Below are 72,089 nucleotides of genomic sequence, written 5' to 3'. Positions count from 1 at the left end.
AAATACTGTTTCCTGAGGCTCCTGGAAGAAGTTGTATATTCCAAGTCTGATGCAGGAACTATACAAGATAAGCCTGGAACATTGTGTGGTATCAGAAAGCAAGGGAACTAAAATAGACTACTGGACGTTTAAAAAGACTCAGAAGCTAACTTGAAGGGATGCCCACTGGCCACAGATGGAATCATTTGAACATCAAAAAGAATAATAAGTACAACTTGAAAAAAATCAAACATGTTAACAACCCAAGTTGAAAACAAAACAAACTAACTGGTAATCTTTCAAAGTTGCTAGGCACTAACACATTATTCTAAAAAGCAAATAAGGAAAGAATAAAGCATTTTTCCTGACTTCTTAGACAAACTAGAGTTACCAAATACTTTTGATGAAAAAGTTGTCTCTATAGCAGAATACAAACTAGTGAGTTCTGAGAGAATGACAGAATTAGAAAATCACCAGTTTGCATTCCATACTGAAATAACTGGCTATAGGTCATCAATGATCATCACTGGCTACTAGAATTATTGGGTAAAAAGTTGATGGAGAATCTTAAAATGGTTAGATCACGTTTACAACATTTGAATGCACTCAATCTTAACATCAGAAAAAGAATAGCAATTAGACATCAGTTCCTTCCTGATGTGATCCAGTAGGAAGTTATTGAATCTTAGAAGTTACCTAGAAAGTATCATTCCCAAAAAACTGAACCTGAATCTAATCAAACCCTTACCTCTAGCTACCTGGGAACATGAGACAGAAAAACATGTTAAATGACACCATAAGAATGCAATCAGCCAATCCAGGATGGAAACCAAACAACTTTATCTCTTCAACAATAAAAGGTAAAAAAGACTGTAGGTGAGAGGGAATTGTTTTTAGTTAATAGAGACTTTCAAGACCAGTCAATCAAATGTAATATGTGGACTACAAATCATATTTAGCATAATGTCTTCAAGGTTTATCCATTTGTAGCATGTATCAGAAATTCCTTCCCTTGTAAGGCTGAATAAACTGCAATTTGTTTATCCATTTCTCAATCTATGGATACTTGTATTGTTTTCACCTTTGCAGCATTGTTTCTATGCCGCTATGAATGAGTGTACAAATAACTGAGTTTCTGCTTTCAGGTCTTTTGGGTATATACCCAAAACTGAAATTACTGAATCATATGGTAATTTTATTTTGAATTTGGAGGAATCACTGTACTGTTTTCTGCAAGGCCTGTACCATTTTACATTCTCAACAGGAATGCACAGGAGTTCCAACTTCTTCACATCCTCACCAGCACTTCTTATTTCCGAGTTTTTGATAATGGCCATCCTAGTATCTCCTTGTTGTTTTGATTTGCATTTCCCAATGATTAGTGATGGTGAGCTTCTTTATGCTTATTGGTTATCTGTGAATCTTCTTTGGAGAAATTTCTTTTTTAACTCCTTTGTCCAATTTTTAATTGGGTTGTTTTGTTGTTGAGTTAAAGAAGTTCTTGATATATTCTGGATATTAACTCCTTATCAGATATATGATTTGCAGATGTTTTCTCCCATTCTGTGAGGTGCCGTTTCACTCTTTTCACACTGTCTTTTGATATATAAAAGTTTTCAATTTTGATAAAGTGCAATTGGTATATTTTTCTTTTGTTGTCATATCCAAGAAATTATTGCCAAATTCAATGTCAGAAAGCCTTTCCTTTATGTTTTCTTCTAAGACTTTCATAGTTTCAGCTCTTAAGTTTAGGTCTTTGATCTATTTTGAGTTAATTTTTGTACATGGCATGAAGTCAGGTTCCAACCTCATTCTTTTGAATGTGGCTATCCAACTTTTTCAGTGCCACTTGCTAAAATGACTATTCTTTCCCCATCAGATGGTCTTTGTATCACTACTGAAAAATCACTGGACCAATATGCAAGAGTTTATTTCTAGGCTCTCTATTCTATTCCAGCAATTGGGAATATTTGAATAATGACTAGATAGTTGATGGTATGAAGAAATTAACAGTAATTTTATTAGGTTTGAAAATGGTTTTATGGATATGTTTTAAAAGAAAAATTCCTCTCTTAGGTATATACCAAAGCATTTACATAAAACATAGATTAAAATATAGATAAAATGCTATAATATCTGGAAATTACTGTAAAGTACACCAACTGGATGGAGTGAGGTGGTAGGCAGGGAAACTATGTGTTGGGGAGAGGTGAAACATGATTTGCTGAATATTAATAGTTTTTGAAGCTTGATGGTGGTGGGTGTATGGGAACCTACTATATTATTCTCTGTGTATATTTGGAATTTTTCAAAATAAAAACGTTAGAAATTATACAGGAAAGCATTCTTAAATATCATCTTACCAGAGATGCCTAATAGGCATCTCAAACTTACCTGTCTCTGCCCTTGCCCTCCAAACCTACTCTTAGTCAATAGACCTTCATAATATGGTTGTTGAGGCCAAAACCATGGTGGAATCCATGATTTTCTTCCTACTTCCCAGTAAGTCAACTTATCAAATTCCTCTTGGCTCTGCATTCAAAGCCCTTAACATTTTTGCCGGTGCCTACCTGGTCCAAACCACTATCATCTCTTACTTGGACAACATTAGTAGTTCTTGCATTTCTCTTTTCTCCATCTTCCCATACCCTAGGTTCTGCAAGTCATTCTCTACATAGTTCCTAGGGCAATCTTTTAAGGAATTAAACTGAACCAGATAAGTAAAATGCTTAAAATTTTTTAAAAAATTTTTTCAATTTATTTATTTTCAGAAAAACAGTATTCATTATTTTTTCACCACACCCAGTGCTCCATGCAATCCGTGCCCTCTATAATACCCACCACCTGGTACCCCAACCTCCCACCCCCCCGCCACTTCAAACCCCTTAGATTGTTTTTCAGAGTCCATAGTCTCTCGTGATTCACCTCCCCTTCCAATTTACCCCAACTCCCTTCTCCTCTCTAATACCCCTTGTCCTCCATGGTATTTGTCATGCTCCACAAATAAGTGAAACCATATGATAATTGACTCTCTCTGTTTGACTTATTTCACTCAGCATAATCTCTTCCAGTCCTGTCCATGTTGCTACAAAAGTTGGGTATTCATCCTTTCTGATGGAGGCATAATACTCCATAGTGTATATGGACGACATCTTCCTTACCCATTCGTCCGTTGAAGGGCATCTTGGTTCTTTCCATAGTTTGGCGACCGTGGCCATTGCTGCTATAAACATTGGGGTACAGATGGCCCTTCTTTTCACGACATCTGTATCCTTGAGGTAAATACCCAGGAGTACAATTGCAGGGTCATAGGGAAGCTCTATTTTTAAAATTTTTTAATGGATTTCCCCACATAAATGAGATCCAGACTTCCACAAGGCTCTTTGTGAGCTGGGCCCTGCTTACTCCTCTCTCACTTTGTAGCTCTTCTTCCTGAAATATTTTGCCCTGAGAGGCAAGTCGTCAGCTCAGTCAGGTCTCAGACAAGGGTAGTTTTTTCGGAAAAGTCTGTCTTCACTACTCTCTGGAAAGTTATCAGTTCCACTCCTAATGCACTGTCCTCCTAATTTATTGTTCTTTCATGGCCCTTCTTATTATCACTTGTTTATTATCTCTTGCCACTAGAATGTCAGCTCTATGAGAGTAGGAACATTGTCTTAATTACTTCTGGTTCACATTGGCCTAGAATAGTGCCTGGTAGGTGGGCAAGTGCTCAAAAAATTTGTGTTCAATGAATGTGCTTCCAGGAGATTCTGGCATTCTGTGAAATGCTTGTCTTTGGAGAGGGAACTAACCAGAAATTGGAAGACTACTACTAATTACAGCAGTTTAGGTAGGAGGTTAGTTGTCTAGGTAGGAGGGTAGGCTGAAAAAGTCCCAAATGGAGAGAAGATGGAAATACACAAAGGAAAATCAACAGAGCTGAGCAGCTAATTGTATGAAGAAAGAGATGAAGAGTGGAAAAGAAATTCTGATCCCAAAATGACATGGCTGGGGAATGATAGTAGTATCATTAATAGGAAAGGAAAGATGAGGGAAATTATGGATTCTGTATTTTTATATATTAGGATGGGATGCTATGTTAGCAGGGAATTCAATATGAGGAATGTGACCCAGGAGAGAGGTCACTTCTAGAGATACCACTTTGGGAATCATCTACTTGAAAGTGCTAATTAAGCCCATGGGGCTGATTGGAAGCTGCCACAGGAGAGGGCCCAGAGAGAAAAAAGGGTGAGACAAACCCCAAGCTGGCAGAGGACAGCTCGGGGAGGAGGGATGGTCCTGTGTCGAAGTGTTGCCCTAAGGCTGCTGAGGATGAAGCTGATAGGTGCCAGTAAATGCTGGTTTTGAGTCCTATCATTCTCTTTTGTAAACCTCATTCTTTCCTACTATAAAAGTTGCTTATATTTTCTTTCTAGTCTATCATCCTGCAGAAACTTTCCCAAAACCCCAGTATAACAAAAATTCAGCTTTTCTCTATCTTAAGCCCCTTCCCCTCACCCCCAAAAACTTGATACCCTAAAGCTCCTGGAATTTATTTTTTATTAACGTAATGTATTATTTGTTTCAGGGGTATAGGTCTGTGAGTCATCAGTCTTACACAGTTCACATCACTCACCATAGCACATACCCTCCCCAATGTCCATCACCCAGCCACCCTATCCCTGCCCTCCCCACTCCTGGAATTTAGATGCAATCCTGGGGGAGATAGGGCAGTCCATGTTACATTCTAATCATTGCCTCTCATTGGGTTTTCACCTTTTCTCAGATGGAATATTACATTGCCTCACTCTCTGTCACTGATCTGTCCATAAGCAGCACAGCAGTAATAAAATAAGCATATGCCATTCTTATGGGAAAACCCATATTTTCTTTCTTTTGTTTATTTTTAATTATACAGTGATAAATCCATCATAGTAAAAATTTAAACGTTCAGAACTATAAAGAATAAAAAATTATATTGTCCTCAAAATCAACCAACTCCCCTCTCCAAAGTTTACTATTGTTTATCATTTGGTGCGTATGCTTCCAGATGTGTGTGTATGCATATGTTTTAGAGAAAGAGAAAAATTATAAATTTCACAACACACACTCAAGTGTGTAGGAAATATAAGTTGATTTTTTCTATAATTGAATTTCATTTGTATTTTAAGTCCCTTTATGATAGGTGGTGGGGAAAGAAATCTCAAGTGAATTCAGAGTTGTTCTAGTCACACATATGCCCTTCCCCTACTGCCCTATCTCCCCCAGGATTGTATCTAAATTCCAGGAGTGGGGAGGGCAGGGATAGGGTGGCTGGGTGATGGACATTGGGGAGGGTATGTGCTATGGTGAGTGATGTGAACTGTGTAAGACTGATGACTCACAGACCTGTACCCCTGAAACAAATAATACATTATGTTAATAAAAATAAATTCCAGGAGCTTTAGGGTATCAAGTTTTTGGGGGTGAGGGAAAGGGGCTTAAGTGGTCATGGATCATCCCTTATCTACACAGGTGGTCCTTGACTATCCATTTAGGTTGATAAGTCATCCCTCCCCATCTAGTCTATACAGGTTGCTGTTGTGTCTTCCTTATGTTCAATTTTAAGGCTTCTTGGATCTGATTCTTCAAGCTCCTCTTGTGCATGCAGAAAACATATAATATTCCTCCTGCATCATGCAGAAAACAGCCAACTGTTTCAGGTGGTCTCAGGTTCTCTTACCCTAGCCTTAACCACAAACCTGTTTCTGTTACTATTCTGCACCAAGTTGCCTTGCATTACCAAGGTGTTTTTTTTTTTTTTTATCACTTCTTTAGGTTTTATTTCACAATGAAAGCACAAGTCCCCTTTGCTTTTGGATTTCCCAAAACAGTTTTAGGTTGCTATTATTCTTCCTTTGCAGAGACTAGTTCTCCAAGACCCACATCAGCATCAAACTCTTGCCTCTCTTCTGATTCTACCTCTATTTCAAGTCTGTGAATCATTTACATCATTTGAGAGTCAGTTGTCCAATGGTAATGGTTTTCCTGAAATGAAGAGGGCCCCAGAGATGTAGGAGTTTCATTGTTAAAACTGGGAAAGTTTGGGCCAAACAGGCACCTTATCTGGGAGTAGGAGTGGAGATGAGTGGTGAAGGAAAAAACTGGCTTTGATTGATCAAGAATTCTTCAAAATTTTTTCTTTTTGACATAAACTTTATACTCTAAATCTCTCAGGGACTGGATATTTTTTGAAATGCACGCAAAGAATAAACTATTTTCATAGTTTCTGTTTTTTTTTTTTTTTCTTCTATGCTTGCCCTTGCTCCTTTGGACTGACATCTTTAGACACATTGTCCTATTTCATATTTTAATTTCCTTTTTGGATAGTGCCCTTTGTGTCACTTACTTGGTCCTTATCCTCTGTAATTTATAGACAAATCCCTTCTTCCTTGGAGCACGGAAGTTTCCCAGGACTCACGCTGCAGCCTGAGCTGAGGACCATCAGTCTCTGCTTCTCTGAGAGAGCTGCCGTAGTGGCACCCAAGACCATCAGGGTGGGCCGGGGGTATGGGAAGACTGGAAGAATGTATTTGAACTTGTGCTAATACTTACATTTTGTTGTAATAAAAATTACTATTAATATCATTTTAAGAACTGATAGCAACACTCACACTTGATGTGATGTCAGATGGCCACAGAACATATATAATATGTGATGTGTCATGAGGGAATGATGACTGCTCCACAATGTAGAAGGGGATGATGGTGGCACTCTCATTCTTTGTTTATTTTCAGCTAATTACAGAGTACTGCAACTTATGTATGCCTGGATAAGTGGATTATGCTGATTATATTATCTACATTCAGTCAAAGGAAACGTTCCAAAATATTCAAATGACTTGAAATATCAAAGGTTAACATTCTTTTTTTTTTTTATTTTTCAATTTATTTTCAGAAAAACAGTATTCATTATTTTTTCACCACACCCAGTGCTCCATGCAAGCTGTGCCCTCTATAATACCCACCACCTGGTACCCCAACCTCCCACCCCCCCGCCACTGCAAACCCCTCAGATTGTTTTTCAGAGTCCATAGTCTCTCATGGTTCATCTCCCCTTCCAATTTACCCAAAAGCACATACCCTCCCCAATGTCCATAACCCTACCCCCCTTCTCCCAACCCCCCTCCCCCCAGCAACCCACAGTTTGTTTCGTGAGATTAATAGTCACTTATGGTTTGTCTCCCTCCCTATCCCATCTTGTTTCATGGATTCTTCTCCTACCCACTTAAGCCCCCATGTTGCATCACCACTTCCTCATATCAGGGAGATCATATGATAGTTGTCTTTCTCCGCTTGACTTATTTCGCTAAGCATGATACGCTCTAGTTCCATCCATGTTGTCGCAAATGGCAAGATTTCGTTTCTTTTGATGGCTGCATAGTATTCCATTGTGTATATATACCACCTCTTCTTGATCCATTCATCTGTTGATGGACATCTAGGTTCTTTCCATAGTTTAGCTATTGTGGACATTGCTGCTATAAACATTCGGGTGCACGTGCCCCTTTGGATCACTACGTTTGTATCTTTAGGGTAAATTCCCAGTAGTGCAATTGCTGGGTCGTAGGGCAGTTCTATTTTCAACATTTTGAGGAACCTCCATGCTGTTTTCCAGAGTGGTTGCACCAGCTTGCATTCCCACCAACAGTGTAGGAGGGTTCCCCTTTCTCCGCATCCTCGCCAGCATCTGTCATTTCCTGACTTGTTGATTTTAGCCATTCTGACTGGTGTGAGGTGATATCTCATTGTGGTTTTGATTTGTATTTCCCTGATGCCGAGTGATATGGAGCACTTTTTCATGTGTCTGTTGGCCATCTGGATGTCTTCTTTTACATACTTTTTTCTTTTCCATTTTTTGTTCTCCCCCACCAAACACTGCCTTTCTTCTTTCAAATGTAAAACATATCTTTCATGCTTATAAATATGTGTGAACGTCCATTTGTACGCATCCACGTTGGGGGAGAGGGAGGCAGTGATAACAGAGAGGAAAAGTTATATTAGCAACAGCCAACAAAAGATCACCCATTATATTAATATTGTTCATTTCTGAGTGAAATATGATCTTAAACGCTTCTTGAACTTATGTGTTCTGCCCTTCTCCACAAGATATACTCCTATAACCTATCCCTCTCATGATCCAACTCAAATATCGTCTCCTCTATGAAGCCTTTCTAGCTTTCCCAGGAAGAGAAAAACTAATTATTAACTTGAATGAGTGAAGTTGATAAAGTGAAAGCTTGTTGGAGAAATCACCTTATTATGCTGTCTTCTCAACATGTGTTGAGAAATAAAGAGAAATAAAATGCCATAAGAGTTTGGGTAAATTGGAAGGGGAGATGAACCATGAGAGACTATGGACTCTGAAAAACAATCTGAGGGGTTTGCAGTGGTGGGGGGGTGGGAGCTTGGGGTACCAGGTGGTGGGTATTATAGAGGGCACAGCTTGCATGGAGCACTGGGTGTGGTGAAAAAATAATGAATACTGTTTTTCTGAAAATAAATAAATTGGAAAAAAAAAAAGCAAAAAAAAAAAAATGCCATAAGAGGATCAAGCAGCTTTGAAACCACCAGAGAAACAGCCACTAATTGCAGAGAGCTAGTTTAAAATCCATTGGAAAGGATGCACCATTGACGAAAGCAGGAAATAGTTTGCTTTCCTATTACTATTATGATGAATGATGTTACTCCTCTGTCCAGGAGAGGTGGCATATTGTATCTGTGGGAAGAATCCCCAAAACTCTTGGTCAACTAGCTTCTATTTTATTTATTTATTTTTTTATTAACATATAATGTATTATTAGCCCCAGGGGTACAGGTCTGTGAATCACTAGGTTTACACACTTCACAACACTTACCATAGCACATACCTTCCCCAATGTCCATAACCCAACCACCCTCTCCCTACCCTCCTCTCCCAGCAACACTCAGTTTGTTTTGTGAGACTAAGATTCTCTTATGGTTTGTCTCCCTCCGATCCCATCTTGTTTCTTTTTTCCTTCCCTACCCCCTCTACCTCGCACTTTGCCTCTCAACTTCCTCATATCAGGGAGATCATATGATAATTGTCTTTCTCCAATAGACTTATTTCGCTCAGCATAATATCCTCTAGTTCCATCCACATCACACACACACAAATGGCAAGATTTCATTTCTTTTGATGGCTGCATAGTATTCCATTGTATGTATATGTGTGTGTGTAAGTATGTATGTATGTGTGTGTGTATATATATATGTGTGTGTGTGTGTATATATATATATATATATATATATATATATATCCCATCTTCTTTATCCATTCATCTGTTGATGGACATCTAGGTTCTTTCCATAGTTTGGCTATTATGGACATTGCTGCTATAAACATTTGGGTACATGTGCCCCTTCGGATCACTACGTTTGTATCTTTAGGGAAATACCTAGTAGTGCGATTGCTGAGTCATAGGGTAGCTCTATTTTCAACTTTTTGAGGAAACTCCATGCTTCAACTAGCCTCTAAATCTCTGCTGGGATAAGAGACCCCTTTTTTATTTCTGGAAGGTTTTTTTCTTCTTTTTCTTTAGTTTATTTTTTAATGTTATGGCCACTCATAGTAAATACTATGAATTAAGAGAACGTCCTCCAAAACCTATTTTGTTCATGATGTTTCTTTGAGACTTGAATGTCCTCCAATTACTGGCCTGTCTAAAAAAAAAAAGCTTTGATAATAATGATGAGTGGTATTTATTGAGTGCCTGTTATGCACTTGGTGGTGTTCTAAGTGATCAACATGTATTAAATCATTTAATACTACAGCAACTCCAAGAGGTGGGTGTTATTATTGTTATTATTTACAGATAAGGGACCTCAGATGTAGAGAGGTTAATTAACTTGCCCAAGGCCGCTCAGCTGTGAGAAGTGAGCTCAGTTGGTTTGTTTGCTCTTCACCAGGCCAGCATGGCCATCTACTGCCTCCCTTTTAAGAAATGAACTCTTAACACTGCTATCCAATTTTACGTTTCACATGATAAATACAGAAAAATGTATTTACTATGAAAACCATAAAAATGAATCTATAATACACACAATTTTTAACAGTGTATAATGATTAAGCTGGTTTTAGAGGACAAGCTAGCATCGGGAAACACAAACCCTTCCCCTTCTTACTGTGTTAATGGTTCCATACCTCCCCAAGCCTCTTAAACATGACATTATTTTGGTTTTACGCTACATTTATTGATTGCCTTCATCCCCCTGTAATGTAAGTCTCATGAGGTCTGGGATCCCATCTGTTTACTTCTGTCCCCGCAAAGGCTACAACATAGCCTGGAACAGAGTGGGCGCCAAGTAAAGCAGACCCAGCCTTCCTTTATTATTTATTATGTATTCATTATACTGTTAGATACACCCCACATTATATATTTACCTTTGGGAGCTATTATAAAGATAGAAATTATATATTAAATATATATTACATGTTTATATATTTAAATATTACAAATTCATACATATAGATAGAAATATAAAATTATCATAAATAAACAGATTAATAAAAATCCTGACGGCCCACCAATATTTGTTGAATTGAATGCTTATTTTTTTGGAATTGTTCTTCATTGTCTTTCGTTGGCAAACAATGTGATAGTTTTTATTTTGTGTGTAGCCTTGCATTAATGGAGTTCTTTAGAAAACGAAGACATAGTCAACAACTTAAGTAACATTCAGTAGACTATGACAATTGTGTCTTCATAAATACATCCAACGTGGCATTAATAAACACCCATCTTCACCTTGTGTTCCAGCCTCAGCAAACATCAGCAGTCTCAGACCATCCCTGGTCACATCTCCCTTTCGTCTTGCACATGCTGAATTTTTACTTTGTTTTCAGGACTTTGCTTGAATGTTAGTCCTCACGAAGGTTGCCCACGCATGCACACACATTCACCTCTCTACAAGAATACTTCTCTTTTCTCCCCTGGGATCTCAGAGCACTCTATAATTACTTATTTGTTTACATGTCTGCCTCTCTGACTAGACTTTTTGCTCCTAGGGGGAAGGATTAGGCCCTATGCATTTTTGTAGGCATTTTTGTATCCGTGGAACCTGGCCGAGGCTAGTTACTTAGTAAATGCTGCACGAATGAGTCATCTTAATAAAATCAAAGGGGAAGTCAGACAGACTACCCAAACAGTAAGTAGGATAGATGAAGATAACATTTTTATTTTGTTATCCTCTATTTGAAATACTGTGCATAGCATGACATTGCAAGTGGTGGGAGGCGGGACTTAAACCATCCTTAAAACATTTTTTTAAAAGCTTGCAGTCAGATGAGTTAGCCATTGTTTGCAAAGATCTCACATTAAAGTTCTGAAGTTCAACTGAAGTTCAATTGGAGCAAAAAAAAAATGAAAATGCTGTATGTGTTGGGCCAGGAGAAGCCCTTCTCAGTGTTGACAGCACGCGAATGAATTTATTCTGGGTGATTAGTAGGACACATCAGCAATGAATTATAAATTTTCCCTTGCAAAGGCAGCTCTTTCTCACCAATTTATATATAGGCAAAAGCCACATCTAGCACAGAAAACAAGATAAAAATAATTTCATGTATTTATAAGCAACTATAGTTACAAATCAGTACGTTCCCCTTTTAAGAAAATAGTGTAAAATTTGAGTGTGGGTGGTAGTTTGATTATGGAGATCTGTCATCTGCTTTCAGATTCATTTCAAGAAAAGCACTGGCTAATTAAATTTAATTCTCATCTTCTTCCTTCGAAGTAAAGCCTATGCAAATTATCTGGGGGGTAGATTGGATTCCTTAGGAAAAGCACCATCCTCTGAGGTGGCCCCAACTCACAGCTCTTTCTAGTAATTAGAGGTCCAGGTGAACTGGCGAGCAAAGTGTTCTGGCAGAATTTTCCACTGGAAGATGTAATCTTCAGTCTTCATTCCCTTATCAGAATTAGGAATATTCAAGACTTTCAAATGGAATAAAAGTCACATCTTTTTTAGCTGCAACAACCCTAGTCTTCATCTCTAAACATCGACTGCTAACGAGAAAGTCACCAGCTCTTTCTCGGTGTGTTTTCTTGGAGTTAAAAAGCCATGCACATCTGGTTTGGAAATTGAGAATTCTTCCTCTCCTAGGCTAATGGCAAGAGTGAAATAAGAAAGGTAAATCAGCCATCTGCTGAAGAGCTCACTAACCGGTCTACAGGGGGTGGGCAACATTTACCACTCAAGGAATCTGGATTTCAAAGTATTCACAGTAACCTGTTTGTCTTCTTGATGCCACCATATCCTCTAGAGCCTGGCTAATGATCTACTAAACATATGGCTGGGTCTGCTTGCCTTTTCCATTTCCATTACGATTTAAACTTCTGGAGGGCAGGGCTATGCACCCTTGTGTGTTTGTGTGTGTGTGTGCGTGCGTGTGTGTGTTTTGTTTTTGTGTCTACAGAACACCTGGAATAGTCTTATGCTCAATTTTTGGGCAGTATTTCAGATGATGGCTCTGGATACGTCTTGGACAATTTCATTGAATACTGTGAGCCACCCCCTGCACCAAAATTATTGTTTGATTGTATCTTTTTAGAAGTGCTACTGATAATACAAGCAATTGCTTTTTAAGGTTTACTACTAATACAAGAGATTCAGTATGAAAAATCTCTTAGGTGGTTTCCTAAGTTTTATGCATCAGGAAAAGACAAGCACATCATTGGTTACTAGGGAAGGGCACGTGCATTTTGAAATATGTAATTAAAATCCTAAAACTTTAAATACTTTCAGTACTAATCACAGAAGTGTGGACCTAACCTGCACATATTTGTTCACTTACAATGACCAGGGAAAACATGAAATTGCCCCGGTGTACCTTATGTTACTGTTTTTCACCTTGTATTTCCTAGTTGCCATTGAGATTTGAGTTTTGCTAAATAAATTTCATGTATTTGTAAGTATAATGGTCAATGCTATTGCTACTAAGAACTGTAATTTTTGCATCTGCCCTTTAGAAGAAGTTTATTAAGGAACCTGTCTCCCAAAAAGAGAGCCTGGACCAGCAGAAAGGCATTGAGTTATGGTAATGTTCCTTTCTAATTCCAGCTCCATGACTTCCTTTTGTCTGAGCTGAGACCTCCTTAACCCTTCCAAACTATAGCTTTCTTATCTACAAAATACAGTTAATAATTCCCACTTACGAGGTAACGGTGAAGGTTAGACCAGAAAATTTATGCAGAGTATCTGGCACTGAGTGAACACAACAAATGGTAACTATCAATGAAAAAAATAATAGAAGCATTAGAGATCTTTTTAGAGAAAAGCAACAGCCAAGGTTTACAGTATATATTTTGAAGAAGATAACTTTAAATCATTCCTCAACTTTGCCTTTATTCAGTTCTCTGTATATGCTTGAAGGCAACTTATAGTAATCAACTCTCCCTAGGCCTAAAAATATCCTTAATTGTAATTCTGTGTTTTCAGTATAACTTGCTCCAGATCACCAATTAGTTTCTTCCTTTCATCCATTCTTCTCATCTAGCCACTCAAGAATCAATTCTGAGGTTATTCTTTGCACTGGGCATGTTGAAATGTAACTGCTCCCCACAGGAGAAGGCAAGTCAGAGTCAGGTGTGGCTCAGAGGCCATCAAACCTGGGAGTGAGTGTTATCTTCTGAACTTGCCATCTTCGGGGCTCATGACACAGCCTTAAACTTTGTCCTATCGGGTTCTTCATCCATCAGATGAAAATACCTCCCTTCCGTCTAACAGGATGGTTAGGATGTCCAAATGAGATAATGTGTGTAAAGTAATTTTATAAATAATAAGTCATGATCAACTATTTAGCATTGTTAATAATAGTAACAGTGGGTTTTAGGCTTCAGGATTATTTTGAGAACTTCTTTCCTGAAAGCCCAGTATTTCTACATTTGCTGTTTATAAATTGAATCAGTTAATTGTGGTTCTCTCTCATCCAGTTGGCCTTTCTCCTTTCAGCTACATTGGCAAGTCTGTTTGCCTTGCACTTACAAAAGCATAGAAATTAGGCTGTAATTCTAATTAAGCCCATGTGGAGTTTAGGATTAATGTTCATATTCATTCTTGAATGCTGCCTGAAATCACATTTTTGGTATGTGGTGAAGTTGTGGCAGGTGCGTATGGGGTGGCGGAGTAGTTCTAAAGACTAAAGAGGTAACTGTGAGGGTTAGACCAGAAAATTTATGCACCCTCTTAAAGACTCTCTTAAGTTCTCCTTGTGTAAGAATTAAGAAACAAAAAAGTATCAATTGCCGATGACTTGCCCAAAGTGTGTTTAAGAATTTCTAGTGGTATACGAATAATCTGTAAATTCTAAATCTGCGTATTTCTAAAATATTTCTGGGGGGTTATCTCAAATATCCAAAGAATTTTCTAAACAGAGGCTGATAATTTGACCAATGCTTGACTCAGTTTCCTGGGAATGAAGTATGGAACTTTCTAGCAGAAAATTTGGCTTCCATTTTATAGCATATTGTATGGATGGGAGCAGAAGTAAAAGAACCTTCTCCATGAGGGCACACCTATGCTCATGAGGATCTTGTAGGCTATGTGCAGGGTTAGCTATAAGCAAAGCAGAATGAGTGACTGATAAGAGGATGTGACATTGGTAGCGTCAGGTACTTGCTCTCAAATATCACCCCATCTGGGTGTAAGAGATCTTGAAATGCCACCACTTGGAGAGAGAACACATGGTTCTTTGGGGGAAGATGTAGAGGCAGCTTCAGCTATAAAAATAGTCCTTCATCAGTTAAAAGGTCTACTACCTCTATCTCTAGCACACAGAGAAACACCGAGTACCTGGAATGAGCTTAAGGAATAGAAAGTTAAAAAGTTTATGATGAACAGTAAATCAGACCAAACACCTTCCTCCTTCTGATGTAGTCCACATAATTCTGGGGACACTGATTCCTCGTCCAGCTCCAGGGGTCAGTCCTAAATCAACCATGGGAATTCCCGTCTCCTTGGCCCTAAGTGGGCCGGAACGCAGTTGATCCCATGATGTTCTGCTGCCAACTGTCGCTACTTGGTCTAAGTTGGCTCTGATAGAATGAAAAGATGGACTTTTACACCAGAGTTGGGAATAGTTTTTTTCCCCCTCTTTCTTTCTTGCTAGCTATAACCAAGAAAGCATGTTGCCCGTTGCTACCAGCTGCCCTAGCAGCTGCCAGAAGATAAGGACAACACACTGAAGAGGGCAGAGCCACATGAATACCACAGAAACAGAGCCAGAGCCCTGTGCCTAGAGTTTGGACCTCCTAGTACAGAAATAATAATTTTCTTTATCGTCTAAAAAGTCGGTTGTCTGTGTCTTTTGGCCCAAAGCATTCTAACGAATCCAGTCCCCAGTACAAATTTGTTAAATGATTTGTCAAGTAAATGGGGTAAGGGTAAAGTGAAGGGGAAGGCAGCCAGGGAGGCCGGGGTGGGCTAGGGTGTTGGCCAGTGAAGAGCTCTGACACCTGTGCCCGGAATGGATTCCTGGCAGCTCTGCCTGGGGTCTGAGAGGAGCCCTAAGAGGACCTCTGTGAGGGGCTGCCCCGGAGCTGTGCTGGCCCAGGGCCTGTCAGGGGTCCACAGGAGGGAAGCTGAGTGCTCTCTGCGCTCCTCTGCGCTCCAGGCTTGCTCCAGGGTTGGGTGCAGGAGCCTGAAGTTCACTTCCACTTGTTTACTTATTTACTGGAATTGCAAATTCTGTGAGGCCAAGTGTTTTGTCTACTTTGCTTGCTGCTGAGTCCCCTCACCACCTAGAAGAGGAGCTGCCTCAGGTAGGACCTCAGTACATGTTTTATATTAAAAAAAATAGCTTTATGAAGATATAATTCACATACCATAAAATTGACCCCTTCAATGTGTACAGTCCAGTGGTTTTTAGTCTAGTCACAGAGTTGTGCAACTGTCACCTAATTTCAGAATGTTTTTTATCAAAACCAAAAAGAAACTCATTAACAGGCCCTCCCCAATGCCCCTACCACCAGCTCCTAGAAAGTACTAACCCACTTTTTTTTTTTTTTTCGACAAAAGGAGAATTTTTCAATAGGACACTAAGAAGAATCCTCAAAGTTCTCACTCAGTTTGCCCCAGTTTACTACCATCACCTCATTCTCCTTGCCCTGTCACATTCCCCCGTGACTGTCCACTCTCCATCAAACCTGGCATAAAAGCACACAGGTCTAAATGCTTCTTTAGGTCTTTATTTCCTTAGGAAGAGTCCTGTGTCAGGTACACTAAATAAATTCACGTAAATTTCTTCTGTTTATCTATCTTTGTCAGTTTGATTTTCAGACTCAGCCAGGGACCCTCGGTGGATAGAGGAAAACTTCCTCCCCTACAGTATCAAGACTGAATTTTTAAGAATTTGCAGTGTAATTTGCATACCAAACAATTCACCCTTTCAGTGGTTTTCAGTACATTAACAAAGTTGTGCAGTCATCCCATTGTCTAATTCTGGAATATTTTCATCACCTCAGAGGGAAATGCCACACACCTGAGCAGTCTCTTCCCATTCTCTTCTCCTCTCAGCCCCTGGCACCACTAATCTCTTTTCTGTCTCTGTGGATATGCCTGTTTTCTCAACATTCCATATAAATGGAGTCATATGATAAGTGGAGATTGTGACTGGCTTCTTTCACGTAGCATGATGTTTTCAAGGTTCATTCATGTTGTAGCATGTATCAGCACTTCATTCCTTTTTGTGGCTGAATAATGTTCCACTGTATGGATATACTACACTTTGTTAATCTATTCTTCAACTGACTTTTGGCTTATTTCCAGTTAAGGCTATTAAGAATATGCTCTTATGAACATTTACCTACAGCTTTTTATGTGGACATGCTTTTAATTCTCTTCGGTATTATATCTAGGAGTGGAATTGCTGGGTTATATGGTATGTCAATGTTTAACTTTTTGAGGAATTGCCAGAATGTTCTCCAGAGTAGCTGCGACATACTACGTTCCCTAATTTCTGTACCTTCTAGCCAACTCTCGTTGCCTTTTTTTTTTTTTTAAAGATTTTATTTATTTATTTGACAGAGAGAAACCACAAGTAGATGGAGAGGCAGGCAGAGAGAGAGAGAGGGAAGCAGGCTCCCTGCTGAGCAGAGAGCCCGATGCGGGACTTGATCCCAGGACCCTGAGATCATGACCTGAGCCGAAGGCAGCGGCTTAACCCACTGAGCCACCCAGGTGCCCTCTCGTTGCCTTTTTAATCAGAGCTATTCTAGTGGATGTGGAGTGATATTTAATTGTGGTTCTTTGGAAACATATTTTTAAAGAGCCAATAAATCTGGATCAAAACCTCATTTGACATGTGTCAGGAGGCTTTTTGCTCTCCCCTTCTGCTTACCTTGAGAGGATATCTTCTTGAGAACTCTCAGAACCCCTGGACGGTCAGAGGTAATCCTGGAAATCTAGCGAACTGGGGGGCACAAATTCTGTCCACATAAGTAGTAATTCATTTTATGTTAATGAGAAATTCCGATTGACCATTCAATATCCCTTTGATTAATAGAAATGGAAACCAAATAACATACTGCTTGGTAACTACAGTTCAGTAAAAAATGTTTTTAGTAACATGAGCTTTGGAAGAGTAATTGAGGTGAGAATAAGTGATAAAAAGAGGTCTTGGCTGAGGCAGTGTTTCCTGATGGGACGGGCACAGTATCCGCACACTGCTTAGGTTTGAATCCCAGCTCTCCCACTGCTTAACTGTACAACGTTAATCTTTACTTCTCATATATCTATATCCATCTGCAAAATAAGGAAACATTTTTCTGCCTGTTCGTGTGGTGAGGACTAAATTAGTCATTGAGGTAAAATGGTTGATACGGGGATGGACACAGGAAGTGCAACGTAGGTGCTGTTACGATTATCATTCATGGCCAAATTGTTGTAGCACAGGTCTTGTTTTATTTTTTTATCTTCATTTTTTAAAAGATTTTATTTATTTACTTGACAGAGCGAGAGAGCACAAGCAGGGAGAGCAGCAGAGGGAGAGGGAGAAGCAGGCTGCCCGCTAAGCAAGGAGCCTGATGTGGGGCTCGATCCCAGGACCCTGGAATCATGACCTGAGCCAAAGGCAGACACTCGACCATCTGAGCCACCCAGGCACGCCACAGGTCTTGTTTTAGAAACAAAGACATAAAGGCCCAGAGCGATTCGAAGACTTGTTCAGAATACACTCAAACTTCGCTTCAACCCAGAACATGTGTGTCTTGACTCTCACACCCACACTCTACTCCACTGCCTCCTTATTTGAGTAAGAAGCCAGTAAAACACAAAGAAATACAGAAATTTCTGGACCTATCTTCTTTCTCCTGTAACTGTTACTGCACTCAGCTCTGTCAGAAGGAGGAAGGACTGTGGCAAAGGAAGATTTAGTCTTCATTAAGATGTCAAGTACAATCATCCTATTCCATTCAGTACAACCAAATCGAAACTGGCAGTGCTCTGGACATGCCTCAAGGTTGGGGATGGGTCAGCAGCCTCTGCTTCACTGATTACAGAGGAAAGGAGCTCGGTCAAAGAATGTGTAGCAAAGTTTGTAGCGAAGTTTTCCCTGTTAACACTTTGCTCCTATAATTGAAATCATAATGATGGCTTATGATTAGGATGGATTTCTACTGGGTTTTAATCAATTACTTGGCTGGGTAAACTTACGTTGCGAAGAAACTAAGTTTGGAAGTAAGCCTGCCTTCCAATAATCTTGATGGAAAGAGAACTTGACAATGCACTTCAAATAATGAGCCAAAGTGAAGTTCGTTCTTTGGGAGAGGCTTGTTTTAAGACAGCAACAAATGTACAAATGTCTTTTTCTTTGAAACCACTGTCAGTTACACCCCATTGCAAGCCAGGGGCTAGATTGGATCAGGAACCTTCAACCTTTTATGTCTGTGACCCACAACAAGAAATACATTTCTATCATAGGTACACACACACAGACACACACACACACATACAGTGAATTTTAGAAAATAAATTTTACCGTTACTAATTAGAATGCATTCTGTTTTCTATTTTGTTCTATTTCATTTAAAAATACTGGTTGTAATCTACTAAATTGATTTTAGGATCCACTTATCAACTACAACCTGCAGTTTGCAGATGCCATATAAAATGGATCTTGGGGTATCCTCTTTAGTTCTGGCACTATAATAATCTTTATTAGTAAGAATATTAAGAATGCACCTTTAATAGTCTTTGCTCTCCATGCTTCACCTTAAAATGTTGAAGGCCTTGTGTTTAAGGGTATTTTTATAGGGAAAACATTTGCTTTTCACATATTCTTTACTCCCTTCTGGAGATTATTCCATCCCTCAACTTGGAAAGAAGTACTTGGATATCCTGAAGTGAATCTTGAAGTTATACTGTGTTTATTAATGACTCACACTAATAAACTTTAAGTAATATTACAAGAGAGCTTAGTTCTAGTGTCTACTATATTACATTTTTCACTGCATACAGATTCACCCTTTTAAATAATATATCAGGGCGCCTGGGTGGTTCAGTTCTTAAACGTCTGCTTTTGGCTCAGGTCATAATCCCAGGGTCCTGGGATCAAGCCCCACAACGGGCTTTCTTCTCAGCGGTAAGCCTGCTTCTCCCTCCCGCACTACCCCTGCTTGTGTTTCCTCTCTTGCTGTGTGTCTCTCTGTCAAAAAAAAAAAATCTTTAAAAAATATAATAAGAATTTAAAGTGAAAAACAAGTTGTACAACAGTCTTTATCTTATGTTACTGTTTGTGTTTTAGAGAACTTTAAGTATATACTTTTATTTACATACTTTTTGGAAAAGAAAAATTTTTTGGTACAATTTTGGGGGGAAATGCCATACTTTCTTCAAGAGAATGTTAGTGCGCATAGTTAATACTTCCACAAAACAAATGAATTGGAAGAGAATGCTCTCTAAGATTCTTTCCATTCTAAAAGTCTTGGATTCTAAACCCTTCCGGTTGCTCAGGTAGGCATTCTATATCCAAAGCAAGAAGAACAAAACCAGTCCCTGCTATTGAGGAATTTATATTCTCAAAAGGTTGGACATCGAGATATACATATATATATATATATATATATATATATATGTGTGTGTGTGTGTGTGTGTGTCAAGGGAGAACATGAAAAGTATACTGCCATTTATAGAGACGATTGGCTATCTTTTGCAAATCAAGTTGTTCCAGACAGTTATTTTAAAAATAACTTTGTTATTTTAAGAAGCAAAAATTTTAAAAATATGTTAGACGGAGGTCCGTCTGAAATGTGTTATACTCTTCACTTCACCAGGAAATGATATGAATACAATGAACACATCATTATGAACCGCACTTACTAACTGGAGAGTGACGTGGCTCAGTAGTACCATCAGAGTTAGCTGAGGGACACTGGGCAGCTTGTCCTGAATTTAGTGATTTCACTCTGCAGTAATTTTTAGTAGTTTCATTTTTCTGGATTCCTCTGTAGATGACATTGTTGATATCTCTCAGAATGTTAACCTGGAGGAAGAAACTCTTTGCTCCATTTCAAATTCACTGGCCTAATATATTACATTTAAAAAACAACGAATTGCATTTTTTAGAACAACATGTCAAGTGTTAATAGGCTCTGAGTTTGGGCCTCACCTCTGAATAGCATACATGCATTTTAATGGATAGACTTTGTAATAGCTACTTTTACTTAGAACTCTTATTTTTAGTGGTCTCCAGCTCTGGTCTGTGTTTCTAATAGGTGTGATTGTCTAGTAGCTTGGATTGTGGCCTAGAAATATCTGAAAGGATGTGCAAGAGAGGCCAGATGTGGAGGGAAGAACTCCATGGCTAATATTGGAAGTGAAAAATCCAAATATGGTGATGTTTAAACAAGCAGTCATAGAAAATTTACTTCTTAGGGATTCTGTCAAGAAATCTGCAAGTCATTTATTAAAGTATATACTAAAGAATAGTTATAATTTTATTCTTTTTTTAAAGACATCTATTTTATTTTATTTGTTTATTTGAGAGAGAGAGAATGAGTAAGAGAGCATGAGAGGGGGGAGGGTTAGAGGGAGAAGCAGACTCCCTGATGAGCAGGGACCGAGTGGACTTGATCCTGGAATTTCAGGATCAGGAGCTGGACAGAAGGCAGTCACTTAACAACTGAGCCACCCAGGTGCCCCTAATTTTATTCTTTTTCAAGAAAAGATTAAAGATAAGTAGAAACTGGAAAGAGAAAAATTCTTAGCCACATGACATAAACACATAAACTACTAAGAGGGAAAAAATTTAAAAAATTGGACAAACAGCTATATTTTTTCTCTTTAACAATATTAAATTCCTACTATTATTTATATCAATTATCTTATTTGTTCCTTATAATAAAATCAAGGTTATCAACATAATAGCTAAAGACTGAGTGTGCCATAGGATTGCCTGGCCCCAGGGGTACCAATCACAGAACGCTGGAGATGGGACACATGACTGTTGAGTGTCCATTCCTAAGCCTTCTTCCTCCAGGAAGTTGACCAGTTTCATGACAGTGTGGAGACAAAGCCAGTGAGCTTGACATCTTAAAACAAACCCTGTGTATAGAATTGGTAGAGAGAAGCATTAAGAATAACCACAGGGGGGGCGCCTGGGTGGCTCAGTAGATTAAGCCGCTGCCTTCGGCTCAGGTCATGATCTCAAGGTCCTGGGATCGAGTCCCGCATAGGGCTCTCTGCTCAGCAGGGAGCCTGCTTCCCTCTCTCTCTCTCTCTCTCTGCCTGCCTCTCCGTCTACTTGTGATTTCTCTCTGTCAAATAAATAAATCAAATCTTTAAAAAAAAAAAGAATAACCACAGGGGTTGGGGGGGTACCCAGGTGGCCCAGTCAGTTGTGTCTGCCCTCAGGTCATGACCCCAGAGTCCTGGGATAAAGCCCCACATCAGGCTCCCTATTCAGAGAGGAGTGTGCGTCTCCCTCTCTCTCTCTCTCAACCTCTCTCTGCCCCTCTCCCCAACTCATATGCTCTCTCTCACTCACCCCTTCTGAAATGAATAAATAAAAATCTTAAAAAGAAAAAAGAAAAAAAAAAAAAAAAGAATAACCGCAAGGTAAAACCCTGCCCCAGCAATTGTGCAGGGAGCTTTCTGATCTGTCAATTGAAAGAGATGCTCCATGTCTGTGAGCTATTTCTGGAATACTTGTGAGCACCCCAGATGTGCATTTGACACAAGCAAAATGCGTCACATCAAGTTCTAATCTCGTCTGAGGGAGGGATGCTTAAAAACCTAACCCAAACAAAGTCCAAATTAAACTAAATGAAACTGTAAAATAAAACCAACCCACGCACCCAAACCCCCCACGAAGCAAGATCGGATTTTACAGAGGTTTATTTATGGAGGGGCGATGGGCCAGCAATGGAAGCATTGTTGGACATTTGCATTATATTTAGACTTGAGCAAAACACTGGATTGGCCATGCTGTATGATTTTCCCAAATATGTTAGTTCCTGGCCGCCTTGCTAATACCAGAGCCATGCAGCTGGAGGGGCTGAAAGACCACCTTGGAAAAGGTAACAGGAGCAACATTATGCAAAGTCCTGAGGCTTGTCTCTTTGTGGGTCCCCATAGTTTGTATTTTTATGCAATCCATTATCTGGAAGAGGGAATGAACAGCATGCTAACAACAGTCCCTGAGATGACTAAATTGGGAGGTGTTATAAGCTTTGATAAATGGCCCGGATATGAATAGCAGTATGGTTCACAAAAACCAAAACGGGTCAGAAATATGGATGAAAAAACATGAAATTGCTCTCAGAAAGATGCAAACAAATATCTGGCACAAATCACATCAGAAGCATTCATGGGAGAAGAGAAGAGAATCTTGAGAAGCGGGATTACTAGAAGCAAGCTATGATGGAGAGTCACAGACGAGCTCAGAGCAAATATGGAAAGAAAGACCAAGCAGGATTCTCCGAGGCAGTGCTGAAGCACTCCGGAAGGAAGTTTGTAGTCTCCCACACGAGTATGGCTGAAAGTACTTTAAGCCAACTGTACTCAGTTTTGAGCACCTAAATAAACAATGTTGACAGTCTTGGCTGAAACCCAGAGATAAATAAGGAACATGATTAATGGAAGGGACACATTGATTTATGAAGAAAGATTTATGGAGTATATCGTGTGGCTAAGCGGTGGCCTGAAACAGCATGGTAGACCGTCTAGAAATGATACCTTCATATTTAGGCATTGAAATGTAAAAGGAAAAAAGAGAACATAAGGATAAAATAGGATAGGATTAATTAACAAGAGGGGAACATAAGACTGAATTTTAAGCGCTGATTGAACTAACACTGAGATCGTTTCCTATTTTGATGGTGAAATGTTCAAACACGAATGGACTTTTAAAGGAGAATGCTGAATCCACTGTCAGTTATGACAGCTCCAACCAGAAAGGTCACTGAAAGGAACAATTCCATCCTGGCTGTAATATGGATGAAACAAATGGGTCTCTTTTACTTCTGATTTCTCTGTTTCTCTTCTTTGACCTGTAAGCAAATAAGCTTGCTTTTAACAGAATTCTGAAAGAGCTGCCTTTGTCAGTTTAATAAGGGGAAATGGCAAGGGGGAAAAAGCCCTTATTCTTACCTTAACAAAAACTGTAGTATCATTTTCTATACTTGTGTTTTACTGAAGGACCTGCCCCTGCATCCAGAAATTATGTGTAAATGGAAAAGAAAGAACTCAAAGTCTTTATATAGTTTTAAAAGATGTCTGCCTTCATTTTAGTGGGCAAGATTTCTTTTAAAACCCCTATTGGGATTTTCTCTGGCATTGATTGAAGAGTTTTTATAAACTATGCGAACGGTCATTCCAACATGATCTTTTAAAACTGAGAATACAAGATAACCCAATTTTGTTCCCATTTTCTCATTACCACATTGGAGGCAGGTATTATTTGTTGAAGGAAAACAAGACATTCGGTATAGATTTAAATACAGAAAAAAATAAGTAACCTGCCCAAGGGTCTCCAGTCTGATATGAAATGCTTAAAGAAATGAGGCCCGTTTGGGGATAATTGTAAATGGCACTTAGCATATGAGTGCAAGGTTGAAGAATTAAGCCAGGATCTTAAGAAGATCTGGTTATGCTATTAAATGTATACTAAAGTAAACCCTTGAATCATGAGAAGAACGAAGCTACTTAGTGAATGGCAAGATATATTTAAATGGCAAAATAAAAAATCATCTACAGTTTAGTTTGAGCTTAAACTTGATCTTCAGCTCTCTTTGTTGGCATATCTGTAAGGAAACCATGACAAATTATAGTGATCCTGTGTTTCATGATATCAGGCTACTGCAGTAGCTAGTGATTGCCTGATATATAACTGGCACTCAATAGATGTTTGTTGAATGAATGAGTGAATGAATGGGGGAAAGGATTGGCCCAACTATATTTAGTAGTTGACCCTAAAAGTCTCCACGTGTCAAGTCTACCTGTAACCAGCTCTTGTTTCTGCAGGAGACATCAAAGCGACTATATTTCATCCTTCCCCTTCCATGTTTTTCTCTCATTCTTCCGAGTCATGTTATTGTTTTCCCTATCAGTCTAACTGGGCATTTCAGAGCGCTTACTTAGTGCTGAGTACTGGGCTAGATGCTGGGGTCACAAGATGAGTAAGACAATTTCTCTTCCCAAGGGGGTTATAGTTGAGATAGCCAGCTAAATCTTATACATTTTTATATTAATAGGAATAGTTTACATTATATATATAAGCAAGAATATATAATAAGCAAATCATTACAGTTCACTTGATCAGTGTCACAGTAGGATTTTGTGTCAGGAGCCAGGGAAGCACGGAGAAGAGAGTGTCTAAGTCCTCAGGATCGCAGAAATGTGGCCTAGGTGCTAGGAATTCTTTCCCCTTCCAAGGATTCTCTCTACCTCCACTTTAACCCAAATCTATGTCTGTGTATGCATTTGGAAGACAGGATGATTAACTCCAGACCTCATACTTTTCTGTCCTCTACATTCTGTAACACACAAGGACGTCCCTTTTTGTTGGGAAGTTTGGCCTCTAATGTTCTTTAAATTACTTGCCTGTGAAGGCAAAAAGGTCTGCTTAAAATTCATTTGTGATTTCTCTATGCAATGTTAACTTGTTTGTGTCAGTCTCTTTCCATTGCAACCTCAAGAAATTATTTAAAATGAAATCAATTTGCAGGAATGCCTGATTTCATGTGTCAAATATAAAGACCCACTAAAAATTGTTTATTCTCAGCAGGATTGTAGCATGTTAAATTGCTGGTTTGCAAAATTCATTTTACTCTATTATTTTTATAAGCATATTTTGCTGTCAGTACGTAGTAAAAGATGCAGTGGATAAAAGTACAATACAGGCTGTGGTCTGTAATATCTAAAAAAAAAGTCAACTTAGCAACATATTAGGTATGCTTTATTCAGTCCACATAACACTAAGGTTTTTAATTTAATTTATGTTTCTGTTGACTGGATGTAAATAAATAAAAAGGAGGAAGTTCTTTGCATACCACTCTCTCAGGGGAAGGCAGTATAGAGATAACCTGCACTTTGATCATTTTATTTTACAATCAGTATCTTAGATGGCAGATTTAAGACAGGTTCTGTAGATTGCTGTTCGGCTTTTATTACGAAGGCCTGATGTGAACAGGATATATACCACAATATAATATTACTATCCATCTTGTACTTCAACCACATTTCAGTGCACAACAGTAAATCATCTGTAGCTAGATACTAGATAATATGTTGTGTAAATCCCCCTTCCTTGGTCTGTGTATAAGTTTAAATATAAGCATATTATCATGTTGAAGTACAGTTAGACGATCACAGTTCCATTATCTACCACCATTTTCAAAGTAGGAGCAGTAATACAGGAACAGAGGCATCCTTCTTCCTTTTGAAATCTGTCAATCATGTTCCACGAATGCCGACAGAGTTGAAGCCTACTGCCTGCCAAACTGCCCCAACACAGAAAGAGATCAGTTAAATAATACTTTATGCAGTGTATATTCAGAGAAACGCACTACCATGCCTAACGGAGAGGAAAGAGCGTTGGATTTTAACACAGGAGGCACCCATCCTGGGAGATCCGGACTCATCATTCAGCTGCCCAGCTCTCACCCAAGGTCTGGTCTAGCTGGGGCAACTTAGGGCTTTTGAAGCATTTTACGTACTAGGTACCGTATCTCGCAATTCACTTTGTTAATGGCGTCAGACAGAAATTTAGACATTAGACATCTGGTTAGAAATTAGACACTTCTTTAGGTAGGTTAATGCATGTAAAGTGCATAAACAGCTCCCAGAACTTAGTAACTAATTAGTGATTGTTTTGGGTGTTGATGAGGATGATGGAAGAAACGGGGGTGTTTTTATCAGGGCTGCAACCAGGCGGAGGCAAGTGACATGCGGGGGCCAGAGAGTGGGGGCCTCCTCAGCTTCTGCACCCTTGGCCCCTTGTGTGTTTCACACTCCTGTGGCCTTGATGTTTAATCAGACAAAAGCAATCCTATTTAAAAAATATCTCATAACACTGAGACACCGGCTGACTCAGCTGGGAGAGCCGGCAACTCTTGATCTCTAGGTCGTAGGTCTGAGCCCCACATTCTGTGCAGAGATTACTTAAATAAACAAACTTAAAAAAAAGTGTCATAACAGGATAATTGTAAATTATGCAGCTTGTACCTATATGCTCTTCTGATAACCATTACATATTAGTTATGGACAGCTGTTAGATCTTATATTTGGGACATTAACAATAGAAAAAAATAGTGAATATAGGAGTATGTACATTTAATAGACATTTAAAATGTGCATATTATGTGGCATATGTTTACACAAAATTAGGCACATCCATAAAATATGTATACATCATAGTATTTACATTCTCTGACATAATTTAGGATATGTTCCTATAAACATAATCAACTTATCAACTTATGTCCATCCTACGTATGTATACAAACTCACAAAGATACCTGTGTGGGACCCACATGCAAGCCCCTCTGCCTTCTGAGGACTCCGCAAATTCAAAGTTACCTATTTAAAGGGATTGACAGTGTTTTACATCATCCTTTCTGCCTCATCGATGCCTCCAAGTTCATCTGATTTGCCAGGACCACAAAGCAAGCCCAAGGAAAAACTCTGTTTAGGACTTCGATCTTCAGCGTCTCACATATTGGAAGTAAAACTCTCCACCTAGGGCTTTTTTTAAATTGCTTCCCGCAGGCTGATATTGTTGAGACTCCAACTGATGATAGACTGGCAGGTGCCGGCTCCGGAGCGGGAGCGGGAGCGGGGCGGGGCGCATAAGGAAGAGCGGCGGCAGCGCGCGCCAGGGGCGCAGTCCCCAGACCCAATCTCCCGGGAGACCGTGTGTTTGTGCGCGCACTTTCCTAAACAGGTAAATTTAGAACTTCGTGTAGGTGTGCTTATATAAATATACCTCTGCCTTATTTCTCAAGGCCCTGAAGAAGACCGCAACAAGACTGAGATCTTCTGTGCGGTTAGGCTTTCTTTTTTCTTTACTTTTCTGTTTTGTTTTGTTTTAATGGATAACTGAATCCCTGTTGAAGTCAGAAATGCCAGGAACTCAGTCGCCAAGTGGACATGCAGGAATTCTGGCAGGGGCCTTGTGACTACTTATTTTACTTTAAAAACGATGATCTAGATAGTATATGAATTCCTTCTCCATGTAAACATTTGAACATCACAAGTAAAGCTAATGTTCCTTTAAACCAGTCTCCACTTCCCCATCCTGGTTTCCTTCCCGGTTTGATGTCTGCTACTCTAGAACTTCCTCTGCGCATTTACATGTATATATAAATATACATATATACATATACACACACATATACATAGACATATATAATATTTATATATGATAATTAACAGATACATGTAATTATATATAATGTATACACGTAATTAACATATATAATACATATAATGTATATCTATATATGTCTATATATCCATATATATGCATTTTACATGTGTCTGTATGTACTTTTATAGGAATGGTATTGTTCTGGAGTTTCTTTCTCCCATTTCTCCTCATCTTTGGAGGTGTTTCCACTATCATATGTATAAATATACCTGGTTCTCTTTAGCCCTGGCATCATATGCCACAGTGTATTTATACAGGAGTTTATTTAATTAAGCCCCCACTGAGCACAAGGCATGAAACTTACTATGTGCTTAGTAGAAATTTGTTGAACATGAATAAATAAATTTTCTTTGCTGGGCAACAGAAGGGAAAACATCTTTAGAAATGGATGCCTATATGTGATTAAGGGATGACCATATCCTGTACTTAGTCATAGACTAATTTCCTCCTAGACACTAGTAATAAACATTCACTTGTCACAGACTATGTGTCAGACATCATAGATGCTCTTCACATGCATTTCTCCATCTCTGATGCACATATTCTTATTATCCTCATTTTACTAATGGGAAAATTAAGGCTCAAAGAGGTTCTGTCATTTGCCCAAGGCTCATTGCTAGCTAGGGGTGGAGACCGTTTTCACACCCAAAGACCAAAGCCTCAGCGATTACCCCCTCTGGCATAGAGGATTACCCCCTCTGGCATTACCTCCTTCTACAATTTGAGAGAGAAGAAGAGGGAGAGCGAGAGAAGGCAGGAGGGAGGGCATGTTTTGTATTCTCTGCTGTTTTTATCTCTCGCCTTCTACATTAAAAAAAATAGTAACTCGAAGATGAAGAGTAAGCTTGGGATGGGACGCAGTAGGAATAGGACAAGGACAAGAAAGAAAGGTTACATATGCAAGAGGAAGTAGTAAAGATAGTGGGTAGAAAAAAAGGACATAGAAATTCCTCAGATTCCAGGCTGGAGCACCCAAAGAATATAAAATGAACCTGATAATGTGTGAACGAATAAGAGCAACATGTTTAGGTCATTGGAAATTTAAAGGAAGTTAGTGGGGGAGGGCAATAACTTTCGGCGGGGGCGGGTGGTGAGGGTCCGGAGAGATGTTCTGGAAGTCACATGGGCTGGAATGAGAAGGCGACATAAAACAGCCTTGGAGGTCTGATGGTCCAGAGAGAGATTTCCAGAAGGGTGAACCACGGAAGGATAATACGTCAAGGTTTCCTCTTTAGGTAAGTACCCTGGGTGATTCGTTGATAAACACTGTAGCTTAGGGGCAGTGGGGCACAGACAAAAGAAGGGAGCTGACTCGTTGTGGCAGGGGGTTATGGAGAGGGACTTGGAGACCAGAGCCTGAAGAACAGACCAAGCCTGGAGAAGCTGGCTCAGTGGTCAGTGGCCGAGGCTCAACCTTTGCCTGAATGGGGTAGTTCTTTCTGCGCGATCCCTGCCACTCACTCTGCCTCTCCACCAATTTCACTGGTGACAAAGAGCTGTTGATTGAAGCCTGGGTATTTTCGGGAAATTCATGATTTCACTTAGCCAAAATCACCTTTCCTACTTACACCCACCTTGCGCCCATTTTCTTCCGTGGGAACAGCTCTAGAGGACCTAGGGCCTTGGTCCTCCCAGCCTATCTCCACCTTCCTCAACCCTGGGCTAAATATGTCTTCTTCTAGTCATCATGATCTCTTATCATCCTGAATTATATTCTCTGGGTACACCTGACTTGTCAACCTTCTCCTTAAAATATAAGTCCTAGAACTGATGATAAAGACCAGACACTGTGTGCCCAGTGATGGTTACAGTGGGGCTTTTACCGTCCTTGGCATGGACAGCCTCATTAATGCAACTGAAGATTATTGCTTACTTGTGTAGCCGTGGAGGTTAATTGAAAGTCCTGTCTGGGATTTCCTAGCTGTTGCCCTCCCCTATGCCAGCAAGATCTCTTCATAAGATTTCCTTGAATGGCTTTTTCAAAGGTTAATGAACCAGCGTTTTGAGTGGTGGGTTTGGAAGTGCTTTTGTCACATTATTAAAAGTAACTAATCAAAAAATAAATAAATAACATTTAAACCAATAAAAAATAACACTAACTAAATATATGAGTTCACTGGTTCCATCAGGCCATGCATGTGTTTGACCTGATTCTATGCACCTGAAAGAAAGATTGAAAGGTAGTAAAGGTCTGCTGGATGTGGGGGAAGAGGGTCGGATGTGTGTTTATGTCATATATTTCCTCCATCTTCCAGAACTCTTGGTCTCCTCCTCAAATAGTGTTGGGCCTGAAATGAACTTGAAAATTCCCTCCTATTTAGCCAGAGGCCAGGTTTCCCATGAATTATTTGCTATTTTTATAGAATGCGTGCTCAGAGGCTTCTCTTCCTCCATCTTTCTCTAGTTGCTATGGAAGAAGATCCCTCTAAGTAGGAGTTGGGGATTTTCTTCAATAGCAGCCTTTTCCTCTCATTTCTGTTTACATTTGACTGGGGAGTCAGGGTCACCAGTCCTATCTTCAGTTATGTAGCTCATCACACCCTCCTTTGGCTTCTGTGATACTGACCTCTCCTGGTTTTCCTCTTATCCAACTATATCTTCTGTTTGATCTCCACGTCTCTTCCCCCTTGCGGTGTATGCTCCTTGATCACCTCACTCATTCCCATGCTGGTGACTTTCATGTGTGTGTCTCTTCCTTCTGGTTCTCTTCCTCGAGGCCCCAGATGTACATATCCAACAGCCTCCTTGACATTGCACTTTAAGTGGTGGTAAGTGTCACAAACTTAACTTGCTCCCAACTAAACTCTTGTTCTTCAAGTACCCCCTAACTGGGCATCTTGTGGTTTTTGTCATACAGTCAATAGGATTGTCATCTGCCTTGTTCTCTGTCCCTGATCTTGAGACTTAGATTTTTTTTTAATTTTTTTTTTTAATTTTTATTTATTTATTTGACAGAGAGAGATCACAAGTAGGCAGAGAGGCAGGCAGAGAGAGAGAGAGAGGGAAGCAGGCTCCCTGCTGAGCAGAGAGCCCGATGCGGGGCTCAATCCCAGGACCCTGAGATCATGACCTGAGCCAAAGGCAGCGGCTTAACCCACTGAGCCACCCAGGTGCCCCTTGAGACTTAGATATTGAAGCAGCGTAGCACCGTGACCAAGGGCTAGGCAGCCTGCATCGCATATCAGCTCTACCACTTACTTACTAGCTGTGACTCAGGATCCCTTGCTGAACCTCAGTTTGCCCATCTGTCAAATGGAGAAGACAAAAATATCTCTTAGGATTGTTGTGAGAGTTAAAGAATGTTTAATGTGTGCGAACCAGTGTCTGACAACAGTAAGTGCTCCGTAAACATTAGCTCTTGGTGGGACCTCCGCTCTCCTCTCCTAGAGCCAGAGGCAGATTTGCTATGAGGCAAATAAAATTCGGTTTTGTCCAGGACCCTTCCAACATCTTGTACCTGCTGTTATATTTGTATTTTTTTGTATTTGTAATTTTTAAAAAATGGCATTCGCAAATTGTATAAATTCCAGGGCCACAAAATTTGAATCTTCCTCCTCCCTGTCATCCTGCATAAAGACACCTCCAAACGCCATAGAAAGTATATCTCCTGTTTTCCATCTCAGCTAACACGAGCCTACCTAAGCCACTCCTGGCTCTTGTCTGGACCATTAGAATAACTTCCTAACTGGTCTCTTTGTTTCTGATTTTTCTCTGTTTAAGGCCTTCTTGAGCCAGAGTGATCTCTCTAGAAAGCAAATTCTCACTTAAACCCTTTCAATGGAATACTGCATAGAAATTTTAGGGAACAATTCTACACTTATGTAGAATTCTCTCTGTGTCTGTTAACAAATTCTACTTTAAAAGCACACTTCACTTTATGTTCCTGGACATAAAATTTCACACTCCTTAATATGGGCTGTAAGGTAATGAGTGACTGACCCTGTTCGTTGCCTGACATAATTTATCCACATACCCTGCTCCGACCTTTGATCTTGCTGGAAGATTCTTGCCTGACCCTCATTCTAAATTCTATATCCTCTCTCCTCCTCCCGCATCCCTGGCCACTTTCTGATTTTCTATTATTCCTTCACAGACCTCATCATAACTTGCGCTTCATAAATGTTTTCTGGGCTTATTTATTTAATTTCTCTTTTTCTCATTAGACTGAAAGTGCCATGAGGGCAGGGTCCACGCCACTGTTGTATTCCCAGCATTAGCACGATGTCCGGCATTAATACGCAGGAAGTATTTGTTGAACGAATGACAGCCTCACTTTGGCCTGCTTCTTTCCCGGCGCTCAGAAGAAGGTGAGATATATTTCCGTAGGAGAACTTATCTTTAAGTTAAGCCCTGTTAAGCCTAAAGTCACCCAAACAGTCTCCCAGCTGACTACGTTTATTGGTGCTTTGGCTTAAGGCAATCACCATAAATCGCATAAATAATGGGGGCAGTGAAGAATTGCGTGGCTGCGATGGGATCGTTTAACTGAGTGGGAGAATAACTTCGTGTAGTGTGGGTAGGTAGACAATATAATATTATGTAGGAAACCTGCTGACTTTTAGATATGGAGCACATCCATGCACATCACTAAAATTTGTGAATTCTTGTTTTCCCAGGGCATTCTCATATCATCTAATATTATAAGCTACAAAGTGAGAACATTATTTGCTCTTCCGATTGTTAGATCTCATTTCTGTTTCGTATCTTATTGCATTGTCCAGAATTTACAGAGTAATTTTAAATAATGATAGCTTTATCAAGTATCTTTGTTTTCTTCCTGGTTTTAATGGGAATTTCTCCCCTGGCTGTTGATGTTCCCTCTGTGTACGAGATATATATATATACATATATATATATATATATATATATATATATATATAAATTTTATTTATTTATTTGTTAGAGAGAGAGAGAGGGAGAGAGGGCAAGCACAGGCAGACAGAATGGCAGGCAGAGGCAGAGGGAGAAGCAGGCTCCCTGCTGAGCAAGGAGCCCGATGTGGGATTTGATCCCAGGATACTGGGATCATGACCTGAGCCAAAGGCAGCCGCTTAACCAACTGAGCCACCCAGGCATCCCTGTATGATATTTTTTTAAAAAAATCACATTAAGGAGGGTTTTTCCCCCCCCCCCGAGAGATGTTTAAATAAGGAACAAGTGGACACATGTGAAAAAGTATAACTTTTTTTTTTTTACATTCTATGAGATTCTGGTTTATTTTCATACATAAAATTGCACTGATGATAGAATTTGACTTTTTTTCTTGTCTCATTTTTCTAGGTAAATCTATTGATGAACACCCCATCTTCCAGGTAAATGGTAGAGCTGAGGTTGCAGAGATCATAAAATGGACTTGCTAAGTGACCCACGCAAGTATCGAGCATTATGGCTGAAGAAGTGACTGTTGTCTACTCTTACTTTCATTGCCCTTTCCTAACACGAACTCTGTATTTAATATATACTCCAGGATATACTACCTATAGTTACTATTTAATGAGTGCTTATCATGTGCCAACCTATGCAAAGCACTTTGTATGATTGGTTTCATTTAATTCTCACAAAATTCTACGAGGTAGGTGCTATTACTGTTATTCTGTTTTACAGTGACAAATTAAGGAGGGTCGGTTTATTTGCCTCCACACAGCTGCTAAGTGGTAAAGCAGGGATTTGAAACCTTGCAGTCTATCTTCATGTCCTGTGCTGTTACTACCTCCTACGTTACCAATAAACCACTGTTAATTTTGAAATCTATTTAAAATTAGTTACTATAATTTCAAAGATCTGAAGTAAGAAATCAGTCGATTGGAACCAAATTTGAAATGAAATGACAGAAATATGCAAAGGTTTTCATCAAAATTTCTCCATTATTTTAACATTTGTAATAGATATTTGCCCTAAAAATCCCTGTGTTGCTAAGAAGCTAATTATCAGAACTTTCTTGGTAATGAGCTTGTATAGTGTTTCAAGTCTACATCTACACCAAAAAGATTATCTAGAATTTCTAACATAATATTGTTTTCCTGAGTTACAGTAATGACTCCACATTTGTTTATTATCATTTATACTCACTGCTAGCACATTATCAAAATGAAGTCAGGGTGGTGTTTACATTTCCATTAGAATGCTAAGGGTTTTTGCTGTTTTAAACAATTTTTTAAAGACAGTGACAACCTACAAACAACTGGAAACTGAAAACACCATAGTCATTACCCAGATTTAGATTCTAAAGGGACAAAATGATCTCATAAAGAGTGCTACTTAAAACAATGATAAAATTCCAGTCAAAATAATAAGTGAAATCTTCAGAAATGCAATAATGTCATAAAACATTTTACCCTTCAGAACCAAAAAAAACCCACATTTGAATTAATATCTGGGATTATGGCCTTAATAAATTGATTGCAAGGCATTTTTCTTAGTGCTTACTAAACCTCATGGTCTCATATGATATTCTTGTGGCACACACCTCACATTTAACTGAGATCATCTGTGCCTGCTCAGGTCAACTCTTTGCTGTTACAGACACATGGAACCACATCACTGTTTATAATCCTGGCAAGAGTTGTGATCAGGACTGTGAGGCTTCCAAAACCATCTGAATAGAAGAAGTGTTTGTGCCTTTATTGCAGGCATAACTTACTCTGATCAAATGAATTTTATGAAAATCAATATATTATAGGAGATTAGTGAAATGGACTTAATATTCTGTAGAAGAAGGATTCTCCCTGCATCTTCAATAAATTTCCCTTGAAAATTTAGCTCTCTTCATACCTTTAAAGCATGATATGATTTACAAAAAATTTTGGAGATGAATCTTGTGTGAAATACCATGTTTATCATGGAAAACAAATAGTAATTGAAGTGCATCCTCCGTGGTTGTGAATTCAATGCTATACAACTTCCCTTAGTTATTCCTTACAACAACCACATGAGATAGCTATAATTCCTAATTTATAAATAAACATAGTAAGGCTTACACAAACTGAGTAGCTGCCAGAGACTGACTCTCATGTACCTTGTGGTCTGCATGCTCATGGAGGGCTTGAGGCATGGTGAGAGAAACTGTGAAACCAAGGCAGGAAACACATGATGGAAATGAATTTAAATCCAACTTTTCTTACTCCAAATCCAGTGTTCTTTCCACTACACCAAACTGCCTTTAATAGTATTTTCCATGGCAGTAGTAAATGAGGAGGCTTTATCAAGTAAAGCCAACTGAGGTGAAATTTAGGGACTCCTATCTGAGATAAAATGGGCCATGGTTAGGCATAAAGTAATTACACTGAAATTTGTGAACTTTCATAATATTGTTCCGTCACAAGGGAAATGTTCATCAATTCAAAGATGAGCCTGATCACTCATGTTTGGCTACAGAAGTGACTAACATGATCCACTGATAAACAAATGTCCTAGGGACTTCTGATGGCAAGACTAGGGAATTCCAATCAACTTTCTGCAAAGGACAACCAGAGGTGCTGGACAAAATATTTTTAAAAACCTGTTTGAAAACATCAGCTATCTAACAAGATAGTCAAGAATTATAGCCTAGGATGTGGAAGAAATAGAGGGACATGGACATAAGCCCAGCATCCTGGGCCATTTTTCCTTTTGGAATATTTGCCAATTCCGGAGGAGCTATTGAGAGCCTAAGACACTGAGAAGAAGTTTTTAAAATGTTTATTTATCTTTTCCATTTTTATTGAGACATAATTCACATGTAACATGGTGTAAGTTCAAGGTGTATAGTAAAATGCCCTGACTTACATATATTGTAAAATGCTTACCATTATGATTACCAAAATGATTAATAATAAAGTTACTTAATACCCATCATCTCATCAATATATTAAAGATTTTATTTATTTATTTGACAGACGGAGATCACAAGCAGGCAGAGAGGCAGGTGGTGGGGGTGGGGAGCAGGCTCCCTGCTGAGCAGAGAGCCCAATGCGGGGCTTGATCCCAGGACCCCGAGATCATGACCTGAGCCGAAGGCAGAAGCCCAACCCACTGAATCACCCAGGCGTCCCTGTTTGAAAATTTCTTAATAAATTAAGAATTTCTCATTAAGTACTAAAAAGGGGTATCCTGTTTGAAAATTTCTTTTTTTTTTTAAAGGATTTTAAAAAATTTATTTACATATTTGACAGAGAGAGAGATCACAAGTAGGCAGAGAGGCAGGCAGAGAGAAAGGGGGAAGCAGGCCCCCTGCTGAGCAGAGAGCCCGATGCAGGGCTTGATCCCAGGACCCCGAGACCATCACCTGAGCTGAAGGGAGAGGCGCAACCCACTGAGCCACCCCGGCACCCTTCATCAATATATTAAAATCGTTTTTCTTTAGGGGTGCCTGGTTGCTTCAGTTGGTTAAGTGTCTGACTCTTAATTTTGGCTCAGGTCATGATCTCAATGTTGTGAGATTGGGCTCCACACTGAATATGGAGGCTGCTTAAGAATCTCTCTCTCCCTCTGTCCCTCATCCCCTTTCTTTTTCCATCCCCCCCACCTGTATAAAAAAAAAATTTTTTTTTTCTTGGCAATGAGAATGTAAGCAAAGGTTTTGATAGCTTCATGGGGCTAGGGTAGAGATTAGAGTACAGGATTTTCCAAGTTATTGAGGGTTCTAGTGGAACTGCCTCAATTAGGCTGTATTTTGAAAGTTCATACTCAAAATATAAGGGTAAACCCAAAGCAGACAGAAATCTTAAAGAGCTCAGGTTAATCTTAAATCATCTCAATCTTTGAAATTAGATTTAAGTTCTCAAATTGTTCATGCCTCCAGCTACCTGATATGAATATGCATAAAACTTCTTTGGAAAAAGAAACCATCATTATTGACTACAGATGAGTTCTACAAGTAGTTCTATAAATACAGCATGCAGCACAAAATAGAAAATAACCCAACATATGAAGTGATAAACTTTACGAACAAAATACAACAGAAACAGACAATAGAAAAAGGCCTACCAGGGATTGCCAACACTGTAGTCATCAGATGCACAGACTAAAATAAAAATGTTTACTGTGTTCAAAGAGATAAGACCATGTTGCACATTTAAGACTAAAACTGGAAATTATAAAATACAATAAAAATACAAAAAAAGACTTTTTCTTAATTTTAATAAAAAGACATAGTGGTGAAAAAATAATGAATAATGTTTTTCTGAAAATAAATAAATTGGAAAAAAAAGACATAGATAAAGAGAGAATTAGAAAATTAGAAGAAAGGTCAGAAAAAATATTAAGAATGAACATGGAGAAAAATAAGCATGGCTAAAAAATATAGAGGATATAGTGAGAAGAGGTAATGGTATATATATATATTATGGTAGTCCAAGAAGGATTGAGGAGAGGAGACAGAATGGGTCAGAAATAATATTAGAAAAGATAATGACTGAGAACTTTGTAAAACTAATGAAAGAAACCAAACAACAGATTTAAGAAGGTCTAAGAACCACAAGCAGTGTAATTGTAAAAAATTTTAATTTACATACAACAAAGAAAAAGCAATGAAAACCAAAGAGAATATATTCTTAAGCATAAATCCTTTATGCATTTATACCTATGTAAATCATTGTTATATTTTCAACCATTGCCTTTATTTGTAAAACTTGTCTTCTTTTGTGATTTTGATCTATCTTTACATAGTCTTTGATTGTTTATAGGTAAATTTCTTTGTTTTTATTTATTTATTTATTTGTTTATTATTTTTAAAGATTTTATTTATTTATTTGACATAGAGAGAGAGAGTGAGAGTACAAGAAGGAGACTCCTCCTGACCATGTTGACCAGGAGTCCAACATGGGGGGTTGGTCCCAGGACCCTGACCTGAGCTGAAAGCAGACACTTAACCGACTGAGCCACACTGGCACCCCAAGAAAAAAGGCTCTTTGTTTTTATTAAGGGATTGTAAATTTTTCTTCTCGTAGGAATGGCAGAGCAGATTCATGGGGTGACCCAATCAACTGCTTGTGGATTAAGTAGCAATCCCAGCATCTCTAACTCTGTAGGGATTGAAAGTCTGTCTGAAGTTATGCCAAGGAAGGAGCTGACAATAAGGATATTGTTTTACTAGCTACATTGGGTTCCCTGAGGAAAAGAGCCAACCCACATGTATTATTTAAGATTTATTTATGGTCTAGTTTAAAAAAAAAGATTGAAACACATGTAAAGTAAGACATTTAAAAGTAAAACACAACAAGAAAGAACATAAGTAGTAGATAATTTCTGGGGCAGATCTGAGGGATGAGATAATAAATTTGGATTCCACTATTCTGGCATAAAAACAAAGAGGGATAAACCCAAGTTTACTTAACTTTGACTTTTAATTTTTTCAGAAACACAAACCATACAGATTCAGTTAAAAAGGCAACATTTTGCTCCGCCCCTCTCTGCCTTCTCTGCCCTGGGAGCAGCTCTCCTACCACAGCCGCTCATCCCCTGAAAACGTACACCTCTGCAAAGTTCGTCTCCACCCCGTTCTTGGTCAGGAGCACCTCTCAGCTGTTGAGCTGATCACTGTCTGCAGTGGTGCTAAAACCACCCGAGACACTGACAGATGAGGCACCTTATAAGGGCCTCAGCATCTTGGCAGCCCCACGTCCCCTGACCTCACTTATTCCTAGCCGCAGCTTCCAAACCAGCGCCATTTCAAGGAACGCCCATACAGCAGCCAAGTTCATTGAGGCTGGGACTGCCACGACAGGGGTGGCTGGCTCTGGGGCTGGAACTGGAGCTGTGTTTGGGACCCTTATCATTGGTTATGCCAGGAATCCCTCCCTGAAGCAACAGCTCTTCTCTTACACCATTCTGGGCTTTGCACCCTCGGAGGCCATGGGGCTCTTTTGCCTGTTGGTGGCCTTTCTCACCCTCTTTGCCATATGAAGGAGCCGTCTCCACCTCCCATAGGTCTTTCTCTCATGTCTCATCTATGCTGTATGTTCCTTTTCCTATACCTCCCTAGGCAAGCTGAGGAAAGTAGTTGGCTCAGGGTTTGACAGAGGGAAGACAAATAAATGCTGTATTAATAAGAAAAAAAAAAAGGGCAACATTTTCCCTGGCTATTTAGGAAAGGAAACACCCAAAGTGGTTTAAAAAAGCATTGGATTTGGTGGTAAGACAATTGGGTTAAATTCCAACTTTGCTACTCAATAACTGCTCAATTAATCTCACTGAGTCTCAGTGACTTCAAAAGAAAAGAAAATAAAAATAACTGACCCACCTACCTATCAGGGTCATTATGAAAAATACATTCAAGTTGGAAAGAATAAAATAATATCAAAAAAGACTTGAGCACCTAAAGACACAAGAGAATGGAAAAAGGTATCTGCCTGCTTTAAATGAATTCAGGGAACCAGATAAAGTTGGATTTCATTTCAGCGGATTGACTGGAGGAAAGAATCCAACCCCAACGTCAGTAATCTTAGAAAAAAAAGAGGTATTAAGAATGAAAGTAAGCCAATATTGTCTTAATATTTACCAAGTGCATATGAGTGGGGGCAGGGAAGAACATTGAATTTTAGGAACAAACACCTAAACTATACTGATTTTTGGCAAGAGTCTATAATGAGTTTTGAGATAGAGTATTCATTAGGTTAAGAAAGAAAATTGCAATTACCAACAATCAGTATGGGTCCGCTAAGAACAACTTATAATACCTGGTCTTTTTGTTCATGGTAGGTTGGAGAAATGCATCATGATTCCAGCAAAACATCTGACAAAGTTGCCGGGTGTCACTGAGGACAAGGTGAAGACAGGGATATAGAAGACAAAAATAATTAGGCAGATTCAAAACTGACTGAAGGCCTGTAGGATCTCCTGCTAATGAACTGATTATCAACTAGGTGGAAAATTTTAGCTGACATGCCACATAGGGCCATTCAACTTGTGAAATTATCAGCTCGGATGAAAACAGAATACATGCTGTCTTCATTTTCAGATGCTGTAAAGGAAGTTAGTACATTGAGTGATAAAATAAGATCCAAGAAGATCTTGATAGCCTGGAAAGAACAGTAAAATAAAGAGAATAAATTTAATAAGAACAGATGCATACAAAGTAAACATTTCTTTTGCATTAAAAATCAACTGCACAGGATGGTGGAGATTTGGCAGAAAAGTGGTTTATGCAAAAAAAAGTTCTCAGGGTTTTAGTTGCCAACAAGGTCAACATGAACAAGTCATGTGATTTGCAAAACAACAACAAAAACAAAAACCCCACAATCAACCAACCAAACAAACAAATAAAACCCCCAATCTTCTTAGGCCAGATCAAGAGAAATAGCCCTTCCAGACATGGAAATAATAGTATTCTGTATTTGGAATTGCTTAATTCACATCTGGAAGATTGTGACTAGATAAGGGTGCCACGGTTTAAGGGGAGGGTGTTGATAAAATGGAGCTGACCAGAGGACGGTAATCAAAATGTTGGAAGGTCTGGAAACAGTCATATGAGAAACAGCTGTAAGATCTTGGTTTGTTTCGCCTGGAAAAAGGGATGGTGTGCGTCTGTGTTTACAGAGGGAGATAACATCATAATGTCTATAAAGAATTTAGCACAAGGCTCTTTACATAGTAAACATCCAATAAATGCCAACTATAATTATAACTCCAACAGGAGAGGACTCGAGTATTCTATGTAACCTCAAAGGGCAACACTAGGAACAATGTGTGGAAATTATGGGAACATTATTTTTCTCTCAGAACTAAACAAAGATTTAACAGATTGTTTTGTAACCTGGTCATCACCTGAGATGTTGTAGAAATTTCTGTGTTTTTATAATCGACATAGCAATCTAAAGAGGCAAAACGAGCTGGAATTATAGATCATCTTATGGGTGAGAAGCAGACCATCTTCTGTCAATTGGCCATTTTGGAATGACGAGTCTGTAGACTGAAATAAGACACCTCATTAGTAATGATTATGTTTGTTGTCTGAGTGGGAGATGTTTTTGCCGAAGGTATGACATTCGTTTCTTTTCTTTTTTAAGGAGGAAAATATTTTACAGGAGAGTGTTAGGATCATTAGCACATAAGAGCACCCAATAAGTATTTGTTTAATGAATTAATTATCCTGACAGAAAATAATTCCAGTTGTAACTGCTGGAAATTCCCATATGGAAATTGATAATGAGAAAATACTCCTTTCCCTCCTAGCCTTAGAGAAGAGTTTTTCCCCATTTTGGGGTACTTTTTGCACGTGTGTGCACACATGCAGACACATTTATGAACTTAATCTGCCCAGAGAATGGTTTCTGCCTGAACTGAAGAGAACTATCACTGGTCTTGCTCTGAGATGAGGCGTACTTTGGTGCATAAGGCACTCCTCAGTAACTTAACATCACTTGTTCCTTCAAGACTGATGGTGCATTTAGAAGTAGAAGCAAAATGGAAATCTCTCTTCCTCTCTTCCCTTCTCCTCTTGATATGTGTTTTGGAAGGCGGGGGGTAGACAAGCACACCTGCCCTATTGCTGACTGAGGAACTTGAGAGCAAGGCTCCTACTGCTGGTTGTATAGACCTGGCCAAGGGACACATGAATAGTCATCATTAATAATGGAACAAACATCTTTCCACTGAGCTTCCATACTGCGATGAAGGCTACTGGTAAACTCACCTCCATGCCCTGCCCCTAAGTAGCCACCTTGCTTTCTAGAGACCTAATCCATTAAGCTGTCTAACATTTAAGGGCAGATGCAAGATTGTTTTGAAGGCTAGGATGTACATACCAACTCTACTTAAATCTATTCATACAAAGTGATATCACAAACACCTATTTCTCTGGAAAAAAGAACTTTAGAGATCATGGAGTTTTATATCATTCTATTAAAGTGAAGTTGAAAGACAGCCTAATACTCTGTTGTAGAGGTTCACCATCAACCTTAGCATCTATGCTTTAGACGTTTTATAAGGAATAGAAGAAGAGAAGAAATAGAAGAAATGTGGAAATAATTCTGGCTTTTAAAACTTGCCTCCCCACCTGGGTGGCTCAGTGGGTTAAGCCGCTGCCTTCGGCTCAGGTCATGATCTCGGGGTCCTGGGATCGAGTCCCGCATCGGGCTCTCTGCTCAGCAGGGAGCCTGCTTCCTTCTCTCTCTCTGCCTGCCTCTCCATCTACTTGTGATTTCTCTCTGTCAAATAAATAAATAAAATCTTTAAAAAAAAAAAAAATAAAACTTGCCTCCCATTCTGCAAGAGGTGGTTTGGGCATGAACTTATGAGGTTCAAGGGAAGAAGACAGGTCTAAGTAGAGTCATGGGGAGATACTCAGACCCTAATGAGATTTATTTTTAGCACTTGTCAATGGAGTTGTGATGGAGGTGCTTTAAATGATAGGCTCTTTTTAAAAAGTGAACAGTCGGGACGCCTGGGTGGCGCAGTTGGTTGGACGATTGCCTTCGGCTCAGGGCGTGATCCTGGAGTCCCAGGATCGAGTCCCACATCGGGCTCCCAGCTCCATGGGGAGTCTGCTTCGCTCTCTGACCTTCTCCTCGCTCATGCTCTCTCTCACTGTCTCTCTCTCTCAAATAAATAAATAAAATCTTAAAAAAAAAAAAAAGTGAACAGTCATGAACAGCATTAAGTTTCGGACTTTAAAATTATGTTTTATTTAGAAATTAGGACAGTGATAAGATGTTGTTTGTATTGCCTGTACTGATGACAACCCCCTTTCCTTTTCCTCTCAGATGCATTGCCTTCAATCTGGTAAATTGACCAGAAAGGAAGTAATTGTAAAGACTCAGAAAGCACCAAGTTATAAGGGCAAGAATCTAATTTATACTTCGTGCTTGAGACTAATGTTGAAGGTAATCGTATAATATACCCTCTAATGTGATTCTTTAACACATGCAGGAATTTACAATATCCTCCTCTCATTCATATGGCTTTATCTCCTGTGGAGCCACTTATCTTGTTTTTGTTTGTTTTCTTTTGCAATTATTTATTCCTTCCAGGATTAGAGAGTTTTGATTATTTTTAAAGCTGACCTATGACCTTAAATCCAAATTGTTATCATTCTTTAAGGTGAATTTTTAGGATATCCAGGAACTATTTGGGCACATTCTTCATTTATACTCAGAGTCTCACAAGATGGCTTATGTTTCGGGTGAAAACTCTGCTGAGATTATTTTCGTCTCTGCTGCAAGCAGAGTGGCCTTACTATTTGTGTTAACACTGGGGGTAGGAGTCTCTAGGCAAGTGAGTTGTCTCTGATTTGATTTGAACGTTAAAATCTGGAAACACGAAAACCCGTCAGAGAGCCCCCATTTTGAGATTATATTATCCGAATGTCAAGATATTTGTGGTTATCTTGTTTCTTTGCACCTAGTTCCACCACCTTCCGACTTGAACACAACTGACTTCATCATTAAGATAAGTAACTGGGAAAGAACAGTGATGGTTTCTAATGGAGCTGGCACAGTTGTGAGAAGGGAGAGCTTTTTAAGTGGTACGAAGTGGATTTGGGTATCTTTGAAGTTTCTTGTCTGTGATCGGAACGAACCCCTATGAGTTATAACTGGAGGGTGTTCTCATGATGCCACATCCTATCCCTGGCATATGAAAGAAATCATTTTCTGGGATGTATGAAATGCAGCGAGAACTTTTGTAATACCAGCATTGAGAGCCTGGATGAAGCCTAGCATTGCGCTTTAGGTGGGAAGCCTGGCCCGTGGGCTGTTCTTCCCTCAGGATGGTGGCAGGGTGTGGAAGTACGGGACCGCACCGGGTGGGGACACAGAAATGGCTTGAAGTTGTGGTACTTCTTATCTTTGTGAAAGCCTACTTTTATTAAGACATTATGCTGGGTGTATTGGATGTGGAGGAGAGAAAGGAATGTTTTGGGGGCGAAAAGAGTATAGAAAGAGTACTTCTGAGGAGAATCAGAAGGGAGAAGGAGTGTTCTCCAGAGTAGAACAGAGAAAGAACATGGTGGCTCAAACGGGAAGGGAGGGGCTGAACCAGGGGGATTAGTGAATGTCGGCAGGAAAAGAAATTAGATCGAAGTTCCCTTATACCTAGGATGGCTGGCCCGCTGCCTCTTCCCTGCTCTGGCAGGTGACTGGAGGTTCAAGAAGTTGAACTAGAGCAAGCAGGAGGGAAATGCTGGAAGGAATACGAGAAGATGCCGTTGGAGGGGGAAGGCAGCTGGCCGGAGCAAAGTGTCTGGATCTGCCAGAAGATTCACCAGCCGATGCCTGGAGCTGACAACTGAGCTGATGGGAGGAGCCGCAGTCAGAAACCTGCAGAGCAGCTCAGAACTGGTAAAGAAAGCCTGTTGTGGGCTTCAGAGTGCAGAGGTTCTGGAAGAACCTGATAAGGGCTGGGAACCTTCAAGCTGAGTAAGAATAGAGAAAGAATTTCTAAGAGACTGTTGCAAAAAGTGACTGTTCTTGGCATTTAACCTCTATGAGCATTACTGGGTTTGGAAAGAATGATTGTCCCCACGCAGGCAGTTCACAAAAAGGGAAGTACACACGCTGGGTACACATATGCAAGGGCGTTCAGACTCACATGTGATCGAAGGAGATGCATATACAAAGAGTGGTCACCTTTAACTAAAAATTAGCAAAGAATGTGGACCAGGGGTGTTGAAATAGGCACTGGCATACTCCTGGAGGGAATATAATGAACCATTATTTGAAGACAGTGATTTGACAGTGTGTTGATAGAGTTGATACAGTTTTGAATTTATTTGTTCCCTTTGGCCCATAAGTTCTGGGACTCTCACCTAAGAAAAATAACTGGAAATGCAAATAAATGTGAATGATAAAAGATGTTTAACACTCATTAATTTTGATAATTAAAATTTAAAATGAACTAAATGTTCAACAATAGCATCCAAGTAAATTACGGTGCCTTGCTGCAATGAAATATTATGCAGCCATTAAAATTTATATTTGCCAAGAGTCTGTAAATTTGAAATATGGGTGCAATCACTTTAAATAGTAGAAGCATTTGTTTATATTTATGTTCTCAACAATGTGAAAAAAACACTTGAAGGAAACATGCCAAAATACAACTGTTGCTAGGAGTGTTTGGATTATAGATGTTTTCCTTATCTTTAAAACTTCTTTATTGAAAAAAAAAAAAACTTCTTTATTGAATTTTTAGGTATTCTAAATAAGTTCTTTTTTTAATTAAAAAGCATAGGAATGAGTGCCTTTGGAGAAGATCTGGAAGAATGGCTATATTTTTTATTGATTAACTTCAAACTCATCAGGGACCACAGATATAATGAATTTGTAGAGATGCAATATTTTAAAATCTGAAATTATGTTGGGAAATGAGTAAACAAAGTGTGGCAGGCAGAATAATGCCCTCTTCCCACCCAGAAGATGTCCACATTCTAATCACCAGAACCTGTGAATATGTTGGGTTCTGTGGCAGAAAAGAATTAAAGATACAGATGGAATCAAATTTCCTAATTGGCTGACCTTCCGATGGGGAGATTATCCTGGCGATTTTCCTGGTAGGTGCAACGAAATCACAAGGGTCCTTGTAAGTGGCAGAGGGAGACAAAGAGAAAATGAAAGAAATGGAAAGGTGAGAAGAACTTGAACTGACATGACTGGTTTCAAGATAGAGAAATGGAATCATGAGCCAAAGAATGTGGGTGACCTGTAACGTCTGAAAAAGGCAAGGAAAGAGAATCTTCCCTAGAGCCTCCAGAAGGAGCTAGCCTACCGACAGCTTGATTTTAGCTTTTTGAGAACCATATCAGACTTTCGATCTCCAGAATTATAAGGTAAATTTGTATTGTTCTAAACCACTGAGTTTGTAGTAATTTGTTACTATAGCAACAGTAAACCCATACACCAACCGTGATGCCATCACTGTGACAGAAGCCAAAGTCACTACTAAGAGGACAAGTATGTAGGCCAATGTTTGTATAATAATTTCACATATACAAAATGCTTTCAGCATGCATTAGATCATTTGAAATGCACAGCCATCTTGTGAAGGAGAAAATACGTTCTCCTTCTGATTTTTACAAGTAGGAAAACTAAGACTTGGAGCAACAAAACAAGTGGTTAGAGGTTGCCCAGTGGCAGAGTTGGGATTCAGAGCCTGGTCTCTGGCACTCAGTGCCATGCCGTGGTCTCTCTCACCATGTACACAAGGGTAAGCAAAAAGTAGCAGAACCCTTTGTCAACTGTGGGCCTCTACCTTGGCCAAGAACAGCAGAGGAAAAGAATGCTGTGAAGAGCTGGTGTTAAGTTTATAGGAATTTTTCTGAAGATTTTATTATTTTTTTAAGTAATCTCTACACCCAGCAAGGGGCTTGAACTCCTGATCCTGAGATCGAGAGTCACATGCTCTCCTGACTGAGCAGCCAGGCTCAGTTTATGGGATTTGTTTTCAAATCAGATTTATGGGATTTGTTTTCTATAAAATTTTTGAAAAAAAAAATTAAAACCCTAAAGTAATACATAAAATGTAATCATCTCAAGCCTGTGGTCCAATTATTTTCTTTTTCTCCTCCAAAGAAGGGAATCTATATTTCCGCATGGACACAGTATATAGCAGTAGGGTGGCTATAAGTTGAGGACAGGGAATGAACGTGCCCTAAGCAGCTATGCTGGCCGAGAGTTTTCTGTCTTCCAATTTGTAATTTTCCCAGTGCCCACATGAGGCAACAGATATTATTATTTTCCTTTACAGAGGATGAAAGTGAATCTCAGAGAGGTGGAGGGAGCTGGGTGCTGTGGCGTGGGGATCCATGTCTGCTTTATTCTCTGTCCTGTGTTAGGTGTCGTTCTGCGGTAGATGTTTAAAAAAACAGCACATGTCACAGACGTTTGAGGCACTCTGTATCTACTAGTTGTTTATAACCTTCTTCCTTTGAAGTCTGTGTTTGTGGAAAGTCAGGCTCCTACTTTCCTGGTCACAGGAGGTGATATATTGAAGTTCTTTTTCTGACGTGTGATAGAAATGTGTTTTTCCTGATGCTTCGAGATGGGAAAAAAACCTCTGACCGGCCCTCTGGAAAGTTGTATTTCTAGATGCACTGGAAGTTTTTCAGTAGTGAAAAAAAAAAAAAAAAGCTAACATTTCAGTTTAAACAGTGGAGGCATTTTTGTCTTGGCGTTACGACAAGGTATGAGAAATGAAATCAACGTACTATCTATACTCTCTTAACAGGGGGAAGGGAGCACCTCGTGTAGAGTTTAGATAGTCTTATCTGGTGAAATACCCAGCAAATAATCTTAAATCATAAAGGTGGCTTTGTTGTTTTCTCGCTGTGCCCTGCTGCCCCCTATCGGGTCTGGGGATGATGTGTGGAGGCTGTTCTCATAGGGGCGAGCCTAGGGGCTCGCTGCCAGTGGTGGCAGGTGTAACCCGTGCCCAGGCCTCCCTATGCTGGCTCTATGTCATCTAAGGCTGTCCGCTCTGTACTGATGAACCTTCAGTGAAGGCAGATGTGTGGGCTTTCTCAAGGGCTTTCCAAAGAGGGAAAAACAAAGGCTTCTGTTGATATGGTAAAGTCAAAATTTTTTTCACCTGGAGACAGTGGTTTCTATTGTAACGAAGATGATCCTGGTTAGGAAGATGTAACTGGGTTACAGTGGTTTTTTTAAACCTTTCTTGGATTCCATATTCCTTCGAAAAGCTAATGAAAGTGGCAAGAGCTCTTACCCCAGGGAACAAAATGTACATGTACATCCAAACAAAATTTTGTGTGCTTTCAAGGGTTCACAAAGCCCCGGGGGTATGACCTAAACTACCTCCTCCCTTGAGGTTATTTATTCTAGTTTTCTTTTATTTATGAGAACCTATTGCCTTCCTGAGCTTGTGGTCAAACATAGCAATCACTATTCTTATTTTGGCATTCATAAAAATGAAATCTACCTAGGAAATTTCTTAGCAGTTTAGCACAAAAGTTCACTAATTAAGAATAATCATTGCCTATCTTAATCAGCAGCTGAGGCTTAGTTCTTTAGGTTCTCCCCAAATGCATTTTACGATTTGCATTAATAGCTTCTTTCTACTCTTAGCTGTGGGGACTTGGTGGGAGAAGGGAAAGGAGGAGTGTGTATTAGAGTCACCTGGAGGGCTTTTTAAATAGTGTGATCTCTTGCTTCTCCTCCTCCAGAGACAGGACTTAGAGTTGCAGACCTACGGGCTGTCTTCACGATGCCTCGTGGAAATGTGAGGGCTCTCAAGCAGAAGGTACGAATTCTACTACAGTCTGTGCTGTTTATTACAATTTTGTGTCCAAAGAGAGGGTGGGTGGTTTAGAGAAGTCACAGAATCAGACAATGTTCGAGTTGGGAGAAATGATGTAAATATTTGATGGTGGTCGGTACTAAGAAACACAATGTCCACTTACATTCTTCCCTTTTTTTTTTTTTTTTTTTTGTTGTTGTTGTTTAAGGTGCTGCCATTTTACTCACTGGTCTCATTACAAAAATAACCAGAATGTGTATTGAGGCAGAATTAGGAAAGATCCTCTCTATCCCCACCCCTACCCCACCCCCAAGCCCCACCCCAGGTTTCCATGTGAGTGGCGGCCACAGGTGGGGGGGGCAGCCTCTTCCACACAGTGCCCTTGTGGCTCTATAGAGGGGCCCTGGCTGAAGAGTGGGGGTCTGGGCTTGGCCAGCACTGTCTACATGGAGCCCCTACCCCGTCCCTTTTAAATAGGACTCGCGACATCAAATGTCTTCCCTGCCCTGCTGTTGAGGCCTTCAACAGGACAAGTTGTCCTAGAAATTTCCTTCCACCCAGCCAGCCAGGAAGGTAGTGAATACCTATATACATACCATGGAGATGTGCAAAACGTTACCATGGATGGCATTCGAATTTTTCTGTCCTACTCTATTCTAGTGCCATCCTGGTTCCAAGACACTAAATTAATGGGCTATAGCCATAATTTGAAAAAGTCATGCAGACGAATAGCCTTCAAACTAAATTCTTGGAATTGTCTGATGAGACTCAGGACTGCCTGTGGTGAGGGTGAGGAGGGGAAGGAAAAGGGTAATGGGGGGAGAGATAGTAGGCTTAACTCCTAGTATCCTTCTCCCCCAGTCAGAGGAGCTCCATCAGGATTTTTTTTTTTTTTACAGCATATTGGGATTCTGTGTAATACTTTATTTTAAAAACATCGAAAACCACTGACCTAACCTATTTTACAGATGAGAAATTTTTTTTTTTAAATAAAATGTTAACATATATAGATGGGGGGTAATTGGAGACAAAGATGTAAGTCACTGTTTTATTTTTTTTCTCCCAATTTATTTATTTTCAGAAAAACAGTATTCATTATTTTTTCACCACACCCAGTGCTCCATGCAAGCTGTGCCCTCTATAATACCCACCACCTGGTACCCCAACCTCCCACCACCCCCCCGCCACTTCAAACCCCTCAGACTGTTTTTCAGAGTCCATAGTCTCTCATGGTTCACCTCCCCTTCCAATTTACCCAAATTCCCTACTACTCTCTAACGCCCCTTGTCCTCCATGCTATTGGTTATGCTCCACAAATGAGTGAAACCATATGATAATTGACTCTCTCTGCTTGACTGATTTCACTCAGCATAATCTCTTCCAGTCCCGTCCATGTTGCTACAAAAGTTGGATATTCATCCTTTCTGATGGAGGCATAATACTCCATAGTGTATATGGACCACATCTTCCTTATCCATTCATCCGTTGAAGGGCATCTTGGTTCTTTCCATAGTTTGGCGACTGTGGCCATTGCTGCTATAAACATTGGGGTACAGATGGCCCTTCTTTTCACGACATACAGGTGAGAAATTTAAATTCAATACTACGTGATTTATTCAAGACAGACCAGTAGGTTAGTAACAGAGAACTACTCTGATTTTTTTTTCCATCCTTCTTTTGTTTTCAGTGTTAATTAATGTTTATTTGGTAAAATGTCAAATGATTTAGCAAAAGTTATGAAGAACATCAAGCATCTCTCACCCATCTTTTATCCCACTCCTTTGTCTGCTTCTGATTTTAGACTTCGCTAACTATCCCATAACTCAGAATATCCTGTTTGCCTCTCTGCTCCTTAATTTATCACTTAGACAACCCTGTTGACTCCCCACTATGCAGGATAGAGGCTTAGCTCACTTTTTCTATCACCTCCTCTCTCCCTCTTCCCCGGTGTTTTCTAGTTATGTTATTTTTAGCTGTATAATTGATTACATGTGTTATTTTAAGTTAAAATGTAGTCCTCTATTTCTGATTATATCCTCGTCTTCTCACCCCATTCTATTGCCTTTTCTATTGCACCATTTCCAGCACCTCCAAAAACAACACCAATGCTGAGAAATTTTAGTTGACAGTAAGATGAATTAAAGTGATATGGCTCCTTCCAGAAGCTAGAGAAACTTTACACTGTATTATTAGAGATATAAAGTCAATAAGCATAAGGTTTGAAATAGGTGGATCACAAGAGAATTTCTATAACACACACACACACACACACACAGTCTGGTCCCTGGGAAAAGAGACCAAATATTCTTTGTATTTCTACCTTCCATTGCACCTAGGTCTGTGTATTCTGTTCGGCAACAGAGGGTAAAACTCAAACTGGCAAATGAAAAAATTTTGACATGTCAGATACAGGCTCAAAATAGAGAGATTTCTAATAAACCACCCTCCAATATGGAGGTAGTAAGTTAGTAAGTTCCTTGGGACTGAGAGTCCAAGCACAGGTTAGGAAAACCCATGTTAAGGTTTTTGCAGAAGGGTGAGTGGCCCCTGTGTTATTTTCAATGCTGAGATTTTGTGATTTTACAGAAACGATGGCATGTCTCATAAGGTGAGTGTTGTTAGGTCATGCATTCTCTCTCTCTTTAAAAAAAATATTTTATTTATTTGGCAGAGAGAGAGGGAGCATAAGCCAGGGGAGCAGCAGGCAGAGGGAGAGGGAGAAGCAGACTTCCCATGGAGCAGAGATCCCAACTCGGGACCCTAGGATCATGACTTGAGCTGAAGGCAGATACTCAACTGATTGAGCCCCCCAGGCTGCCCTAGATCATGCATTCTCGACAGGGGCGCTCTCATCCTCAACAGAACAAGAATCAGTTTGGGGGAATGTGTGGGGGGAAAAAAAAACTGAATGATTTGTGGCCCTCCAAAAAGCCACATTACATAAACAGTTGTACAATACATCTGTGACATTAAAAGTTTATGGCAGGCAGGACTTAGGAAGAAAAACACTACAAAGTTTTGGGGATGGGATGGGGCAGACCATGGTTCAGAGCTGAAAAATACTGAAAAACAGGTTAAGAAACATTGTGCTAGACTTCACGTTACATTGGTAAGTTCCTGTATTGGTTATATCCCCTCCCTTGGGAAGTCTTTTGTGACTCCCTTGTTCTTTATCCCTGGGTGGAAGGATTAGCTCTCCGGGTCCCACAGCCTATTCATTCTCTGAGTTTTCCCAGAGGCAGTTTGGGGAGGAGTGTTTAGTAGACTGGATTTGTAGTTTGTGACATTGACCGGATGTCTGACTGCTGATAACTGATGTCATCTCCCCAAGCCTGAGTTTCCTCCTCGTAAATGGAGCTGATGACTGTCCGTTCATTCCACATCAGGTTGCTGGGATGTTTAAAATCTAAGCCCTCAAAGTGTGAATCTAGAACCACTAGCATACGCCCATGGGGCAAGCTTGTTAGATAGGCAGCATCTCAGGCCTCTTCCCATTCTGACTATATCAGAACCCGTATTTTCACAGGATTCCCAGATGATTTGCAGGTACATGAAAAAAATCTGAGGATTACCTTAAATGAAATAATGCTTGTAAAAGAGCTTATCACAGGACCTGATGTTGGGGATTATTACTATTCATCCCTTTCTCCCACACTACATTGTCAATTCCATGTCAGGACTTTGTCCTATTCATCCTTATGTCCCCAGCCCCCAGAGCAGTGCCTGGCAGATGGTAGCCACTCAAATTTATATATCGATTAAAAGTCTGCTAGATGAGAAGCCGAGAGGGGCGAGAAGACAATGCTTGCTTTCTGAATATAGCTAGAGATGACTTTTCTGCTCAGTCCTATTATCTGACTCCCAGCTCCTTCCCCCTCCATCTGGAAATGAAGACCTTCTCCACTGGGAACTTGTCTTTTTTTGTTTTGTTTTGTTTTGAGGGCAGGCACATTTAATTAAGAAACTTTTATTGAGTGCCTTCTTTGTGTGCATCTTGTGTGGAAGAAAACAAATACGAGTAAGACACAGCCCACCCTGTGCCACTGTGTGTGTGTGTGTGTGTGTGTGTACTCTATCACAAATCTCTTGCAATACACTCATTTCAACCTTATCTTGGCTTAAAAGATAAGGAGCGAACCGAAACATATGGGGTTTGTTGGCACACTGGGGCTGAGTTATGAATACTGTCACAGACACAGGAACCAAAAGATTCAGGCAAGAAAAACAAGCTTTAATAAAAAGGGTTCCAGAATTTAGACACCTTTTTCTCCCTCCACCCCCCCACCTGCCCTCAGTGAACCCCCTCCTCCTTCCAAATACACTTTCCTGCTGCAAATAGCCTTCAAGTTTACCTCAAAATTACCTTTTTTTTTCTTTTGTCAGTAAGAATGATCCAACACATTTGCTCCTTTTATTTTTGATTTTGCAGATAATTCTTTCTTAGAATAGGTAGGTCATCTGGTGACAAGCTATCCTTAGTCCTCTGTGTAAACTCTTCACCTCCTTAGCCCTGGTGCCCTTTGGAGTGAGAGAAAACGGGCTTTCTTGCCCTCCCTCCACTCCTTGTTTGAAGTCGTGCATTACTGGAAATCATCCAATTTTTTTTTTTTTTTGGTACAAAGAAATTTTGTTCTTGACTAAACTATTTGAAGTGATTTTTTTTCTCCTGAGGTATATATTACAGCAAATTTTTGCTCTTTATTAATTATACTTGATTCCCTTTCTGAGGGCATTTGGATCGCACTGGGAGGTTAGGGACGGGCTGGGTCAACTCTTGGGAAGGAACATGGGGGCAGATATTCAGATGCCTTCGGTAAGAGCCATGATAATTCAGGACACTGGTGATTCAGGGCACCAGCCTTCCCTCTGAGTCAGCAAGATTAACTGTAGTTTGCAATGCTTTTCATCTGGGAAGCTATGGACTTTCCACAGATGAGGTCAGTTAATGCTGTGAGGCAAATATTATGAATGTTTCCATGATTCTTTGTGGTTGAAGAGTGCACAGAAGATGGTGTTACCGCCCAGGTGGGCATCACGTAGCTTAGAGCACCAGGGAGATCTTGTAACCTTGCCTCTTAGTCTGGCTTTTGCATGGTGGGGAGATGTGGATTTTGGAAAATGGTCCAGCTTATGATTAGAATCTTCATCTGGATGTTCCATAAGCCCCCAGATTCAACAAGTGACCTGTGTACTCCTCTTTGTCCTCTGGATTCATTCTCTTGGTTGCTGACATTGCCATATGCCCATCTGGTGATGTCCTCTGGATCTTCAGCATCTAGCATAGTACCTGACATATGGAAGATGCTACTCAATGTTATAGAATATGCAAACAACTTCTCCTCTTCTCTATGACCCCTTGCCCCCACAATCAAGCAACAACGCATCAGTTTGCCCAGCAGATCTTTACTGAGTACTTATGTGTGAGGTACTGTACTAAACTCTGGGGGATCTAGCCATTAGCAAAAGCAGACCAAAATCCCTGTCCTTGTGTTTACATTCTAGCAAGAGGAGCCAGATAATAAACCAAATAAATGATGTACTTTAATGGTGATAAGTTCTACCAGGAAAAATTAAGTAGATAAAGGAAGAAAGTTGTGTTGGGAGGCAGTATTCAATTTTAAATACGGAGGTCAGGAAAGGCTTCACCAAGAAAATAACAGTTGACTAAACATTTGACCTAGGGGAGGTCAGGAAGTTAGCCCCCCAGATATGAGGTTGGTGCAGGCAGCGGGCTATGAACATGCTTGGCAGTGGGAAGAGCAAATGCAAAAGACTCTGAGCTGGGAGCATGTGTGTCAGGTTCAAGGAATAGAAAGGGGATCTGTGTGGCGGGAGTGGCGTCAGCAAGGGGAGGAGAAGGAGAGGAGGTCAGAGAAGTAAGTGGTTGGGCAGACTGTGTTGGGACACGAAGGCAATTTTGTGTGAGTGGAAATAGAAAATCATTGGAAGATTTTGAATGGAGCGGCCTGATCTATGTGTAAAACAGGATCACTCTGTAGTTTTGAGAATAAAGTGGAGGAGGGGTGTGGGGGGAGGAGGAGGGGTGTGTGTGGGGGAGAGGAGGGGATGGGTAGGAGACGAGATACCAGTTGGGAAGCTTTTGAAAGAAATGCTGGTTTAAAAAAAAAGAAGAAGAAAGAAAGAAATGCTGGTTGCTCAAGTGAAATGGTAGCAGTTGAGATAGTGAGAAGTGGAGGTATTCTGGACTTATTTTGAAGGCACAAATTTCCACAGCCTCAGCCCCTGATAATTCCTATTCTTCACCCTGTTCCCAAATCAAATCCTTTCCTCCTAGTGTCAAGAGTTCCTTCAAGCTTCTAGGCTATCCTACATGCTGTTTCTCTGGCAAAAAAAATCCCAACCTCAGCTGCCTTCAGTACAGTGAACTCCTGGCCATCCTTCAAGATATAGTCAAGTGTCATTTCCTTGGGTGAGTCTGCCCTGTCTCGCCTGGTTGGCAGAGCAAGTTCCTATCTTCCCCCACCACATCCCCACCACTTTATGTGTGAGTATACTTTTGCACATATCACACACCATCACGCTGCAACTTGTCCACAATGTGGTCACTAAAATTCTAACAGACTGATAGCTAGTATTTATTGAATGCTTATCATATGTGTTGTGGATAATGCTTTGTCATCTTTGAATAGCTCTATGAGGTAATTACAACGATTATCCCTTATCTCATGCATGAAACATTGAGTCAGAGAGCAATAAAGCAACCTGACCATGGCCATTTAAATTCAAGACACAAACCTAGGTCTGGATCATTTTAAAGACCATGCTAGAATTAACTTTTTAATTAAGATTTTTAAATTAACTATTTTTTGTTTACTTTTCAAGAATTTTAGTTGAAAAGATATTAATGATACTGAAGGAATTAATGTTCCTAAATCTGTCAAAGATTTTCATTTTTTTAAAGTAAAGTTTGGGGCCTATTCACAATATCTTCCCTCTTCTTCCAGTTGTACCTTCATACAAAAATTTCTGGATTATTTTTTAATTTATTTTTTTCTCACCGTAGCACCTACCCTCCCCAATGTCCATTACCCAGTCACCCCATCCCTCCCCTCATCCTCCCCAGCAATGCTCAATTTGTTTCCTGAGATTAAGATTCTCTTATGGTTTGTCTCCCTCTCTGGTTTCATCTTGTTTCATTTTTCTCTCCCTTCCCTTATGATCCTCTGTTTTGTTTCTCAGATTCCTCGTATCTGTGAGATCATACAATAATTGTCTTTCTCTGATTGACTTATTTTGTTTAGCATAATACCCTCTAGTTCCATCCACATCGTTGCAAATGACAAGATTTTGGGTTTTTTGATGGCTGCATAGTATTCCATTGTATATATACACCACATCTTCTTTATCCATTCATCTGTTGCTGGACATCTAGGCTCTTTCAATAGTTTGGCTATTGTGGATATTGTTGCTATAAACATTGGGGTGTATGTGCCCCTTTGGATCACTGCCTTTTTATCTTTAGGATAAATACCCAGAAGTGCAATTCCTGGGTCATAGGGTAGCTCTATTTTCAACTTTTCGAGGAACCTTCATACTATTTTCCAGGGTGGCTGCACCAGCTTGCATTCCCACCAACAGTGTGGGAGGGTTCCCCTTTCTCCACATCCTCGCCAACACCTGTCGTTTTCTGACTGGTTAATTTTAGCCATTCTGACTAGTGTGAGGTGGTATCTCACTGTGGGCTAGATGCTCATCCTTAATAAAATTCCATAAACATAGTAACTTAGATAACCCTACTTCATTGATAAGTGTGCATTTAAGCCTTGCCAACATAATAACAACCACAAACCAACAACATAATTTTGAAATTTATACAGATAGGGACAAAATATGAAACTTCAAAATTTCCTTTTATAGAATAAAACCACTATCTAAATGAAATAGTAAAATGCTGCCCTTGAGACAGTTACTAAAATTTCTGCAGCCTTTGTGTACTGTTGCTCAAAACTAAAGTATTTATGAGATTATGTCCGCATTCTAGACTGGCATTGCCCAGTAACTCATGTTGGGGTGATGACGATGTCCTATAAATCCACATTGCCCAATATGGCAGCCACAGACCATAGGTGACTATCGAGTGCTTGAAATCTGGCTAGTATCACTAAGGAACTGGTTTTTATTTTAATCAATTTACATGTAAAAAACTACACATGGATGATGGCTACAATACTTGGCAGTACATTACTAGAAACCCAGGCAACTCCAGATACTTTAGGTAAATATTATCAATGTTGAGAAAGTTATGAGAGGGTTTTTATTCTCTTCTTTTACCTATACCATGACTTATACCATGGTTACACAATAACCATGACTAAAAATTCATATTTTGAAGAATGTAAGATGCCACCGATTTTCAGATGCATTATTTTGTGTATGTCTAAGAAGAAGATTGCTGACATTTATGATTGTAAGGCATCATTGATTGTTAGACACATTCCAATTTCAGAGACTAAAATGTTGGGGAAAACTAATCCTAGAATCAATGAAAAACTTTGATATTTTGATCATTTCCAGGAAATTCCCTGGATGATTTCCAAATGTCACATTTTTTTTTCTTCCTATTAACCTCTAGTATGATTAGTTAAGACTGGGTAGTATCATTTCCAGTTTAACTTAATTTTTTAGGTGATGTTTGTGGCAGTAAGAACTGAAATAACAACCAAAAATATTAACAGGTTGTTCCTCAGAGGATCAGGAAATGATACATGCATATTCATGTTATGGGCGGGGCTTGGTGTCTTGACATCTATTATTGTTTCCTTTCTTCCTCCCCAGCGCTGTTCCATTTACTTTTGCTGTTTCTTTCATTCAGGCCATCCCACTGCTTGTCTAAGTGCCAGAGTTCGTGGTTGCTTAATACTGAATGAAGCTAGCTCAGAACTAAGTGATTATGAATTCTTTGCCCTGTGATGCTGTACAGTTTCCTAAGCCTTCACCTTTTCACTGAGGGCGGTTCCAGTGTAATTCTTACACTCGTCTAACCTCGTTTTCTGATTGTTAAGTGCGGCCCTCTGGTTCCACCTTCAATTTTTGAGATCTCTTAAAAAACAAGGCACAAATCCAGCTCCTATAACTAGAACCATCTCCAACTTTGAAGTGATTTAAACCCAAATGGCATGTCTTTTAATATTTAAAGCATTAAGTCCTAATCCATCCTCTTTAATGCTTTCACTGTATTTCTTAAGATGCAAAGAAAAGGCCCGATCCTTTACCCAGCTGCAACAAATTAATAAGTAATTTCAATGAAATAAAATCATTTTGGTCCTGAGATTCACTCCACGTTCTCCCGTGCCTCAGACTTTAATAAAATTGGTAAAATGTGTGTGAGGTTACACATCTGAGCTTTGGAATTCAAGATGACCCATGACCTGTTTGGTAGCTTTTTAAAAATTCCTGGTCAACAAAATGATCCTTTCATCTAATAAAAGATGAAGTTTTAAAACAACATATTGTTAGGGAGAGAGGACTTAAATCTAAGAATAGTGTGTCTTGACAGAAAGGTGCCACCAATCAGGCAAAATTAGAAACAATCTGAATATGAGTCATAGCGCTTTTAAAAACCTAATTTGAAGAAGGGAAAACAAGACAAAACAAAACAACAGAGAGTGCTTGGAATCCTTTATTACAAAGGCAAGGAGCCAGTGTTCAGGCACTCCTGCAGAAGGAGTGGGTGAAATGGAAACCAAGCCCAGAAGTCTCTGATACCTCTCCACACACCCCCACATTTATTTATAAAAAAGGAAAAAAAAAATCAAGTCAAGTGCTGTTAATAGTATCAGTTGTCATCGTACCCTGCACCTGACTAGAAGTCTTGAAATCCTCAGTGGCTCTGGTTCCTGTAAATGATGTTAGCAATCCACAGGCAGCCTCTTTCCCTCCCTCAGAGAGTGCCTGTATACCTCACATCTGCTATGTAACCCCCTGTTTTATTCCATAATTAACAGAACCACGGTAAATATCCTTTCTGAGAACCTTAGCAAAAGAAGATGATTTTGAAGCCATTGCCTCCCCTCCACCCCGCCCCTCCCACCTCCCAGAAAACCTTACGGTTTTCTTTCAGGAAAGCAGTACAGCATTATATCTTGCCTTTTCTTTCTAACATGGTAAGTGCTAATTACACCCCTTGGGTACACCTTGGCTGCTGTGTTAAACACATCTAGAGTTGTTTTTCTTATTACCATGAAAAAAATATTTGACATGAAAGACTACCTGTGGAGGCTCGGAGGGACATCAGAATAAACCTCCATAATTTACAGGTGAAGCAATGCAAGGATGTTGAAAGATGGGGTTGCGCTGAGAGAGAGAGAGGGGCAGGGAGGTCCCTATTGTGTGAGTTTGTTTAAATGAGGAGATGAAATCAATATGATGTAAAGAAGAGTGCCCCTGGAAGAGAGAGAGAGAGAGAGAGAATGTGTATGAGGGGAGATGGGGCCCCGTGCTTTCCCCCAAATCCGCACTTCCGCTCATTGACCACTTACCATAGATTCCGCTGTCTTACTACTTCTGAAGTGGGTAGGGTAGATTTTCAGTTTACTCACTTAAGTCCATAGAAACAAGCTGTTCTTTGTTATTCTGTAACCCAACTAAAGTTTAATCTTGGAAATTCAGCCCCTTTTCTTGAGGGGCTCTTAGGTGGCCCCTGAGGGTTACTTCCTGTCAGCTCTGTTGGTCATCCTCTTGGGCATCAAGGCTGACATCCTTGTTCCCACTGAGCCTCTTAGTAGTGGGTCCGTGCAGGTCCCAATTAACAGCTCCCCGATTGATGTCTGCATCTGCCCTGCTCTGGAGGACTGGAGAACGTTCTGGCTTAATCTCCTGGGCAGACCTTTCTTCTGTTGCCCTATCAAGCTGGCAAGGGGAATTCTGGACTCTGCCTGGGAAAGGGGTCCATGGAGTCTCAGAGCCGATCTGGAGCTGGTGTCGTTACTATGTGCTTCAATACCCTCACTCCAAATATCTGGGCTCAGGCGAGTCACAGAAGGCAGTGTGGCTGGGCCCGAGGTTCAGGACCTTCTAGGAATAGCGCTGGTGACTTCCCTGCAAAGCCCCCTTCTCTGTTGGTGCCTCCAAACCCCACCTCACCCCCAGACTTACTTTGAGATCATTATGCATTCTCTAAAATCTTTTGTCTTATGCCTGGAGTTTACTTAGAGCTCGGGTTTATACCATTCAAAAAACAAAGCATCTGAAACCCAAAGCCTTGGTTTTTAGCTGAACCTTCTCATCCCTGAGGAAATAAATATTGTTCACCAAATGTGAGAAAAACAGTGAGGAAACGAAATGGGCTGGTAATAGGAGGAGCCAGAGCAAACATCCAGAAATATCATCACATCCTCTTTTTCTTTCAAAAATCCTTTTCTCCCCAATACAGAGTTGAACTCATTGAAGGAAAAACCCAGTGCACTGAGGCCCTGACATATGTTTATTTCAGGAGAGGAAACATTCTCTTTGACTTAGTAGTTCTCGGAAGGCTAAAGTGTTTGCCTTTCTGCTCACAAACAGTAACTTCCCTTTTCTCAGTATAATCTCCAACTGCTCTGTCCAGTCTCTGCTTGCATTGTATTCTCCACAGAATCTTTCTGGACTAAATTCACCGACCCCCTGGAAGCACTGGCTCCCTCCAACCACTTGCCCTCTCCTCCTGGGAACAGGTTAGTGCTGTGTGTCCCTTTGTACTCAGGTGAGGAGCCATTTCTCTTTGGGAAATGGGGAGTGCGTTCCACTTTACGGTGTGTAATAGGCTCTCATAACTGAATAGTGCTCTCACAGGATAAGTGTTCCCCCATGAAGTGAGTATCACTATTTTAGATGCGATGCAATGGGGGCTTTGAGGGCCTCACTGGGTCTTGGCACCCAAGTTGTCAGGCCTTTTGTCGGTACCCACACACCAGGCCTTCTCATACACAGTTCTGTAATTTCCCTCCTCCTTCACCTTCCATCCACCAAGGCTGATATGAACTTAAATGAGCTCATCCATTCAACTGACATCTACTGAATGTTTTGTGTTGGGCTTGTATGAAGCATGGGATGATAAATGGGGATGAGAATAATTCTGGACTTTGTCCTCTACTTTGCCCATGGAGCTGATGGTCAGAAAGGAAAAGAGACACCTAAAAAAATAATAACCACACATACATATATTTTAAAAATGTATACAGGCCTAGAAGAAAAATCCTAGGGTGCTCTGGGAGCCTGTATAACAAATGGATCTGGTCCAGTCCTGGGTGGGGTGCCTGGGGGGAACACGGCATTGTAGGAATGCTGGGGAGTGGGTGGGAAGGATTTCCTGAGGAAGTGGTGTTTGCAATCACCAGGCATTAAATAGAAGGGAGATGGGGTTGGGACTTCATCTTTTGTAAAGACCCTGATTGGGGGGAACCTGCCCTTGGAGGCTGGGAGTGGAGCAGGCAGGACAAGAGGGGATGGTCTGTGGATAGGCAGGAGAGGAAGATGGTTCAGATCCAAGCAGCCTATAAGGTATTGTGATTTTATGCAGTCACACATGAAGTCAATTAAAAGTTTTATTTTTATTTTTTTAAAAGATTTTATGTATTTGATGGAGAGAAATCACACATAGAGTGGCAAGCAGAGGGAGAGGGAGAAGCAGTCTCCCTGCTGAGCCAGGAGCCCAATGTGGGGCTCAATCCCTGGACCTGGGGTCATGACCTGAGCCGAAGGCAGCCACTTAACTGACTTGAGCCACTCAGGTGCCCCAGTGAAAAGGTTTTAAAGCAAGGAGTGTCTTGATTCTGTTAGCATTTTAGAAAGACCTCTGGGTGCTATGCAGAGAGCGGGGAAGCTGAGCAGGGCCCTGGCAGGTGGGAATGGGCATTCTGGGGCCACTGCAGGAATCCAGGTATGTTTGGATTCAAAAGGTTTAAAAAAAAAAAAAAAAAAAGAAGGCGTAGGAATCTACAAAGAGCTACTTCTAGCATTATATATGTATTTATCTGTCAAGGTCCTGGGCAGGGAAGAGGTTGTACAATAAAATGGGATAATGTGAAAAGTGTTTAATAAAAGGACTACTTCTAAAGGTGCATCAGAGGCTAGGGAAACACATAGGGCACAGGACCACTGAGTGCAGTTTTCTCCACTGGGGCTGAAGGGGTCTCACATAGAAACAGTCATTGCAATTCAGAGACACCACCGGACAGAAGTGTGGCCTTCAGTGAAGGGATATGGCCAACCCACATAACAACTGGGGTATGGGGGTGTGGTAAGAGGAATAAATATCCCAACCTTGCTGGTTGCTTGCCCTCCAGCATCGGGTAGTGTTCTCCATTGGTGAACCCAACCAGCGGCCCCGGGCCCAGGAGGGGCCAGTTGATGTCACCAGACAGAGCAGGCTCCCAGGGGGCAGGGAGCCGGGCAGAGAGTGGATCTCAGTGGCACATGAGTTTTGCAACACTACGTGGATTATGCATGTTTTCTTGTAACCTCACACTCCATCCCTTGCCACTACCAATGAATGATAAAAGTCTTTGTAGGTGGAGATATTTTTTCTTTCTTTCTTAAACACATTACTATGTCTGTTGGAATGTGATACTGCTTACCATTTGGAACAATAAGAAGTCTTTCCTTTGATTTTTTTTCCTTTGCAAGTGTATTAATATTTGGGTTTTAAAAAAAAGATTTAGTTTATTTTTTAAAAAATATTTAAAAGATTATTTATTTATTTGAGAGAGAATGAGAAAGAGAGAGAGCACTCACAAAGGGAGAGGAAGAAGCAGACTCCCCACTGAGCAGAGAGCCCGATGTGGGGCTTGATCCCAGGACCCTGAGACCATGACCTGAGCTAAAGTCAGATGCTTAACCAACTGAGCCACCCAGGTACACCGAGTATATTAATATTTGGTTTAAGAAAATTCTGTGAAAATATCTTTTTTTACAAAAACCACTGAACCACTGGCGGGGGTGTAAAGATGTTCCCCTGAGTTGGGAATTCATTTCCTTCACTTCTCAGATTTCTACTGGAGACTGTTCCATTAGAGCAACTCCCCCGGGGCTCTTGCTTGTCGCTCCTTGTGTGGAATGGGCGAACTGCCTGATTGTTGGACAACAGCCTTAGGTCTCTGGTCCCCGAGTGGGTAGAACTTATCTATTAAAAGGCTGTGAGCATTAAAGATTTGGTTTCTTCCTCCTGTTTGCCCTGGAGCAGTGCAGGGTTGCAACTCTGAATCAGTACTTCTGCCCTCAGTTCCACACCTTCCCTTGAGCTCGAGTCCCAGTTAGGACAGAGAGCTGCAAAGTGAGCCTATTTGATTACACATTTCAGCCTTGTCCTCTAATGCAGAGGTATTTTATGGCTAATAAAATCTTGACTGATTCCCAAGTCTGTCTGCTAAATTGGTTCTAAGCCTGAGTTTGGGAAAGGAGGATTTTATTTATTGGAACTTCTTAGAACTCTGTGCTTGGCATTACTTGCCAGGAAGATAACGCCACGCCATGACAGATCCAGATCTCTTGCGGATAACACGGAGAGAACCCTGGCATCTCTGAGACTTCAGGCACCTAGAAACTGGAGGCATTACCAGAAGACAGGTAATGTCTGCACTGTAACACGTCAGTGCCTAGAGTTTGGAAAAGTATTGGGAACTCAGGAGTCAGACTAGTGTTGGAGTTTGGGCTCTGATACATTCTATCTATAGGTCTTCTGCAAATTATTTAAGCTCTTTAGAACCTTAATTGTATCACCTGTAAAGTGGAAATTATATTAGGTCTTAATATTTATTATTGTCACAATTTAGGTAATATTCCCTAAAATAGTCAAAAGTACCCTTTAAAAAGGCCAAGAGGCCCAGACTTTTTTCTCTCACTCTGCCTAAAGTGCAGGGTAAGAGGAATTACTCTGCCACAGGGAAAGAATGTTCTGGAATACATTCCTAAGACTTCTAGTACTTTCACCTCTGGTAATGAGATCTCTGACCACAAGGTCAAATCATTGAACTACATCTCCTTTGTTAATAGAAAAGTTACTGAAGTTGATAGAGTCTCTATTGGGCTCTTCAACTTCTGATATGTTATGCAAATAATAGCTTCTGTAATTTCCACATGTATGTGTCTCACTTGGAACTTTGAACAGATCTTTTAAGCTCTGCCTAATTTATCTGTGCCTACATCTGAGTAACCATGTGTTGACTACACTGTACAGTTTGATTTATGTATTTGGAAACCTAACTTTCTGGAAAGTTTTACAAAAATTACTTTGACTAACCTTTGATAAGAAGCTATTAACCCATTGTGATACCATTAGAAACTAGCTCTCAAGGACCAACAGAATAAAAGAGAGGGCAAAAATAACTTAGTTGTTTAAGTTATAAGCAAGATTTCTTCTAGTCAATAGACGATTGTAATTTATAATCAATATGCTGATGGAGACAAGTAATTTTTTTTTTTACATTTTTAAAATTAGTATAATTGACACAATTGACACATAGTGTTACATTAGTTTCAGGTGTATAACAGTGATTTGACAAGTCTATATATTATGCCAAGCTCACCACAAGTGCAACTACCATCTGTCACCATACAACATTGATGTATTCCCATTGATTCTATTCCTATGCTGTACCTTTTATCCCTGGACTTATTCCATAATGGGAAGCTATAGCTCCTGCTCCCCTTCAGCCATTTTGCCCATCCCTCTTCCCCTCCCCTCTTGCAACCATCAGTTTACTATATTTATATGTCTGATTCTACCTTTTTGTTTTAGATTCCATATATGAGTGAAATCATATGGTGTTTGTCTTTACCTGTTCGACTTATTTCTCTTAGCATTATACCCTCCCCTCTAGGTCGATCCAGATTGTTGCAAATGGCAAGGTCTCAACATTTTTTATGGCTAATATTCTATTCCATATATACCACATCTTATTCATCTATTCCATTGTGTGTATATCTATATACACACACACCACACTTTATCCATTCATCTATTGATAGACACTTGGGTTGCATCCATATCTTGGCTATTGCAAATAATACTGTAATAAACATAGGAGTGCATATATCTTTTTGAATTAGGGTTTTTGTTTTCTTTGGGTAAATACTCAGTAGTGGAATTATTAGATCATATAGTATTTCTATTTTTAAAATTATGACAAACATTCATACTGTTTTCCACAGGGGCTGTATCAATTTACATTCCCACCAACAGTGCACAAGGGTTCCTTTTTCTCCATATTTTCACCAACACTTACTATTTGTTGTCTTTTTGATTCTAGCCATTCTGACAGGTGTGAGGTAATCTCTCATTGTGGTTTCGATTTGCATTTCCCTGATGATTAGTGATGTTGAGTAGGTTTTCATGTATCTGTTGGCTATCTGTATGTCATCTTTGGTAAAATATTCTGGTCCTCTGCCCATTTTTAGTAGGATTATTTATATTTTGTTGATGTTGAGTGGTATAAGTTCTTTATGTATTTTGGATATTAAAGGTTAATGGAAATTTTCATGAAGACAAAATGGCAGACAACAGTAATGAATGCCTGAGGAGTTAATGCTCCCCGAATTGTACTTACTGAGCTTCTGAACTTTTAAAACTGGAGGTTAGGTAAAAATTGTGTAAGATAATTATGTCAGACGAAGACTGTTTACTATTTGACTCAAGTCCAGTGGGTTTTTCTTAATAAGAAAGCCTTAGAGAACACAAAAGCAGGGACAAGATATATAGGAGAATAAATGAATGAGTTCTTTTAGGTGGGAAACATAATTGGGGAATGAATCATCCTTTTTATTGGTCCTATAAAGTTTCTTCTCTTTTATGAAGCTCCATCCTCACCAAGACTAGCAAAGTGATTGCCATAGAGTAACCATCATGTAAATATTTGTTGATTTGATGGATCCAAAACACAATGTTGGGGAAGCTAAACTTCCACTACTTGTGAAATAGGAACTGTGTTTTAAGGTGGGTCAGACTTGACCTGCTCTTGTGCTTTTAGCAGTCATTTTAGTTTTATATCGTTAGTCAGTTAACACAGTGATTCAGTATATGCATTTGGATGTCTCACTTGCTCCCAAGTCTTTTGGAGACCCACAAGAGTCCAAAGAAGCCTCAGAGCAATGCTGGAGAATTTGCTACAATGGCTGATTTTAGGGTCAGTCACTTCCTAAAGAAGATGATTAGGAAGTCACTAAATGTGTTGCCTAAAATATGTGTGGTTCAATTTTCCTACTTTGGAAGCCTTTTGTTTTTACAAATTTGGTGGACTCCCAGTCAGTCTCCAAGATTTGGTGGAAATATCTGAAAGTCTCCCAAACTCCCCTCAAGCAAAATTAATGATTCCTCCACTACATCTCAATAACACTCTCCTGCTCCTGATATATATGGTGCCTCCTAATTATCTGCTTAGATATCATCATATTGTTCTGAAGTTATTTGTCCTCTGACTCAAGCTCCCAACATTCACCTTGATATTAGCAATTATTGGTCCTTGGTTCTGGCCTGGTAACCAATCAGGAACAATTAGGCCCTCACAGGTACTCTATAAGGATTAGACGAATACGTGAATAAGAATATAGATTTGAACTAATACTTCTTATAGATGTACTTATAAAATACTGTAGTATCTGAAAAATATCTTATTGGAGTAAATGGATGACTTTTGAGTCCAATTGGGAAAACCATATCTAAGTGACTTTTCCAGTTCTGCAGGCTCAGGTATGTTAACAAGCAATGATTTCCTTAAACTGTAGGTGGACCTGGACTGTAAGGGAGTTGGACTACAAGTGGAGTGGAGCCTAGTAAACTTCCCACCCATTCCTCCCCACTCCTCAGAATGAGCATTTGAATTTAGATAGTGAAACATCAGAACCTTACCATTTATAGACCTCTTGAGCTTGGAATGCCAGCTATCTCTTTTGGGTAGTTTAGGATTCTAATTAGAGCATGTAGTTGCTCACTTTTTGCTCTGTATACGCCCCTGAGTCTTGAGGCCCGACAAGACTGTGAAATGCCTGAGGATGAATCCCTGCCTTTATATTTCCATTTTCTGATACAGAATATGTAAGCAGCCTATAGTTAGCAAAGAGTTTTTGATGGAAATAAATAAAGGCGAATAGATGGAGAATAGCTCTCTTTCTTCGTCTACTCTCCTGATTTGTGTTTTCTGTCCTCACCCAGACTTTACAGTTTTGGATCTGAGTTTCTCCTCCAAAGTCAGGCTTTTAAATCCAAACATTCAAAGTCACAGAAAAAATCCACCTAGTCTTTTGATAAATATTTATTGAGTACTTAGTATGTGCCAGGTGCTTTGAATACAAATAAGAATGAAACATGGCCCTTGACCTCGATGAGCTCACAGTGTCACTAAATAGCAGATAACAGTAGTTATTAGTTAATGGTCATTCAAGCTAATGTTTTTACTTAGATTTCAGCTATTGCCAAGCTCTTGGGCCCTCTGAGAAATTACTAGGATGGAACATAGATTTGTTCTATAAACTGTGACTTAAAGGGAATAAAGTGCCATAACCTTTTCCCCCATAATGGAATTGTTTTTCAGAAAAAGTGCCAAGTCTCAGAATTATGAATATTGAAAATTTTACCAATACAAATATTTTAGTAGACAGAAAAAATTAGAGATATATAATTTTAGTACTACCCAGGCTTAAATAGGAACATTTTGTGGGGGGGGGGAGATCAAATGTTGGGTTCGCAATTCAGCAACAACAAATAGGGGCTTTTCAAGTACTTTTTTTTTTTTTTAAATAACAACACATATGGGGAAAATCTTGTATTTGGTAATAACTTTTCAAACAAGAGGATGTTCTGGATTAGGGCTGGCCACCAGAAGAATTTGCGCCTGATTTGGAAGACAGAAGGGAGGCGGCAGCCATGGGCATGTAAGGGTGATCTAAGGCACTGGTTTCTGTAGCAGCTTGTTCATGTTGTCACTTACATACAGCCTTACTTTGTGGGTTGTGGGGCTGCAGATGGCCCCGTGGCTCCTTCAGCCTCTGCAGATCTCCTACTCCAGCTCCTACACATCGTGGACCAAGTGCATGGGCAGCTCCGTGGTGAAAGGCACCTGCTCCTCTACAGGTCACCAGCCATATCAAGTCAGAGGTGGTGAAAGACAGGTGTGGGTGTCTTTTCACTCTTTGGGCTCTAGTTTGCCCTTGTGGGTTCCAATTTGTCCATGTCTGTCCCTTCTGCATACTAATCTTGCAGACCCACAGCAATTTCAGGCCCACGACTAGCTGCCAAGGTAACACCTTTCCATAAATTTTCTAACAATGTCCATAGTTGTGGAAGGTCCAATCCTTACACTCCTTAATACATGGCATTCCTTGTGGTTCTTCTTATCTGTCTGAACCATAGACGAGGCAGAGACTAACCTACATCTTTTAATGAATCCACTGATAGGATTTCTTCGTTTCCTACCATCCCATCTGTGACCCCCATCCCACTGGGCACCTGAGGAAATAGTTTAAGAACCATATTGTGCAAAAAGGGGCGCTTGGGTGGCTCAGTGGGTTAAGCCTCTGCCTTTGGCTCAGGTTATGATCTCAGGGTCCTGGGATCGAGCCCCTCATCAGGCTCTCTGCTCAGCAGGGAGCCTGTTCCCCCTGTCCCCCTACCTGCTGATCTGCCTACTTGGGTTCTCTGTCTGTCAAATAAATAAATAAAATCTTTTAAAAAATTGCATATCTTTAAACCCTCGATTCATGTTCAGTGCTGTAAGGTGCACACATAATGAAAGACCCTTGAAAGCTAAGGGAACACCAGATTCACATCACCCCTCTCAATCTTACTGTGGAACATGGTTCATTGAGTGGGAATCACTCACAGAATGAGTCTTCCATTTTAAGTTATGGCTTCTCTTTCTTTTTCTGTATCTGTGTGGTTCCCTTGATCACATGTGGTTGACCTTTAGGAAATTAAATGCATATAGAATGCAATGCCACCGTAAGAACACTGTCTTCTTCATCAGGCATTTTCTTCATTTCCTTTCTAGTTTTAGTACCCATGACTCTTTGCCCTCAAGTTATTTCATTCCTGGCACCCTTGCTCTGGAGAAACCCACTCCTTCCCCTCAGCTTCCTTAGCCCGATTCAGCTTTAATCTTCCTTCCCAAACCACTACAATGTGAGACTTGAATGGTTGCTACTTCAAAGTTGTAAACTGAGCAAATTTATGCTGTGGATTTTGTTACTGGAGTGAAATGAGCATGCCTAGGTCATTTGAAAACATCCTGGGAAATACTCCCAATCCTAAAAGGATTATGGGAGGATCATAATTTATCCTATTGTTCAGTAAGGAGAGCAGTTTCTTGGTAAGCAGATGCTTAGAAGCAGATGCTATTTCAGTATTGTCACTTCAGAATTGTGTAAATCTTATACTTAGCTGTGAGTTTTAATTAATGAACTGCTTACATTAAGGTTGGGTTTCTTGATTTATTGAGATTTTGTTTCACCTACATTCCACTTAACTAAATCCACAAGCTTCAAGCTTGATTTACACATCTCATTTCCACTGAAAACACATTTCCCTTACAATATTTACAACTTTCTTAATAGGAAGTCATTGAGAAAGAAACCTTTGCTCATTGTAATGATACTAGAATATTATAAGAATTCAAAATCTTCTTTTCATTTCTCCTGTCCCTGTCTGAAAACCCACAGAGCCCGCCCATTGCCTATAAGAGAATGTCTTAACCTTTTTTCACTCAACATATGTCTCAATGATTTCTACTTTGCAGACAAACTCCCACAAACATCATAGTCCCAAGAAAGCATACACTCTGGATTATTGTTTGTGACCCATATTCCTGTGGCCTTACCAGTGCAAATGAGGTCACAGACAAACTCCCACAAACATCATAGTCCCAAGAAAGCATACACTCTGGATTATTGTTTGTGACCCATATTCCTGTGGCCTTACCAGTGCAAATGAGGTCACAATAATATCTCCCGATTGATAGCCTCCCCCTGTGTGAGAGCCCATGCCCTTCTCAGGTTCCTTCTAATTTCTTTCAGGGAGTCTCCAGGGGTGTTTCAGGTGGGCTCCCAGCTCTCTGTATGTGCTTGGGTATTCATAAGTTCCAGCCTGTTGACACTGTACAGGCCAAGAAGTGATGCTGCCCCTCGCATGTTGACGTCAAGGTGAGTTACTCCTTTATTACTGGACTAAGCGCAGCACTTACTCTTTCCTTAATTCTTCCTAGCCCCATGGAGACCAGGCTTTGATGTTAACCAAAACTACTGAAAGCTTGGGAGAATAGAGGAAATTACAGCAAAGAAACTTACAACTGGTCATTAAATGTGGAGACTCTTGGAGCTGTGCATTGTAGCCTATCACCATATGGGGGTGTCTTACTTACTGATTCCCTGGATATAGGGCTTCCTCTCCAACTAGCTGCCAATCTCCTCTCCACCTGAGGACACCAGCTCCCCTTATTGCCACCTAAGCAGCCTGGATATTTTTTGAGTTCTAAGCCTACAAGAGTAAAGCCTAAAGGAGTTCGGTCTTCATCTCTGGTTTAGTGTCTGCCTTCCCAGTTGTCACTCTCAGTCCTAGGATCTGCCTCTGTGCAGGGTGACTGTGAGTGGGAAAGTCCCCTGACATTAGGAGAAATATCATTTATGTTCACATCTGGGAACTTGTCTTCAAAGAAACCATCGAGATCCCAACCATCCAGACTCATACAATGGATAAACAAAAACAGGAATGTTACTTCCTTGTATTTCTCTCCTCCAATTGCAAAAGAAAGGACAGCTCCTTTCTTCTTAATTTTTCAAAGTTTGAGTTGGGAGTTTTAAATAACATCAAGTGAGTTGAATTTGGCCAAATCCAGTTGTTTCTCTTTATGCTTTTTCCAACATGAATTGAAAATTGTGACTGTACGTTCTTCCTGTGGTTTCAGTGTCTAATGTCCCAGTAGCAACTACTCAGTCAGAAGTCCACAGAGCTCTATAAGACAAGGAGTTACTTCTTTAGATTAAAAGGTACAGTCTAGACACATGTTTTTTTTTTAAAGGAGGAAATATAATATTAAAATTTTTTAAAAACTTTTATTTATTTATTTGACAGAGATCACAAGTAGGCAGAGAGGCAGGCAGAGAGAGAGGAGTAAGCAGGCTCCCTGTCAAGCAGAGAGCCAGATGCGGGGCTCAATCCCAGGACCCTGAGATCATGACCTGAGCCGAAGGCAGAGGCTTAACCCACTGAGACACCCAGGTGCTCCTAGACCCATGTTTAAAAGGAAATAATTTACAAAATACAAGTCTGTTTAAACATATATAGGCTTTTACTTTAGACCTACAGCACCTCAAGCTTTCTATGTAATTTCCGTAATTAAATAGCTCACTGATGCTTCAGTCAGTACAGACTAGGTTATGCTGTAGTAACAAACAACCTTAACTTTTTGTTGTTGTTGTTAAGATTTTATTTATTTGAGAGAGTATGAAAGTGATCATAGAGGGAGAGGGATCACAGAGGCAGAGGGAGAAGCAGACTTGTCACTGAGCAGACAGCCTGATGTGGGGCTCGATCCCAGGACCCTGAGATTATGATCTGAGCTGAAGGCAGACACTTAACCAGCTGAGCCACATAGGATCCCACAATCCTCAACTTTGAAGTGGCTTAAAATTTATTTCTCACTTATGCTATATTTCTGCTGAAGGTCAACAAGAAGGCTCTGCTTGTTGTGATTATTCAAGGACTCAGGATGGAATAGGGCTCTTCTCAAACATTGCTAGTCTCTCTGCCACAGGTCTAGAGAGCTCCAGAGGTTCTTGCACGGCCCATTAAGTGCTTCTGACTCAGTGTTACGTGTCTCTCGCTCAAACACATGGGAGTAGGAAGTTCAATCTTATCATGACCCTCTCATTTTTTTGAAATTTGAAACAATATCTTTAGTTGTATATGGAATATATCTCAGTCACATCATAATAGGTCAAATCTTTTGATGATTACCAAACCTAGCTGTTGTACTAATGTATACCTTTATGTGTATAACTTATTTTCATTTTAATAATCTTATGAGGTAGACACTATTATTATCCCATTTTATAGATGCAGAAACTGAGATACAGAGAAGGGATAAATAACTTTTTGTGGTCATACGCTACTACTTGGTAGGGTTGGGATTTGAATCTTGGCAGTCTGTCTTCATACGCCACACTCTTAGCCACTGCACTGAACACATCCTATTCAACTTTCTGAAGCTGAGTTTTTCATCTGCCTACCACTTCCCCAGTGCTACCCCTGCTCTTTCTTCTTTTTCCTAAGTTGGGCAAATGGCCCAACTTAGGAAGCAGGTACCACCAGCTACCTGATTACATCCTATCTGTTTACATACCTATCAGACATCCAGGACTTGTCCTTGTTTCCTTTCTCTTTCAGCTCCCACATCCAATCCAAGCCAGTTCTCAAGACTGACCTCTGTCACCCTTTCTGTCTCCTTGGTACTGCAGTCCCTTCTTCAATGATGTCTGGAATTGTGTCCCACTATAATCAGTTCTCCACAATGCAGTCAGAATGAACTTCTAGAAATATGTAACTAAAGAATTTTATGTGCTACTTCCTCAGTAGGAACCCTACAGTCACTTCCCATTTCCTATGAAATAAGGTCTGAAATTTTATTATTCCTTCTTCTGCTGGAACAGCCCCAACAAACACATACACACAATTTAGCTAACGACTGCAAATTTCCGCTTAACTGCCACTTCTTCACAGAGACCTCCAGACTGGGTTAGGTCCCCTTTCAAATTCTTCTAAATACCTGTCATCACACTTACATTGATTTGTCCAATGTTTGTTTTCATCTTTAGAAAATGAGTTTTATGATGATTGAGTGTTTATTTTGTTTCCTGCTGTATCTGTGGCACTTTAACTGTGTGTGGTATGGGGCAAGGCATTTAGTACATATTTATTGAATGGATAAGTGCATATTTACTAACAACTTGCAATCCACTTCACGTGGGTTACAACACTACAGTGGAGAATCTCTGGTTGGGAATTGCTGAACTTCTTAACTGGTGAGGTAGTGAAGTAGTGGGAGGAGTCGGGGCTCTGATCTTTGCG

At 40.0% G+C, this 72,089-nt stretch overlaps 1 pseudogene; it reads left to right on the top strand.

Moving 5' to 3' along the window:
* Positions 1 to 32,104: 32,104 nt before the first annotated feature.
* Positions 32,105 to 38,764, top strand: LOC122890944 (annotated as a pseudogene).
* The last annotated feature ends 33,325 nt before the right edge of the window (positions 38,765 to 72,089 follow it).

This window comes from Neovison vison, chromosome 12, assembly GCF_020171115.1.
Source record: "Neovison vison isolate M4711 chromosome 12, ASM_NN_V1, whole genome shotgun sequence".
Classification (NCBI taxonomy): Eukaryota; Metazoa; Chordata; class Mammalia; order Carnivora; family Mustelidae; genus Neogale; species Neogale vison.
This window is presented reverse-complemented; position numbering and strand designations above follow the sequence as displayed.